The 53,866-nt window shown below is 40.5% G+C and overlaps 1 protein-coding gene across 4 annotated transcripts; it reads left to right on the top strand.

The window, feature by feature from the left end:
• The first annotated feature begins 17,942 nt into the window (after positions 1-17,942).
• Gspt1 (G1 to S phase transition 1) lies at positions 17,943-53,598 on the top strand. Of its 4 annotated transcripts, none has more exons than XM_051181426.1 (15): positions 17,943-18,782; positions 32,161-32,202; positions 32,309-32,350; positions 33,024-33,248; positions 34,401-34,434; positions 37,766-37,843; positions 40,655-40,835; positions 41,761-41,915; positions 42,067-42,207; positions 45,037-45,130; positions 46,422-46,502; positions 49,436-49,609; positions 50,892-50,981; positions 51,422-51,590; positions 53,123-53,598. In XM_051181426.1, the coding sequence occupies exons 1-15, from the start codon at positions 18,443-18,445 to the stop codon at positions 53,173-53,175; spliced, it is 1,899 nt and encodes a 632-aa protein (XP_051037383.1). In that variant the 5' UTR covers positions 17,943-18,442; the 3' UTR covers positions 53,176-53,598. The 4 variants fall into 4 exon arrangements, with proteins under 4 accessions (XP_051037383.1, XP_051037382.1, XP_051037385.1 ...); XM_051181425.1 differs by having other exon boundaries at positions 33,021-33,248; XM_051181428.1 differs by lacking the exon at positions 32,161-32,202.
• Positions 53,599-53,866: the final 268 nt, after the last annotated feature.

Below are 53,866 nucleotides of genomic sequence, written 5' to 3'. Positions count from 1 at the left end.
GCCAGATGAAACATAAATCTAATTAATCTTATCAATAAAAATCAGATATCAATGTAAAAATCTAACAGAGCAGAGAAGCAGGGGAACAGCCACCAGTGACTTCCAACTCTTCTGTTACTCTGTTCAAAAGGCCCAAACTCCTGTACCACTTTACCACTTCCTGCCCCTCTCTCTACAGTCCTCCAAGTCCTCCAAACCTCTATGGTCAGCTAGTGTCTGGCTCTGCCCGCTGATTCCAAACAAGCTTTATTTGTCAGAACACAGTGAAAATATCACACCACAGACCCACCTTCCTGAGAGGGGTCTTTTTAGTCAGGCAATCAATTATCCCAGCAGGATTAACATGTTTCTATTTGGGTTCCACCTAGGGCAGAGATTCTATCCTGTTGACCAGAAGAACAGTTTCCCTTTGATGACCTTTACTGCTACTGTATCACTAGGCTTTCTCCACCAGGCCTAGGAGCCCTGACAGTAGGGACCATGTCTCATGGTCTATGGCTGCCTCACATCTGGCACCACAACTGCCATATAGTAAGTGATATGTAGTGGCTGCTTTATAACATGGGCCTAAACTTTTAATTTTTTAAAAGATTTCTTGGCAGGCAGTGGTAGTGTATAGCCTTTAATCTCAGCACTTTGAAGGCAGAAGCAGGTGGATCCCTGAGTTTGAGGTCAGCCTGGTCTACAGAGAAATTCTATGATAGCTAAGGCTACACAGAGAGATCTGGGGGAGGGGGGTATGTGTGATTTCTTTTTATTTTTTAGTGTGTGTGTGTGTGTGTGTGTGTGTGTGTGTGTGTGTTATGGGTGCCTGGTGCCCTTGGAGGCTGAAAGAGGGTATTAGACCCCTTGGAACTGGAGTTAAGGGCAGTTATAAGGTAACACATGGATGCAGAGAGCTGAATGAAGATCCACTGCAAGAACATCCAGTACTCAGCAGCTCAGCCATCTCTCTAACTGTGAAATATTAATCATCATAATAATGGTTTTCACTATGACATTTTCGAGCACATATACATTTTAATCATATTTGTTCCCTATTGCCCTTAGGTCTTGCTGGGTCTGCCCACCTAACCCTGAGTTTCTGAGTCCTGCCTCCATGTCACACTTTTAAGTGGAGACACACACATTTAAAATGGCTCAGGGTGGTGTTGACAGGCAGGGTAGATAGACTAATTCCAGCTCCTCTGCTCTTCTTCTCAGTTGCCCCAGTAGCCTTTTCCCTAAACATTTAAGCCACTCCGTTCCAAGACTGCAAGATCCCACTCTGACTTTAAACCCTGGGTGTGTGAGAGCCATTATAGCCTGCATCTGATCACCATGCACTGCATCCTATCACTTCTCCAGCTCTGTCACCACCTCCTGTGTACCTGGGTGTAGCTGGGTCCTAACGATGCCCTGGGGGAAGGGGTGAGAAGGACAGTGTCAATGGCACAGACACTGGGAGTCAGGTAAAGGCAAACAGCAGACTTGTTTATTTAGCAATGGGGAGATCCTTATATACCCTCTCAGCACACAGGCATTCTGATCTGTTGACATTGTGTGGTCACCCCTCATTGGCTCTGCATGACCAAGACCCCTGACAATGTCTGTTGCTAGGCTCTCTGGCAGCATGGAGTGGGTCACCCCTCATTGGCTAGGCATGATCAGTGCCAGGCAGATTCCAGGTTGGCTCATCTCTTGTAGGCCTTAACCTCCTACACTGTGGCTTTGTCTTCACTTTTCTTTGCACAGAGAACACCTTGATTGTCCTTGGAAGATGGGTAGAGGAAGATACAGGGCAAGAGATAGCTACTATGCTGAGGCTGCTGCATCCTTTGAAGCCTTCTTATTGCCAATGGGCTTACTGTAATTTTGTTTTTACTTTTAGACAAGGTCTTTCATGTTCTAGGCTGGTCTCAAACTTACTGGATAGCCAAGAATGACCTTGGACACCTGATCCTCCTGATTCTCACAAAGACTCAACTATGGCTCCTTCTGCCTTTCTGCCTCTCGGGGCTGGGATTACAGGCATGTACCACCATGCCTGGCCCATACCAGAAAAAAAATGTATGTCCTCCAAGGACTCCAAGCACTGCATTGTGACTTGTATTATTATTATTATTTATTTTGAAGAGGATTAGAACAAAGGGTCCCACTGAGCCACACCCTGACCCTGACATGATTTGGGTGTGTCCCTACAAAAAGTCCCAGTTGGCTTCAGCCCTGGTTGCTTGCCTAGACCTCAGCACTCAGATGTCAGTTCAAGGATGTGTTTCTGACCCTGTGAAGTTCCCTTGAAGCTTTCTACAATCTGAGCTTTCCCTCTTCTTGATGCTCAGAAGTGAAGTTCATCAAGGTACAAAGTGGTAGATCTACCAGTGAGAAAGTGTCAGCAGCAATGGCTGATGCTAAGAGGAGTATAAGAACCTGTGTGAGCTACACACTTGTAGGAATTAATCAGTAGGGAATCAAATCAGGAGATACTTGCTCTTTGGATATCTTTAGCGCCTCCTGTATGGTTCTAAAGGACAAACATATTTGGATTTTATTGTATCTTTATCTCACGTCCAAAGATTACTCATTTACATTGGAACAAAGAGAGAGTCCGTCAGAACAGATAATGATATCTGGCCCATGTGGAACAATTTCCTTTCATTTGTATACATTTTCAAAATATTTTCTTCTTCTCATGGTACAGGCACATGTTTTCATGTTTGTTCATTCTCTTCCTCCTTAGATATGTAGCCCAGACTGGTCCAAAACTGGTCACATAACTGAGGTTAGTCTTGAACTCATGAGCATCCTGGCTCAGCCTCTCATGTGCTGGGATTGTGTGTGCCAACACCCCAACAATTACTTTGTTTTTTGAGATGGCACCTTATGATGTAGGCTGGCTTTGAATCCATAATGCCCCTGCCTATGTTCAAGCATGGGTCCCAACCTGGCTCAGATTTCATTGATCTTAGTAGATTTGTTTTGTGCTTTTTTTGTGGGGGAGGGTGTTTCAAGACAGGGTTTATCTGTTTTAACAGTCCTGGCTGTCCTGGAGCTAGCTTTATAGACCAGGCTGGTCTTAAACTCACAGAGATCCACCTGCCTCTGCCTCCCAAGTGCTGGGATTAAAGGTGTGCATCACCAGCACCCAGAACACTGCTTTGCCTTTTTACTACATTGGTTGACAAGGCTCAGCTGGAACCTGTGGGTCCAAGCAATCCTTCTGCCTCAGCTTCCAAAGTACCTGGAAATGTAGTCATGTAGGTTTTTGTTATTATTTTTTTCTTCTTTTAAATAGGTTCTCATGCTGGCTTGATATTTAGAAAGTATGACTTTGGATTCCCAATCCTCCATCTCCCAAGTTCTTGTTTGTTTGTTTGTTGTTTGCTCAGCTTTTTTTAAAAACTGACTTGTTATATAGTCTTCTCTGGAATGAAACTGCCTGCCTCTGTCACTGGTCACTGGAGTGCTGGGATTATAGGTGTGTGCCATCATCACTCTTGGCTCTAAAATTTTTTGTTTGACTTTTTTGTTTTGAGGGTTTTTGTTAAAGGGGGGGCATTGTTGTGGGCTAAACCTATCTATCTCCTCAAACATGTTCTACCATACTCTATCAATGGAGAATTTTTTAAAAAATTAAAGATTTCTTTTTATTTATATATGGGTTTGTATGCACATGAGTATGGTTACCGCAGATCCCTCAGAGTGTCAGACAGTTGTGAGCTGCCTGAAGTGGTGCTAGGAAATGAAACCTGGTTCTACATAAAAGCAGCAAATGTTCTTAACCACTGAGCCATTTATTTCTCTAGCCCCATGGTTTTACTTTTGATTCTAGACAATGTTGCATTCCAAAAAAAGAGTTAGTATCCCCATGGCCTGAGCGAAGGTTGGTTTTATACTTAGGGAAGGGAAAGCAGAAAACACAATGTAGATTGGCCAATAAGAATTTTCTTCCTTCCTTCCTTTTTTAATCTCCCCGATATTGAACCTAGGGTCTTACCCATGTGCTTTATCTCTGAGATACACCATCAGAACTGTTTTTACTTTTACTTTTTTCTTATTGAAGTAGCATCTCACTAAATTGCCCAACTTGCCCTTGAACTTTTGGAATTCAATGTTGTGAGTTGAAACTGGGGCTTCGAAGATGCTAGGCAAGCCACTGGGCCTAGCTTTCCTTAATACCACTGAACTGTAAAACTTAAATATAGATGAAATTGGGCTGTTTTTGTAGCTTAGTTGGTTGTGTGATTGCCTAGTATACATAAAGCCCTATATTCATTCCCCAGAACTGTCTGTAATCCCAGCATTCAACACAGAAGAATCAGGAGTTCAAGGCCACCCTTGGCTACACAGTGAGTCCAGGCTACTCTAGGATACAGAAGACCCCCATCTCAAAACAAAACAAAGAACAACAAAATCCATAAAATGGTAAATTTTATGTTTTGCATTTTTACTATTTTTTTTTATGGGGGTCTGCTTTGAGAAAGGGTTTCTGTGTGTAGCCCTGGCTGTTCTGGAACTTGATCTGTAGACCAACCTGGCCTCAAACTCCCAGAGATCTGTCTGTCTCTCCAGCGCAGGGTCAAAAGGAGTATGACATTATTGTCTAGCTGTTAAATATGTTTTAAGCTTATTAATTTTAAAATTACTTGATATTTATTACCATTTAATGGGGTTGTACTTCTGCCACAGTGTGTTTATGAGGATAGGAGGACAACTTGTGGGGGGAGTCAGTTTTCTCCTCACACCAAGTAGGTTCCAGGCATTGAACACACGTTTGCCTCAAACTCACAGAAATCTATCTGCCTCGGCCACCTGAGTGCTGGGATTAAAGGTGTGTGCCACCAACTCTGGACTTCTTTATTTTTTTTTCTCCCTTCTTTTCTTTTTCTTCCTTTCATTTTTTTTTTTTTTTTTTGGAGGGGGGTATGTATAGCATTGGAGCCTGTCCTGGAACTCACTCTGTAGACCAGGCTGGCCTGGCCTTGAACTCACAGAGATCTGCCTGTGTCTGCCTCCTGAGTTTAGGATTTAAGGTGTGAACTACCACTGCTTGACTTCTTTGTTTATTTGTTTCTTTCCTCTTTTCTTTCTTTGTTTCTTAAGACAGGGTCTTCACTTTATAGCCTTGGCTGAACTAGAGGTCACTATGTAACAGGGTTCCAGACCCTAGTAGGTCCCCAGACCTTAGTACAACTGACTCCATAATGGGAGTACTGTTCAGGCCATAAAACACAACATTTAGATAGCAACATCACCAAAATAAAAACAAAGACCTAATCCATCAAAGTCCATGGTTCTGGGAAAGTCTCTAAATGCACTTTTGTAGTTTCACTTCTGACTCACTGTTCTTGTTACCTGAAGTATGGCAACCCAGAACGTACATGTGTGTGTGTGTGTGTGTGTGTGTGTGTGTGTGTGTGTGTGTGTGTGTGTGTGTGTGTGTGTGTGTGCTTAAAGTCTCACCCAGAGAAAAGATCTGGGCTCTCATGGGATCCCCAACAGTCAGTGTAGTCTCCAGCCAGATAATAAAGATGTTCTATTGGCTTAAACCCACAGCACTGGCCTCAGACTCACAGAGATCTGCCTGCCTCTGCCTCCAAAGTGCTGGAATAAAGGTGTGTGCCACCATGCCTGGCATATTTTTAGTTCCTAAATCAGGCTCTCAATTATGTACCCCAGGCTGTCCCCATACAGACTAGACTATGGATCAGATGATGATCTGTTCTTTCTGCTTCCCCAAGTTCTGGGATGACAGGTATGAAGCCCACAGCCAGCAGTGGCTGTGGCCAGAGAGTTCTAGTGAGAAGGGAGGTGTTTTAAGGAATCATGGTACCACCTCTTTTCTTCCCTGCACAATCAGATATGTCATGGCACTGGCAGGTGTGGTTTTAGCACTATAATGATTCCAAGGTCCTTTGGCATGTCAAAATACTATAGGAGCCAAGTCAATAAAGTCTGGGGCTGGGTGGTGGTGATGCACACCTTTAATGCCAGCACTTGGGAGGCAGAGACAGGTGGATCTCTGTGAGTTCAAGATCAGCCTGGTCTACAGAATGATTTCCAGGACAGCCACGACTGTTACACAGAGGAACTTTGTCTTGATTAAAAAAAGAAAGAAAAAGAAAGTCTGGGACTGAGTAGCTGTGAATAGGTATTATCTTAGTTCTGAGTGCTCAAAAGCATATGATTTTTAGCACATGTCTATAGCACAAATAGTAAAAACCCAGAGACAGATATTGGGGTTCAAGCTGAAGATCAGAAAAGCAAAGCAGCCAGTTAGTAGTTCTTACGGCTACAGGAAACCGATTTTCATATGAGACCCTTTGCTTCTTTCTTATATACCTCTCTAGTGCTGGGATTGACTGATTCACTCTTATGTAGGGCTGGGTGGTCTTGGACTTACAAAGATCCATCTGCCTCTGTCTCCTGAGTCCTTGGATTAAAGGTGTGTACCACCACTGCCTGGCATGTCTAACTTTGCATTCTGATCCCCAGGCAATCTTTATTAAAACATAAATAATATATCACTACAATTCTCCCTTTTTTATCTAATATCAAAAGAAAGGCTACAACTAACATAAGAGAAACTATATACAATAATTATATACAATACATAAAGACAATAAGTACAATGTTTAGTCCATTTGCATTTGACAAATTCAGAGAAAATACTCCATTATCCCTCCTATCTCAGTAACTCCAAAGTTTTGTACCTAATTTACTTTCTATTCTAATTTGCATTATCAAATTATCTTTTTATGTCTCTGGATCTTTTACACTTTACAGCTCTTTAGTTTCTTTTTTGAGTCTGGTAAGCAAGGAAAATTATAACTGTCTAGTCTTCAACTCCCTCAGAGACCCAAGATGTAAAAAACATTAACTGAGTAAACAGGAAGTGTGAGCAAGTGACTTCCAAAAAAAAAAAAAAAAATGTGAGAAATGACAAAAACAGCTGGCTACCTGGTCAGTCACCCAAGGTTCTTCTGCAATGGTGATGCATTCATCTTTGGCCTATAGGCCTAGCATATTTGACAGAATTTTCTGTGAAGCAGGACTTTTGAAGAACTGTCCTGCCTTGTCTTGGCCAAGTTTGGCAGTCACTCTCTTTTGTGTCGTGCTTGTCCAATTTGGACAGCATACTGCCAGCAGTGGAGGCAAGGGCACTTCTTTCACACTGGCTTACTTTTGCCACAAAGAAAATAAACTTCATGTGGTGTTTTTTCACCACCCACCATCTGCCAGGAGAAGACACATCTCATTGTCATTAAAAAAAAAAAAAAAGAACCTATGTTATTAAAACATCTTAAATGCCATAGTCTGTATATCTCTGAAGTGTTTGAAGATGACCTTTCTAAAATATATCTCCCTTTGACCTTGAAAACATACCTAATGTGACTACAAATTCAATTATAACAGATGACTAATTACTGAGCTGTATTTCCTTATTTCTTATATAGTTGGTAATAATAACTTTCAAGGACTAGAAATTTGCATTACAATGTTAAATGAGCTGTATAGGTACAAGGCCTTGAACAAGATTATAAATGTATGTATAGTATGTTTTAACAAAATTGTTTTCAAATTTTTATCAATATACAAAATTTGTATGCAATTACAAAAGTCCAATCTAATGTAAAATATTTAAAATTAGTAGTTGCTTTTTAGAAGTTGATTTAATAATCTACCTTTTAATCTCATCATATCTATATCCTCCCTTTTTTCTTTTTAGAGTAGATTCAATAATCTACCCCTTTATCCTATCTGTATCCCTCTTTTTTCTTTTCAAAACATGAACCATGAATCTAATCTCCTTTGTTTAGCTTTTTTTCTGACCATTACCAATAAAAACTTGTAACCAATTCCCCTAAACAATGACAAATATCCACAGCACTTCTTGGGAATGAGGACATTGTATTCTTAAATTTACTTCCTGCTGCCTGGGAGAGTGATGGCATCTTTAGGGGATCCTGAAAAGAAAAATTCGGGTTAATTGTCAAGTCCTGGGAGAGGTAGCTGTATCATTTGTTGTCCAGTCTCTGTGTAATGGGAAAGTGCAGGTCTTGTCTGAAGTCTTGGCTAGAGTAGTCTGTGAGGCTGGATCATCTCAGCTAGTCACCTCAAAATTGTCCTGAGCAGTTTGTAATCCAAAGCTGATCTTTAGTTGGTGTTTTTCAGTGTTATCATAGTGTTAACTCTGATAAAGATTTATAATAGAAAGGAGCAAGCTGAGCAAATAAAAATACAAAATGTACAAGGAAGTGGAATAGAGCTAATCTTGTGTTCCAGGAGATAAATGGTTGAAGAAATGAAATAAAGGGAATGGTGACCTTAGGGCAAGATCCCACCTAGCTAAATTTCCAATTTACAGAAAGAAATTAAAGAAAAGTTTAGAACCAGGAGTGGTGGCATTCACCTTTAATCCCAGCACTGGGAAGGCAGAAGCTAAAGGATCTCTGAATTTGAGGCCAGTCTGGTCTACAGAGCAAGTTTCAGATCAGCCAAGCTTAGACAGTTGAAAGACAAAAAGCTGGTAAAGATGTAATTGAATGAGGTGGTCATATTCCAACTTCAGCAAGCAGCAGAACTTGGCAGCTTCAGCCAAGTGGTTCTGACCTTAGAGTTATAGATAAAAGAAACAGATTATGGAATTTGCCTCTGTGATTAAGGAAAGCTGCTGAGGCCAGGCCTGTGTAAGGGGCATCTCTGAATGGAGGTCTAGAGAGGCCACTTCTTGAAACTGTGAAGATGAAGCCTGGATTGGCTTGAAGACCCCAAGATGTTAGAGATGCCAGAGTCATAGGATACCTGCTGAGGAGAGCTGCTAACAGGGAGTGAAACCGGCCCAAAAGAAGTGTGTTGCAGTCAACAAAGCTGAAAAGAGTTGAAGGTCTGAAGAATGTTTTCACAATAGACATGAAGATGCAGTTTGGAGTTTGCCCAGCTTGTTTTTTGGTCTTGCTTTGATCCAGTATTTCCTCACTATGTTCCCTTCCTTATATTTTGGAATGGTAATGTATATCTTGCACCATTATATGTTGGAAGTATATTATCTGCTTTTTAAATTTGATTTTATAGGTGATTTCAGTTAAGAGACTGAATGAATCTCAGAAAAGATTATAAATTTTGGATTTTTAAACATCATTGAGACTGTGATAGACTATGGGGACTTTTGAAGTTGGATGAAATGAATTTTGCATTATATGGTGACAAACTTTTGGGGGGCAGGGAGAAGACTATGGTAGTTTAAATGTAATTGATCCTCATAATCTCATAGGGAATGACACTATTAGGATGCATGGCCTCGTTGGAGTAGAATATGTATGGTCTTAATGGAGGATGAATGTCACTGTGGAGGCAGGTTTGAGATCTCATATATGCTCAAGATAATACCCAATGTGACAGTCCACATCCTTTTTCCTTCTGATCAAGATGTAGCCAACACCACATTTACCTGTACACTGCCATGCTCCCCACCAATATGATAATGGACTAAACCTCTGAACTGTAAGCCACCATCTCAATTAAACGTTTTCCTTTATAAGAGTTGCCCTAGCCAGGTAGTGGTGGCACCTTTAATCCCAACACTCGGGAGGCAGAGGCAGGTGGATCTCAGTGAGTTTGAGGTCAGCCTGGTCTACAAAGTGAGTTCCAGGATAGTTAGGAATGTTACACAGAAAAACTCTGTCTCAAAAAAAAAAAAAAAAAAGTTACCCTAAAAGAAGTGAATATACCTGTTTCTCTGGAAGAATCACTCATGATAATCAGGTTCCTCCATTTTTTTTTTCACAAATAAAAGTATATTCCAGTGTTGAGAACCTTTATCATTTACTACAGAAGTAGCAATTAATATTCTAGGTATCAACCTACCAGAATTAACTTCTGATGGAAAAAAAACTTGCCTTGCAAAGTGTGCAAGAAATACAGACTCCAGAATATCTGTTGTTATGAATTTGGCTGTATAATCTTAACATACAGAATATATACTGGGTGCTTTATATTCTTAAAAAGGCCCCAGAGAAAGGAAACTCCTTCCTACTGGGACATCAGCGATAAGAGTACCCACCACTTAGCTTCAGTCTTTGAGTCTCACATAGCCTTTCCCTTTGACCTAGCGCTGGGAGAAAATGCTAATATTGATCAAGTGCCTATTTTCCTTCCACAGCTTATATAAGTTGCCATGGTTACTGTGATGCTGTTTCCAGCTAATACCAAAGCAAAAGCAAAAGCCAGTGCATACAGTGTTTCTTCCTTTTTTTACACTTAGCAATTATAAATTTCTAGTTTAATTAACCACATAAATGTAGTTTCATGTACTAACACCCTTTCTTCCTTCTTAGTGAATATAGACCCTTAGCCTTTGCCACCTCTTAAGCTGTACCTGGACATTTTACAAGTCACATTCCCTCTGAGACTTACTTAAGTTTGCCTGAGACACTAGGCACCCTGCTTTTGTGAAGACCTTATCTGCCTTCTGGCCTCAAGAGATACACATGCCTGGTATCCTTGCTATGGCCAGAGGATTCTAAGTGTGTCTGTGTGGGTATATAAACTGAAAACCGTGTGGAATCAAAAAGAACATTTGAAGATAACTTAAAAGAGAGCTCTAAGAGGTAGACATTTTAGGGAGAACCTTGGGAGAGAAACTTTTGAAGAGAATTCAGGGGAAAGAACTTTTTTGAAGAATTTAAAGAGACACTATGAGAATGACATGTGTATGAATCAATTCCTTCTCACTCAGATCTTTTCATCTAGTCTTACCCACTTGATGTAAGCCTTTGGCCTGGACCTTAAGAGGACACTGAGGCTGGAACTCAGATGCTCTCCTTATTCCAGGGTGCTTGACAGGACACCAGGCTGCCCATCTCTCCAAGCCTGGAATAAGGGCTGCAATTTCCCCTTTTGTTTCTAGGGTCATTGGGTATTGTTTAATCTGGATGGAGTAGCTGAACTAGTTAGCTGAACAATTATAGGAACTGAGTGTTGGGCCAATCCTGTCCATCTCCCTAGGAATCTTTGTTGACAATCTGAGAGATTGTCAATTGTATCTTTTGATTAAAGGCAGAACTTTCAGCTAAGAGATATTCTTCTGACCAAAGTCTTGCTGGATATCTGTAAGTCTGTGTTTCATCATCAGAGATGGTGATAGTGGCTTTCAGTTTATGCAAAAGGTCCTGTTGTTAAACACCTTTTGAGCTACTTCCAGCAATGGGAACTACTTATATTTTTATTTTTCCAATTTTTCTAACATGGTGGAAAAAGAGACATGAATCATAAAAGGTGTAAATCATCCTCTTTCCTTCCCTGGGGTTCTTACAGCAGATTAGGAAGCGGAAGACTGGCAGGGATTCTCACCTGGGGGAACTATTCCACCAATGCCCCCACCCTGTGTGTATTCAACCTAGGTGGCAGGAGGCCCTGGATGAGAGGCCTGGCCCCTCCCCACCTCCACACAGGGAGTGTTCCTGCTCCTGGAATGGGACAGGTGGAGGATTTTATTTGTTTTGTTTTTAGATTTATGGTGTTTTGTTTTATTTTTCTGGGTCATGCCAGAGCCAACAGGAGGGGGCACAGGTCTTACATCAGGGTGTTCTCCCACCAAAGAAAGCCACTGGTCAATATAGAGAACCAGAACTGACAGAAAAACATCCACACACAGACACACAGACACAAACAGACAGAGACATTGATACAGACACACAGGTACACACAGACAGACTCATAGATACAGACACACAGGCACATAGACACACAGGCGCACACGCACACACACACACACACACACACACACACACACACACACACAGAGTAAAGATACTCAGGGGGCCACCAAACTTTCATACACTTGACAGACAGAAGGAGTCCAGTGACATCTCCCATGGATTACTGATCACTGGATCAGTGATTTCCTCTAACCTCTCCTATGTATCCAACAGAAGACACCATAACCACACTCACCTCTAGAGGTGACAGACCAAATGACTTCCTAATTTGTTCCATTTTGGGGTAGAAGTGTCAGACTTCTCTGAAGCTTTGGGCAATAACTGATCAAAGAGAGTTTTAGAGACCTGTAATTCATGTGTTGAACCCCCAGAACCTCCTAACTGCTACACTCTACTCCACTCAGGGATTCTGAGATTCATGATGTCTCAAGGTATGGTCTTTGGGAATCTCATCTGGGTCTCCAAAAATGTGTGTTATTTACCAGGGAAGCCTGCTTGTACCTGGGTTTAAGCCAATAGAAAGTCTTTGTGAGCTGGCTGGAGACTACACTGGATGTTGGGGATCCCCTGGTTGATAGGAGATGTTATTCTGTAAATATGTTTCTCTTATTGGTTAATGAATAAAGCCCTGTTGGCCAATAGGAAAGCAAGATAGGCAGGACTAGGAGACAAGGTGGATTCTGGGAGATGTAGTAGAGGAGAGTCAAGATGTAGGGACTTGAGAGAAAAGGTTGGAACCCTCTCTCTGGTAAGATAAAACCACATGGAAACACTTAGATGAATAGAAATGGGTTAATATTTAAGACAGAACTAGCCAATAAGAAATGCTAGTAACAGGCTAACAGTTTTATATCTAATACAGTGTCCTATGTGTTATTTGGGGCTGACAAGGCTGTGGGACAAGGCTGAAGGGAAGCTTCTCATAACATGTGGTAGCCCTGAGCCTTTCTCAGGGCGAGCTTTTAAGCACAAAAACCATATTCTGGGTTTACATAGTTCAGGTAATAATAACAGCCAGAAGCGAAACTACAGAAGTCAAATACATTTAGAGACTTACTCAGAGCTGTGAACTTTGATGGATTAGATCTTTGTTTACATTTTGGTAGGTGGTGACATCTTTATGCTGAGTTTTACATCCTGAATGACACTTCCATCATGGAGTCAGTTGTGCTAAGGTCTGGGGGCCCTGTTACACCTAATATAAGAAGAGTAAAAGCTAGGCTCTTGGGCAAACAATGTGAGAAGAAGTGTGTTAGTCAAAGCCCTACTTTCTGCAGAATAAATGAACTTGTGATGTAAATACACCGGCTTCTTCTGTGCTCTGTATTACTGGGCTTTACATGCAAAAAAGGAATGCTGCAATAGTCATTTCTAGCACAACAGCTATTTTCAATGTAATCAGGGAGCTGGTTCCACCCGGTGACATGCTACTGAGACATCTTTTAAGAGTTCATTTCTCCCCCAGACTGATAGCTGAGAAACCAGCATTGGACTGACTCAGACCCCCTGAACGTGGGTCTCAGTTAGAAGGCCTGGGCTGTCTAAGGGACCTCTGACAGTGGAACCAGGATGTATCCCTGGTGCATGAAAGGACTTTGGGAACACATTCCCCATGGAGGGATACTCCCTTAGCCTAGAGGCAGGAGGGAGGGCCTAGACCCTATTCCAAATGACTTGACAGATTTTGTTGATCCCTCTTGGAAGGCATCACCCTCCCTGGGGTGGGGGGGGGGATGAGATAGGAGGGTGGTGGGTGAGGGATGGGAGGGAGAACTGGGATTGATATGTAAAATAAGAAAAAAATAATAAAATAAATTTAATGAAAATATTAAAAAAGAAAAAGAAAGGAAGAAAGGAAGAGAGAGAGAGGGAGAGAGAGAGAGGGAGGGAGAGAGAGAGAGAAGATAAAGAGAGAGAGAGAGAAAGCCCATTTCTGCTAATACAGGGCAAGAACTAGGCACAACTGACCAAGGTCCTGGGTGCTCTCTCCAGAGCCACCATCCTCTGAAATACCAGAGACCCAAGGAGAAGTGCTTGTTAATACTGCCTGCATTTCAGCCCCAGAAGATAAGGTGGCTCTTCAGTCAGAAAGGAGGTATGCTGAGGGGGAAAAGGATGTTGTGAGAAGCCTCCCTGATCCCTGGAGAAACCAGAACAGGTTTTGTAGGAGTTCATTGAAAAGGTGGCTCACCCACTGTGATTCCTATCCTGGCATTACACATTTCAACAGCAGTAGCACCTGATACCAATCCACTTTCCTTACACTTTTTATTAATCTTGTACCCAGCATGGTTTTCTCATTGATGATTTATGTGTTTAGTGATTTATTTCCTCATGGATGGGGCAGGAACAGGACAGGTCATTTTCTGTAACCCTGGCTGTCCTGGAATTCACTACGAAGCCCATACTTAACCTGCTCTTTCAGAATCTTCATGCCTCCCAAATGTTCAGATCACAGGCTGGAGCTGCACTTGTTCTTATTTTGTGGTTCATCATGACTCATTTTCTCCTCTACTTTCCTGCCCACCATTTGCTCTAGCAAACTATATCCCCTTTGATACAGATTACAAAAACACCCACAGTGGGACTGGGATTTGGTGATGCTCAGACAACTGTGACCATGTTAAGAACAGCCACTGACTTGACTGAAGGGGTGAACTGTATAGCATGTGAACAACAGTCATACAAAGATGTGAACAACCACCCATATAAAACCTCAAAGTTAAGTCAAATACTGGACCAGTTTATCACAGTATTTGTTTCCTACATTGGCAAAATGCTTGCTGTGTTAGGAAATTAAGTGGCAAACACAGACTCCTGTGTTCATTCTGAGCCATCTGGTTCTAGAGCTTTTGGGGATTCTCTGGTCTCCACTCCCATCTCATGGAAAACACATGGGATTACAGACTAAGACACACATTTGGTTTTAGGATGCTTCTGGGGATTTGGAATTAGATCCCCATGCTTTCTGCACTGGGCCATCTCTCCAAACCCCAAATTTCTATGAATCGTTCAGAGTAGACCATTAAAACATGACAGGGGCTGGTCAAGTGGCACTTGTTACACAGGGTGACCTGTGTTACATCCCCACAACCCTTGGAGAGTTTTCATTTGGCATCCACATATATGCCATGGCATACATATACACGAGTACACACACATCAGAAGATTTAAAAAGACAAACAAACAAACATAACAAAACAACTGAGAACGCTATAGTCATTTTTTGTTGTTTTCATTATTGTTTGGCTTATTTTTCAATGGAGTCTCATGTAGCCAAACCTGGACTTGAACTCACTATTTTGATTCTCCTGCTTCCACCTCCCAAATGCTAGAATTACAGACATATACCACCATGCTGATTGTTTTTCAGTCAGATTAAACTAGAGATGTTGGTGTAAGACCCTCAGAATGATGAGTCTCCCAGTTTTGGTTACCCTCAAGAACTCAATGTCCAGTCCAGTTGCTGCAACACACAAGAGGCTTTAATGAACATTTGCGTAAACGGGCTCCTCCAACAAGTAGGCTAGAGAGAAGCGCCATCCCCCCCCCCACACAGGTGTTTTTAAAGGCAAAACCCAAAAGCTTAGGGAGGGGGTGGGACCCTCTGTCCATTGAGTATGTGACTCTTTGAGGCCGGATGGTCTTGCTATTAGGGTCAACAGACCTTAGGGCCTCAGGGTGTGCTAATTAATCTTGTCTGGGCAAACCAGAGGTACAGTTATCTCTTTGTTTCTTAAGGACCCTATTTACCACCTGCTGACTCAAAAGAAAGAGGGGCAATGTGAATTCTTGGTATCTTGTTATCTCAGGGCCTTGTGAGGGGAAGTTAGCAAATTCCAAGGAACAAATATGGATCTGGGTTAGCTTTCCAGGTTAGTCTGTCCTTCATTTCAAGTGTGTGTGTGTGTGGGGGGGTTCTTTATAACTTTACTTTTTTGTCTTTCAGTGGAACATGCATGTACCAAGCCCTTGGGAGGTAGAAACAGGGTCTGGAGCTGAAGGCCACGTTCTGCTATGTAGCAAGTTTGAAGATAGCTTGGGCTACATGAAACCCTGACCACCACCACAAACACACACACACACACACACACACACACACACACACACACACACACACAAAACCTCTCACCCAAATAAATAAAGTTATTAGTTTGTACCTCAAAAGTCCTGAATGCTTATAAAAAGAAGTACCATCACTTTTCACTCACTATGTGCATTTTATTTGTCTAGCTTTATACTAGGTAGTGGGAACAAAGATAACAGACCCTGTCTTCAAGTTGCTCACTTTTAACACAGTGATAGTTGTTAACAAGCATTTCTCTTCCCCTCTGGAACTCAGTCTGGTAAGCCAACACCTTTGAAAATCAAAGAAAAGTCAGCTGATAGCTCATGTCTACAATTCCAACACTGGGGGTACAGACATCTATCCCAGATTAAATAGTTACTCTTGAATTTACAGGGACCCTCCTGCCTTGGCCATCCTTGGTACTGGGTTTACAGGATTGAACCAATACACTTAGTCATCAACTGCTTTTTCAAACAGTTTTAGCAATTTCTGACACTTCAAAGAAACCGTTAATTCAACTGGTTGTTAAGAGCTAACATTATCACAATGTGGTTGGAAGACTGTGGTAAGCTACTCCGTTCAGCTGCAAGCAGATGTTGACATTTTCTCTGGAGTGGGTTGGGAAATGCAAATCTTGAGTATGAAATGGAGTTATTAGAGACACGGATTAAAAGATGAAAACAGTGGTGCTGTATAGTTCCAGTGGCTTAGATCAGAAGATCTTCAGTTCAAGTCAGCCTGGGCCATACAGCCAGACCTTGTCTTAAAACACACAAGAAAAAAAAAAGTCATCTACAAAATACTAGTTAAAGTTAAGTGTGATGGTATACCTGCAAGCAATTACAGCACTTGGAAAGTGGGGATAAAAGGGTTAGGAGTTCAAGGACACCGCAGGCTTCATCTGTCCCTGCTTCAAACAAACAAACCCAACCTACCCTAAAGGAAAAAAAAAAATTCCCAGTTTGAGGGCTTCCTTTAAAAAGTAACTGAGAGGTACTGGAGAGATGGCTCAAAGGTTAAGAGTTTCTGAGTTCAATTCCCAGCAACCACATGTGGCTAACAACCATCCATAATGAGATCTAGTGCCCTCTTTTGGCATGCAAGCAAAACATGTGTACACTTTTTTTTTTTTTTTTTTTTTAAAGTTACTGAGGGCTTTGTGTTTAGCTCTCTCCTTAGGCCAAATTCTCATTTAGCTCCTTTACAATACAGATGTTTAAAGTCAGCATTCCAACTTAGATCTAGATTTTAAAAAATACCTAAAATTGTTAAAACATTTTTTACACGTTATCCCATAATTCCCAAGCAAGTTAGTTGCATTCTGTCTAAACTCTTTTCAGAGAAAATAAAATTAATAGTATGTTTTTCCTCTGTCTTGGTCTCCAATAGTGAATTACAGGAGAATCTAAAGGTATTTAGAACAGGTTTTTCCTACTTCCTGCAGTAATGACTAAAGGTGAACTATATTTCTCCTTGCTTGCTACTTTCCCCACATTTACTAAAATGCAATCTGCAAGTGTGAGATGCAGTTATTATTAAAGTACTGTGAATCAAGTTGACAATTCTGGGATTCAAAAGGAAACCACTTCATCTAATGGCGGATAAGGAACTGGAAACATCAAAACATTCCTATTAGGTACTGTTGGGTACACTAAGAAATATGACAATCATGATTAATTTGTAAATTTCCTGGCAGGGAGGAGGAATGGATGGAAAAAAGTTTAAGTGAGGGTTTTTAATGACTAGTTAAACACAATGTGAGTCATTAAAAGTTTCCAGTTAACAATCCCTTCTGCCGTGCATGCTGGGCCCATTCCTTTATGAGCTACACTGCAGTTTAAGCTGTAACGTCTCACGGTTTTACTGCCTCTTCACAAATAAATACATAAAAGGAGAGACGCTCCCAGCCGGCTTTGAAAAATGTAGGGCAAACTGGCTGTGGGTGGCGAGAAAAAGAACAATGTACAGAGACTGAGAGGCAGAAACGGTGTTGAAAGTGGGGAAGAAAAAAAACGTTTTTCCCCAGGTTAGGCCTGCAGTCGGTGTCCTTACAGGCTGGGGGTGATCCTCGCTGCGTGTTGAAGGGTCAGGCCCACCGTCTTGCCTCACCGACGTAGGGTCTGCCCCTGCCCCCACCCTAGGACAGATGGGGCAGCCCATCGGCCACCAAACCTCGGCTCCTCGCGCTGCTTGCCGGGAGCTCCAGCCGCTTCCGGTGACGCTTGATCGCTGAACTCCGACTCCCGTCGGCCTCCGGGAAAACCGCAGCAGATCTGCGCGGGTCTTGTCGGAACTTGTAGTTTAGCTGTCGGTCGAGCTTCGTAGGCGGAAACGGGGGCTAATATAGTCGGGAACTACCGAGGCGAAGGTACGGGTAGTAGCGAGGGGTCAATCCACGCCAAGCGTGGGGTTGACTGTGAGGCCGGCGGCGGTAGTTGGAGTTGGGTGGGAGGAGATCCTTTCGTACACACGAGGAGGGTTGAGCCGCTGTCGCTGCGGTCGCGAGTGCCCAGTCCGGACTGCAGCTGCCGCCCAAGACGCCGAGAAGTGAGTCTTTGGCCGCTGGCCCCTCTGTCTTGTCCTCGCTGGGTCAGCGCGGCCTGCTCCTCCCCGGTCGGCCGCCCCCGCCTCCATTTCCCGCCCTCTCTTCACCACACACACGGCCCCCCCGATCATGGATCCCGGCAGCGGCGGTGGCGGCGGAGGCGGTGGCGGTGGCAGCAGCAGCAGCAGCGACTCTGCGCCCGACTGCTGGGACCAGACGGATATGGAGGCCCCCGGGCCGGAGCCTTGCGGCGGCGGCTCCGTGGCCGCGGTGGCCGAGGCCCAGCGTGAGAACCTCAGCGCGGCCTTCAGCCGGCAACTCAACGTCAACGCCAAGCCTTTCGTCCCCAACGTCCACGCCGCAGAATTCGTGCCGTCCTTCCTGCGGGGCCCGGCCCAGCCGCCGCCATCCCCAGCTGGCGCGGCCGGCGGCGACCACGGAACGAGCAGCAGCGCGGGAGGCCCTCCGGGTAAAGGGCTGGGATGGGTATTCCCGGGGCACGGGCAGCGGGCTAGGGCCGGAGTTCCGCGGTGGCGTGGGTGGCCCGGCCGGCCGGCACGTGGGGCGCTGACAGCGGCGCCGGCTGGTCTGGGTGGGGCGCCTCTAGTCCCGGAGCTGCATGCTTGGGGTGCCCGGGCGGGGAGGAGTGGAGACCCGGGGACCTGGCGAGGCTCGCTCCTCCGCCGAAGGCCGCGGATCACCGCAGACAGAAACCGTATGGGACCGGGCAGGCCCTCGGCCAGTCACTGCCACGAGGCCCAAAAGTGGGGACTGATGGGGCCTGAAGTCCCGCAGGTGGGCGGTGGGAGAGCCTAGGAGTTGGGGGACAAGACCTGCCTCTTCGCCTGACGCAGCGAGCTGTTCCTGCTGCAGTTTCTACTATTGGAACTGTAATTGCGTTTTAAATATCTGTGGCACCGGCCGACCTGAAGGAATCCCAAGATGCATTGCAGGCTTGTGATTCGCCAGATACTGTTGGCTGTCAATACAAAGACCTTTTTTCACTCTTAATATTTTGGAAACTTAAAAAGTTCAAGAAATATCAGATAGATTTCCTCAGTAGTAACATGTGGTAGGAAACCTCATTGACTTTTGTGAGGTTTTTAAAGTGGGATTTAAGACCATCCTTCTGAGTGGCATGTTTAGGCTTTAATTGCTTTAAAAATGTTGACCTTATACTGCTGCTTGCTGTAAAAGCTTAGATTGTGTTCGTGTATCGGTACTTACACACTTGAATATTTCTGATAACTTAATAGTTGTCCCACGCAGAAACTACTAGATATACTTACTGTCGTCTCTAGTTTCAGTCCTTCAACATCTATTTCCAGGCTGGCTGTGTGGTTGGTAGCCTGCTTTCAGGGACTGATTTTTGTCGCGCTGGTGCTTATTTGAGTAAATGTAGTATTGTCTTAAAAAGAAAAGAGAAGGAAAAAGGCTGACTTAATTATTTAGCAGGGACGTTGGTGGGCCAGGTCGTTTGAGTTTATTTCCATTGAATGGTGGTACTCCTAGGTAATGCCTATAGTTCTAGAACTCTGGCAGTATCACCTAGTCTCTTCCCTCCCAGGTGTGGAGCTTGTCTGTAACCCTGGGACTCAAAAGGCTCAGGCAGGGAGATCTTTAGGTGAAGGCTACTGAACACTGTCTGGCAAATGCTTCTCAAAGAAAAAAAAAAAATTAAAACCAAAAGTTAACTTGAAAATTATTTTCTTGGGAACTTTTTTTCAGTTTGTTCTCTGGGAGTGAAAGGGTATTTAAGGTAATGCTTTTGTAAGGAGTGCGCGCGCAGGCGCGCGCGCGCACACACACACACACACACACACACACACACACACACACACACGCAGTTTAGATTAGACTTTTTGGGGTGGGGGGTGGACAGTGAACTTTGGGTCAGTATTATGCAGGAGGGCTTTGACACACTTAGCTGCCCTTCCCAGATCCTGGGGATTTAACTGTTTTATTGACTGGCATTTCTTTTATTTGAGTGTGGTTGATATTTTCCATTTCAAACAAGGAAACTAAACTTTTGTTTTTCAAGACAGTGTTTTCAGCCTGGCAGTGGTGGTGTACACCTTTAGTCCGAGCACTCAGGAGGCAGAGGCAGGCTAATCGGATCTCTGTGAGTTCTAGACCAGGCTGGTCCACAAGAGCTAGTTCCAGGACAGCCTCCAAAGCCACAGGGAAAACCCTATCTTGAAAAAACAAAAAGACAGGGTTTCTCTGTGTATCCTTGGCTGGCTTGGCACTTGCTCTGTAGACCAGGCTGGCCTCAAACTCACAGACATCGATCTGCCTCTGCTTCTCAAGTGCTGAGATTAAAGGTGAATGCCTGGTTTAAAAAAATTTTTTTTTAATTCTTGTGACCATGTGCCTGGGCAGCCTTGGCAGGTTGAGTTCTGGGACAGTTAGGGCTATTACACAGAGAAACCCTGTCTCTAAAATAAAATAAAATAATTAAACTGTATACTAACAGTGCTAAATAAAACGTGCCCCAAAGGTTTGTTTCCAGTCAAAATTTCTAAGTTTAAACAGCTGCTCAACCAAATACTAGGTAATGCTCCCTAAATCCTCATACTCAAGCTGTCTATATTTGTGAAAACATGAACCAAGAACCAAAGTCTAATCCCCGTCACTGTGACATTCTAGGAATAATACTTATCATCCATTTTTCCCTGCTATTTCTATATAATATTCCAGTAAGGCCAACAAAACCCAAATCAAAAATATAGTTTGGGCAGATGGCTCAGTGTGTTAAGAGCTGAGTTCAAATCCCTAGCACTCACTTTAAAAAGGCATCATGGTACCCCAGTGCTGTGGGGATCAGAGGATCGGACAGAGATAAAGCATCAATGGGGTTTAATTGACTGCCAGCCTGGCTCCCAGTTCGTTAACAGACCCTATGTCAAAGGAGTATGGCAGAGAGTAATAAAGAAGGACACTATGTTTTTCTTCTAGTTTCTATGAAGTCCCCTATAGGTATTTCCTCCCCCCCCCTCTCTGTGTGTGTCTAGATGGTAGGGTCTTTGCCTAGCATGTACAAGAGGCTGAGGGTTTCACCATCAGTACCTTTAAAAATAAAAGACTATCCAGTCTTTATCAGGAACTGGTTAACATAATAAAAAAATAACTATTACTTTGATTTTTAGCCCTAAAAAAGAAACTTTTAAAACTACCCAGTGATCAGAAAGCCACAGGCAGGCATTGTGGCAAGCATAATTTTTCACAGCCTCTTGGAGGTTGAAGCAGGAAGACTGAGAACATAGCCTGAGCTATATAGTGATACCTGCCTTTAAAAAGAAATCCGGATTGGAGAGATAGCTCAGGGGTTAAGAGCACACTGGTTGTTTTTCCAAAGTTCCTGAGTTCAATTCCCAGCAACCACATGGTGATTACAACCATCTGTAATGTGATCTGATGCCCTTTTCTGTCATGCAGGCAGGCAGCACACTGTATATAAAATAAAGAAATCCTTAAGTTAAAAAAAAGCAACAACAAGATTAAGGATGGGGGCTCAGTTGGTAAGGGTGTATGCCTAGCATGCACAAATACCTGGGATTGAGCCCTAAAATTATCCTTAAGTTAAAAAAAAAAATCAACAAGATTAAGGATGGGGGCTTAGTTGGTAAGGGTGTTTGCCTAGCATGCACAAATACCTGGGATTGAGCCCTAAAATTATGTATACCATGTAACTTGCATGTAGTGTGACAAGCCTGTAATCTTAGGACTTGGGAGGTAGAGGCAGGAAGGACAATTAGAAAAGTCCAAGGTCATTCATTCTGGGCTATGAAGCAATGGGGAGACCAGCCTAGGCAATATGACCTTGTCTTACAAAAACAAACAAAGTCCACTAAATGATAATGGTTGTTTAATCTTGAAAATACATTAAAACTTAAGTAAAAAATTTCAAGTCATTTTAAAGACCTTTTATTTTCATTGATAGTCACTAGCCCAATTTACTGGGCTCTGCAGAAAATTGGACTTAAATAAATTATGCTTAATAACACTTAAATGAGTTCTACTTTATCATTGTTAGGAATTTGGTGTTTTTATATTTTCAAAGAGTACAAGGTCAACATCTAGTTCTGACTCTGGATGGCTGAAGACTGGCATATCTAACAGCATTTCTTGGCACCAAAGCCTCTTCCTCTACTGCTTGCTCTAGGCACCACTGCATTTCAAAGAAAAAAAAAAAAAAAAAAAAAAAAAGACAAATCATCCTGTTTCCAGGAGAAAGGAGAGATAGTTGTCATTAAGTCATTAGCAGGCACACCCTAAAAGTTAAGCTAGAGCCCTACTCCCCACAGCCCTTTGACTGCATTCCTAATAGAAACAACAACCACAGACTGGCTTGATAACAAAGGAAACAGGCCACATATTTTATGAACCATTTCTTCACCATCAAAAACATTTGCCCTCCCCACCCCCCCTTAGTAAGGCACAGGCTAGGTGCAACTGCCATTTGTTTTTTTCTCTTTTCCCAGGCAAAATTCACCAATGGCAGCATTTTATGGACCCAAAGTCCCCAAACTGTAGTCCCACAAAGCTCTAAACTTTTACTGAGGCAATATTCATACTCATACACAAAATGTTTATATAATTATTTCTTCTTGATGGGTATAGGTTCTTACTCTAGCCCAGGCTGACCCAGAATTCATGGAAATTCTATCTCAGTTTTTCAAGTGTCGCAATCACACAATAATTTAAAAAAATTTTTTTGTTTTGTTTTTTTGTTTTTTCTTTGATCCTGTCCTGGAACTTGCTCTGTGTAGACCAGGCTGGCCTCCAACTCACAGACATCTGCCTGCCTCTACCTCCTGAGTGCTGGGATTAAAGGCGTGTGCCACAACCACCTGGCTTTTTAAAAAAAAAAAAAAAAAACCAAACAAACAAAAAAAAAACCATGGTTTTTCTTTGTAGTAATAGCTGCCCTAGAACTGGTCATGTAGACCAGGCTGACCTTGAAAACACAGAGTTCAGCCTGTCCGTGTGTACCACCACCCAGCCACTGTTGTGTTTTTTATATTTTACCTCTTTGAAATTGTATAACATGGATAGGGCAGGCAAAATGGCTTAATAGGTTTAAAAAAAAAAAAAAACAAAAAACTTGTCAAGCAAGCCTGATGACCTGAGTTTGATCCCTGGCACACACATAAATAAGTGGAAAAGAGAGAAACAACTCCACAGTGTTATTCTTTGACCTCACAGAAGCCATGGCATATATGCACGCACACACAATAGTAGTAATAAACTTTAAAAGTAAAATTATTAGGTCAGCTGGGGACATAGCTCAGTGGTAGAGTTCTTACCTAGTAATCAAAAGGCCCCAAGTTAGATCTTGATCCTTGGTACTGAAGGAAACAATACCAAATCCTCAAGACAAGTTAGGGAAATACAGTAGATTTGCTTGCTTTTGTTTGTCAGGGAAGAAATATATTAAAAGTGTTAAAAAGTAGAATTATCGTTCTGGCTGAAGAGAAAGGAATGAAAAAGACTTAGTCAACTTTTGGGGGAGTTCACGAAGTAGAATGGAATTTTTTTGAAGTGGAATTTTTTGCTCAGATATCCATTCTAGTAGTGAACAAATATTTGCCTGTCTACTGAATGTAGGATGCTGTGCAAGGCATTGAAAGGAGGCTCTGGTAGGAACAAGATAATGAATTATGGTCTTTGAAAGAGTCTAGGAAAAAGCCAAGTAAGTTTACTGTGGTGGAAGAATGAAGAAGAGTGCAAAGTCATGCAGAGGGTGTGGAGGCAAGGTACTGGTGAAGATTCATGGTCCCTCAGTAATAATAAAACTAAAGACACATCGATTTCTGCCAGGTATTCTTCATGAATGCCTTGATTTCACATTTATTTATTTTTGAGGAGGGATCTTACTTTGTTTCCCAGCCTGGACCAGAGCTTACCTATCCTTGCCTCAACCTTCCAAGTGCTGGGATTGCTTCTAATTTTTCCAGAAATTTGGCAAAGTAGAACATTACATGTCTTATTATTTGATTTTTTTTTTCCTTACCAAACAGCAGTAGATTTGGGTACCTAAATGTTTTGTTTATTCATAAATAGCTATGCTTTTCTTTTTTTTTCCTGTTTCCCACTGTAATTTTTATTTCAAGGGAAAAGAAATGGTAAGAATTTCCTAAGCATCTTCCATTACTATAGCTCCAACTAAGTGATTGAATATCATTTCACTTGAAGAAAAAAAAAGTGCATTTTACTGAGCATTCTGTATCCATCTTTGGGTAGTTGATTTTGGTAGTAGGAGAATGTTTTCTATTTTTGTACCTCATGGACACTATCTGAAATGGTTCTAGTATGTATTTTAATATACTTTGTTTTTGAAGTAGATGAGACATATATTGTTAATAAGACCTTTTCAGGATTACTTGAAAAATAAAAATTTGTTTTTTGTTAAGACTCAAAGTCACATTTGGTTGATATGTGACATTGCTTTAATGGTATAATAAATAGGTTCTTTGAACATTAGGGCTGAAAATGACTCCAGCAGAAATACAATCTCAGTTTTGAATAAAGAAATTGAAGCCTAAGCATGCTAGGTGGTTGTCTGAAGTCATTCCCAGAGTTAATGACACAGTTAAATCGGAATCCTGATTTGCCAACTGCTAGTGTAGGGCTCTTTCTGCCCTACTGTACTGTTTAATAGTGATGAAGGGAATGCTCATAGCCAGTTTCCATAACCAGCATGGATTTTCTGACAAACTCGCTCTGGGATTTTCCTTTCCAATGTTTTCACTCTTAAAGGGTTTTGTAATAAGTGCAGGACTCTGAAATGCTTGTTGTGTATTTATGGAGCAGTTACTGCAGCTTACCACTTAGTCTGGACAGCACCCAATGCTTGAATACTGCCAGCCCATTTTATAGGTGCAGAAATTATAGGTTAAAAATGTTAAACATCTTAGTAAGATTATACCCGTGAATAAATGGAGGAGCAGGCTCTGGTTTCAAAACTTATTTTAGTGTTAGTAAATGCTAACTAGAAGGAAAGGTCCTTGTAACTGAACATCTCAGCTTGCCGGGGTACACACTTTTATCCCAGCACCAGTGAGTGAGTAGGGCAGGTGCATCTCTATTATTTTGAGGCCAGCCTGGTCTATAGAGTGAATTCTAGGACAGTCAGAACTACATATTTGAGGCCCTTTTTCAAAGCCATCTTCTGTCTCACTGCTGTAGTTTCAAGTAATATAACTGCCTCTTCCTGCATTCAATAGTTGCACAGATGGCCTTGAACAGATTTCTTTGCCTTTGTATGTGTGTTCTCCCCCTCTCTTCTCTCTCCCCTACCCCTTCCTCTCTTCACTTTGAATCTGTTCATAATGTCCAGGCTAACCTTGAACTCTTGAGATCATGTGATCCTCCTGCTTCTACATTCTGAGTACTTGGGATTTCATGTGTTATTGCTTTACTTTGCATTTGTTTACAGGGTTTTACTTGCTGGCTGTGAAGTCATCTCTGAATCCCAGACTGGCCTCCAATTCAATGATCCTCCTGTCTGACCCTCCTGAAGACAGTACAGGCTTGCTACAATGTCTAGTTACATTTATTTTCATGTTTAGGATGTTTGAGAATTAAGGCAAACATGATGTCTTGTGTATTAAGCAGACTTTGTTCTGTTGTCTCCTTTCACTGTTTTCTAGTATTGTCTATAGGAGAAACATATCTCTACATGCAATTTTATTGAGATCAGTCTCCTGAGTGCTGGAAATATTTAGTTTATTTAAGCAATACTTCAACCTCCTGAGTAAGGAACTTCCATAACTCTCTATTAGAAAGCTGGCACAGCAAACATGGTTTTTACTGTCTTCGATATTAGTAAAAATGCAAGCCAGGTGGTGGTGGTGGTGCAAACCTTTGATCCCAGTGCTTGAGACGAAGAGGCAGGCAGATCGCTGAGTTTGAGGCCTATGGGGTCTAGTGAGTTCCAGGACAGCCAGGGTTACAAAAAGAAATCCTGTCTTGGAAAACAAAACAAAACACCCAGAAGTGGGCCAGGGAGATCTCAGCCCAGTGGCTGGTAAAAATAAAGCAAAGGACTTGCTATATAAGCCAGAATCCATGTTGGAAAGCCAAATGTTGTGGTATGTGTCTGTAATTTCAACATTATTACTATGGCAAAACGAGAAGTAAAGACAAAAGAATCACCCCAAAGCTCATGGGCCAAGCTAGTTTGGAACACAGTCTAGCAGATGCAAGAGAGACCCTGCCCCCAGGATTATATAATGAAAGAACCAACTCTTAACCATTGTTCAGACCTGCATGCATTTGCATACTGCCACTTTAGCATCTGCTACAAAGTCAACCAGTCAGTACATACATATATATATATATATCCACCCTGGCATGGTGGCTAGATCTTGGTATCCCAACACTTTGGAGGCAGAGGCAGGCAGATGGATCTCTGTGAGTTCAAGGCCAGGTAGAACTAAGGCCTTGTCCAAAAAAAAAAAAAAAAAACCTGAAAAAAGAAAGGAAAACTGCTAAAGTTAATTAAAAGTTAAAACGTTTTGGGGCTGGAGAGATGGCTTAGGGTTAAAGAGCATTGACTGCTCTTCCAAAGGATCCAGGTTCAATTCCTAGCATATACATGGCAGTTCACAACTGTAACTCCAGTTCCCAGGGTTTCAATATTCTCACATAGACATACATGCAGACAAAACACCAATGCACATAAAATAAAAATAATCCCAGCACTCTGGAGGCAGAGGCGGGCACAACTCTTGAGTTGGAGGCCAGCCTGGTCTTTAAAGCAAGTTCCAGGACTGTCAAGGCTGTCAAAGAAACCCTACTCCCATCCCCCAGTAAACATTTGTTTTACTTTATGTGTATGGATGTTTTGCCTGTATGCATGTTTGAGAATCACGTTTGTGACTGTTAGATTACCTAGAATGGGTATGGTGATAGTTTGGTGTTTGGGTGACTGTCCAGCAGATAGTTGTGAGCCTCCATGTGATTGCTGGGAATCGAACCTGGGCACTGAAAGAGCAACAAGTGCTCTTAACCACTGAACCATCTCTCCAGCATCTCAGTGAACCCAGGGCCTACTGATTAGACTAGACTGGCTAAGCCAGCAAGCCCATGCTCTGCCATTCCCATGGTTGGGATTACAGGCTTGTGCACTAGACTGGGCTTTTTATGTGTCCACTGGGGTTGATCGTGGGTGCTTTTCAGACTCAACCTCAGCGCCAGCCCTGGGAGAACCATTTTAACTTGAGACACAGTTGCTCTACCACTGAACTGTACCCCGATTGAACAATCTGGGGTCACCAGGCTTGTGTGCTAAGTGTCTTTCCTGACTGGCTATTTGCCAGACCTTCTTTTTTGCTTTTCTTTTTCAAGGCTGAGACTGGCTTTGAACTTTCAATTCTTCTGCTTCAGCCTCTGGAGTTAGCTAGGGATTACAGGTGTGTATTGTCATACTTGGTCATGATGTTCCATTTTGAAGAACAATTTAAGGGTAAGGAAAAGTTACTCATCAGAGAAAGCCACATAGTGGTCTTGGGAAGGAGACAGTAACAAAGCAAGGGTAGGACCTAAAACTGAGCTTAATTTCTGGGTTGAAATTTTACTGGCTTTTTAACTACAGGTTATAAGGTGTAGTTATTTCATTCACTAGAGTGAATTGCATGAGAAACTGGCACCTAATTGATAATTCAACAGATGTCACTTTTCACTCAAAATGGAAATTACCTGCAGCTCAGTTCTATCAATTAACATTTGTCATATCTAATATGGGCGGACCCAAATTTATAAAATTTTGGTTTGGAAATGGTAGCAATTTACTCTAATGTCTATTTTGTTGTTGGGTGGGTTTTTTTCCTCAGTTAAGTCAGGCTGGTCTGGAACTCCACAGTGATTGTCCAACCTCTGTTTCCCAAGTGTTGAGATTACAAGCAAGCACTACTGATTTTTACTAGATCTTTACATGTGAATTTTTTATTATTTTAAACTTCCAAAAAGTGTATCTATGACATAGATACAGTGATTGCCACTTAATACACAGGCACAACAGGATTAATTGTGCACTCTTCCTAAGATATACAAGTGCTATTTTGCCTTTTTAAAAATTAGCTCTGTTGAAAATCCTGGTTGACTATATATTAAACTGTGATACAAATTACAATGAATGAAATCTGTTTAGACAGGAAAAACCGTGAGATAACTAATAGAGTCATACCTGAGATAAGCCTAACTGTAACTGAACATTTCAAAATCAAGCAGTACTTGCACTTGATTGACCACTTAGGTCCTAGTACTAACTATTTACACATAGACTGTGTGGCTAAGACTGTAGGGGACTTCTTAGGAGAAGAAATCTGTTTTGAGACTGCCTCCATGGCTGACTAATACAGCATAACACCAATCCTTACATGCTTTTATTTCTCAAGCTATTCTACAATTTATGACATTTAAGATCATGAAGTTTACAGAGGGCAAGAAAGCATTGTCTTAACCTGTGCTCCAATACTGTGAAGAGAAGCCATGACCATGGCAACTCTTATAAAGGAAACATTGGGGGCTGGCTTACAGTTCAGAGGTATAGTCCATTATCATTATGGCAGGACATAAAGAAAGATAGGCGGGCAGGCATGGTGCTAGAGGAGCTGAGAGTTCTATATCTGGATCTGTAGGCAACAGGAAAAAGAATAAATCACACTTCCTTCAAAAGACCACACTTCCTAATAGTGTCATTCCCTATGAACTGTGAGGGTCATTTTCTTTTAAACCACCACAAGCATCAAGTACCAGGATTAGTGAAGTATTTAATATGCATATAATGATGAGATTAAAGGACTCTAATGTAAGTTGACCATAGCTTCCCACAATTTTCCATGAAACCTTTAGACCTTTGGTCACAAAAGCCTAATGGCAAGGCTGATGAAATGTGATCTAGTGTTTTTGGAATAAATCATAAAATGTTTTTAAACATATTTGTACCTAGTTGTCCCAAATGCGCAATAAATCTTTGATCACTCATTCTACTTTGGTATTATTCATACTTCATATGATATAGAAAGTCTACTGGCTACTAATAAGCTTGGGCCTAATTTTTCTAGATTTATATAGAGTTCATTTGTTGGTTCATGGTTACACAAGCACTAGGGCTTTCTTAAATCCTGCATGGTTTACATCTGCTCTTGAAAGCAGCCAGAGAGCATTCTAAGGAATGTTAAGGCTTTAAGTTTTCCAGTAATATCCCCATTTTCAGAAACACACCTTTTTGTTGTTTTGTTTTTCAAGACAGGGTTCCTCTATGTAGCCCTGGATGTCCTAGAATTTGCTCTATGGACCAGACTGGTCTCTAATAGAAACACACCTTTACCCAAGTATTTTCAAATGAACTAATTGTGTCTGGGAAGTAATTCAGTCATTAAAGTGTTTGTTTTGTTGCCCCAAGTTCAACCCTCCAGAAACCACATAAAAATGCCAGGCATGGTGAGGTATGCAGCCCCATCACTGGAGAGGTATTGACAGAAAGAGCCTTGGCTCACTAGATAGCTCCAAGCTAATGAGAGACCACCACAAAGGAGGTGGGTGGCATTCCTGAGATGGCACTGAGGTTGTCCTCCAGCCTCCACACTCACCCTGTGCATACCTGTGTGCCTACTCACATACATCTAGAAACATACTTGCATTTATTTGAAAGATGAAATAATTCTATGTGGGGGAAGTTGTTGGAGTGTACCAGTACATAAAACAATTGTGTCCCAAATTAAAATGATTCTCCTATGGCTGGGGCTAAGTCTGGAAAACACTTGCTGCTCAAGTATGAGCACCCAAGATCAACCCCAGTGGACACATAAAAAACTCAGGCTAGTGCACATGCCTGTAATCCCAACCACGGGAATGGCAGAGCATGGGCTTGCTGGCTTAGCCAGTCTAGTCTAATCAGTGGGCCCTGGGTTCAGTGAGAGGCTGGAGAAATTGTTCAGTGGTTAAGGGCACTTGTTGCAGAGGGCCCAGGTTCGATTACCAACAGCTAGCCACATGGTGACTATAGCCCTTGTTCCAGGGGATCCTACAGTTAGGCATGTGCTACACATACATGCATGCTGGCAAAACACACAAACTCCAGACAACAATAGTTGTAGTCATAATGATAGTAAACTCTAAATTATCCTTTATCGGGGACAGGAAATACTTTCCTCAAGTTTTGATGGTATTAAAGGTAGGGTATTTGTTTTTCCCAATCACAATCTCCTGTAACCCAGACTGGCTTTGGATGTGCTTATTAACTGAACCGATCCAATTTCTGGCATTAGAGGCATGTGCTGCCACACCCATTTCACTATTGATTCTGTATGTGTTCTGTATGTATTCTGGGCAATGGTTTTAAAGATGAAATTTGTAGGTTACAGATTCACTATTAATGTTGTATGTCATATGACTTCAAATCCTTTCGTGTGTTTCCACATCTTGGAAAATCTTTAGCAGTATCATTTGTGCTGTTCAGGGATAAAGAGCTCAGGCTCACACATTTGGGTAGCAGCATATAAATTTCTCCTATAACTCTACAGGAATGCCATAGCAGATTTGCAGTTTGACAACTGCAAACTTAACTATTGCTTGATCTTAAAATTCTAAGAATTCTGACTTCATCAAAATCATTTTTAAAAGGGGGGGGGCAGCGGTGGCACATACCTTTTTTTTTTTTTTTAAGCTAAATTGCTTTTATTTTACATACAGACTCCAGCTTCCCCTCCCCTTTTTCTCTCATTGCCACCCCTCCCCCATCCACTCCTCCTCTACTTTGAGGTTGGACTAAGCTCCTCCCTTTTTATCAAGGCTGGTCAAAGCAACTCAGCATGGGGAATTGGTTCCCAAAAGCCTGTTCAAGCACCAGAGACAGGCCCTGATCCCACTACTAGGAGTCCCACAGTCAGACAAAGGTACACAGTTAGTACACACATACCCAGGCTGGTTCCATGCAGGCTCCCTAGTGTTGGCTCAGAGTTTGTGAGAGCCTGTGACCACACATAGAGGCCAGCTGGGTCTATAGATGAGTTCCTTGACAGCCAAAGCTGCACAGAGAAACTCTGTCTTGAAACAAACAAAATAATAATTTTGAGACATGGTTTCTCCATGTAGCTCTGTCTTTACCAGAACTACAGATCTAGCTATGTTGACAAGGCTGAACTTAAACCCAGAGATCATCATGCCTCTGCCTCCTGAGTGCTGGGATCACATTGGGCAAGAATCACCTTTTCTGAATATGTTTATATATTCATAGGCTTCACACAATTGTCATCTATCTTAGAATCAAATTACTTGGAGATTTGATAATATGCAATCTCAGCTTTCTTGGGTCAGAGGGTTATCAGAAGTAGAGGAGAGGCATATTGAATAAATACAGTCCAACTATATTTGTTTGGGATTTGTGTTACATTTATAATATCTGTGGAGGAAAGATTTGGAAATAGGACTGGCATTTTTAATACATTTCCATTATTGGAAGTTGGCTGCTGTCTGTAGAGTTTTAAATTACCATTTTGTGTAAATGCAGGTGCGAATATGCTATGGAGAGGACAACTTTGTGAAGTTGGGTGTCTCCTTCCATCTTTATGTGTGCTCAGGTTTGAGTGGTGAGCTCTTTGCCTGCTGAACCCTCTTGCTGGTGCCTGGATATGTTTTTAGTTGTCAGCAATTGGTATAGTTTTTAAAAGTAGGCCAAACAGACTTTTGATTTGAAAACCCAAATTAGCTGCCAATGTTCTGAGTTTCTGGGGTTTGTGATATGTTTATTAGGCTTCTGCTCTTGTTTTATTGTATATTTAATGATAAGTAAATAAGATAGAACTTAATTTCTAATAGAACTTACTTTTCTTAACCAGCGCCTGTGGAGTCCTCTCAAGAGCAGTTGTTATTGTGTGAAGGTAATTTTTTTAATGTCTAACCAAGAAAACATTACATTGTCTATGCTGTGTATAATTATATACTGTTTTATGAATAATATGTATTGTGTTTCATTTTTTTCTGTAGGTTCAAATTCAGCTGTTAGCATGGAACTTTCAGAACCCATAGGTAAGGATTTCTGACTGTGTTAATACAGTAATAGGAAACTGCAGATTTAAGGTGCAAATGTACATGTTCTGATGACTGAAATGTCTATGCTTAAGCCACACTTAATTTTTTGATATTACAATTTTAATAGTCTAGACAAGTTAGTTACTGCAAGTGGAATGGAGTAGAGGAATGCTAGCTAATTTGAATATAGTGCTTATTCCTTTGACTTTTTGTTTCTTGAGACTCAATCTTTGTGGCCTTGAACTACTTATCCTATTATAACCTCTACTTTTAGAGTGCTGGGGTTACAGGTATTTCCCATCATGCCTAGTCTAACATCATCAAAATTTCCATCCTTTTTAAAATAACTTTATTACTCTTAAAAATGTCCTATTTCCCAGGTGACTATTAAAGTTAATGCCAAAAGTTATTATTTACATAGAAAATTTATCTTTTGCTTAAATGTAGTCTACCCTTAGGGAATGACACCATTCTAGTATAACTGTGTGTTATGGTATAGGCTCTGACTCTGCTATCAACAATGAGGTCAGCTTGAAACCTCACCCGTGTCTGCCTAGTTTGGGGGTTTCAGGAGAGGAATTGAAGTGCTTGCATTTGCCGCTTGTAAGGACTGTTGAAAGTGCAGGTTGGGTCTTTTTCAAGTCACTAAGTTAAATTCTTTCTTCAGTAGAAAATGGAGAGACAGAAATGTCCCCAGAAGAATCATGGGAGCACAAAGAAGAAATAAGTGAAGCAGAGCCAGGGGGTGGCTCCTCAGGAGATGGAAGGCCACCAGAGGAAAGTACCCAAGAAATGATGGAGGAGGAAGAAGAAATACCAAAACCTAAGTCGGTGGTGGCACCGCCAGGTGCTCCTAAGAAAGAACATGTAAATGTGGTATTCATTGGGCATGTTGGTAAGTTGTCCTCATAGAGCTCATAAACAATGACCAGAGTTATTGGAGACATCAAAGTGTAGAGTGTCTTGTTTAGCTCCTTGGAGTTGCTGAGTAAAACTTAGTCAGAATCTTGAAATATCTAGAATCTTGAAATATCTAAAATGCTGTGTGCACATGTACACACTGAGAGTTGACTGCAGGGTCACATATAAAGTATTTGCTTGTTTTCCAGACAGGGTTTTTCGATGTAGCACTGGATGTCCTGGAACTCACTTTGTAGACCAGGCTGGCCTCAAACTCAGATCCAGCTTCCCTGTCTCTGTCTCTGCCTGGCTGTTTTTGTTTTTGTTTGTCTGATTTTTTTTGGCTTTTCAAGACATGTTTTCTTTGTGCAACAAACAACTCTGGCTATCCTGGATGTTTTTATGTTTTTAACTTGCTTCAGCTGACCAGTGCTTTGTTCTTAAAGTTTTGGCAGATGAACTGTTTTGTAGTGGAATAAAAGCTGGGGAAAAAAAATAAGCTTCAGTGTGTGTGTAATAAATAATTAATTAGTCTCTATAGACCACTGGTAAAGCTAGCCTTACTATGATACTTTTTAATTAGTATCCAAGAAATGGGCATGTTTTTTTGTTACCTTTAATTGATATGTTCCTTTTAATAGTATTGACATTTACTATTCATCATAATTCTCTATGAAATAAGGAATTAGTAATTTAGAGTAACTTCTGGATGTTTGCCAAGAAACTGGTTTAGCCAAACAAATAAGACCTTGCTTAATTATATCATTTCTGAAAGTGAGACAGGCCTTTGATTCCAGCATTTGGAAGGCAGAGGAAGGCAGATCTCTTGAGTTTGAGGCCAGCCTGGTCTACAGAGTGAGTTCCAGGACGACCAGAGCTACATAGAGAAACCATGTCTCAAAAAACAAAACAAAAGAATTATGTCTCTTTGTTAGGAAAGTATTTCTCAGTCATCATTGCCTGTGGGAATCTTAGCCTTATTCATTATATATGGGAGAGGGTCCCTAGACTTTAATCCTGAAATTCCTGTAACAGTTCATTTGCTTTTATTAGACTTGACTGTACATTCTAAAAAGTCCCTCCAGTTGTATTTGTATATATTGGTTGTTTTTAACCTATGTTCCCATATTTTTGTTGTTCCTTTTAGATGCGGGAAAGTCAACCATTGGAGGACAAATAATGTAAGTCTCTTTTATCTAATGGTAGAGTTAATTTGATTGGCTAATTATCAAGCATTATAAGTGTCCATGTTGCCATTCAAGGAAGATAAAAATTGGTCACTACATCAAGTTAGAAACTTTAGCAATAAATCACCTGTAGAGAATGCAGTGATGAAATAATTGTTCTGGTGTGGTCATTAGTTTTTAGTCACTGTCAGACTCTCTTGGAACACTCCAAAGCCACAGAGAAACCCTGTCTCAAAAAACCCAAAAGAAAAGAAACATAACATAGGCTGGCCAGTGGTGGGGCACACTTTTAATCCCAGCACTCAGGATATAGAAGCAGGGGATCTCTGTGAGTTTGAGGCCACCCTGGTCTACAGTGCTAGTTTCAGGAGAGCCAGGGCTGTTACACTGAGAAATCCTGTCTTGAAAAACAAAAATAAATACATTAATAATACAAAAAACATGGTATTTGTATGTGCTTGTGTGTGGATGTTGGTGATGATGGTGTTTGCATCTGAATAGCTGGATTAAATGAGTGCACCCCTAACTGCCTGGCTGCTGCTACTACTTCTCCCTCCTTCCTTCTCTTCCTCTTCTTTAGTGTAGTTTTTTTTATTGTATGTGTGTAGGTTCCCCCCCCCCCCCCCGTATGTGTGTCTGTGTGAGGATGCTGGGTCTCCTGGAACTGCATGTAGGTGACTGGGGAGGGCAGAAGAGGGTACTGAATCCCTTTGGGACTAGAATTACAGGTGGTTTTGAGTTGTCTGATGTGGATGCTGGGAATGGAACTAGATCCTCTCTAAGAGCAGCAAGTACTCTTAACTGTTTAGTCATTTTTCCAGGTCTTCTTCAAATTATATAGAACCCAAGAATACAGAAAGTCTTAGTTGGCTTTGAATATATAGTCCCTGGCATTAACTGGAAACCATACTTTCAACTTTGAACTTTTCCTGGGTGGTCTGATCCTCCTTCATGATACTGACAGTAACAGAGTGTGATAGCTCCCAGTCACTGATTACCAAGCTAAACAGTCCTATACAGTGTACTGTTGCTAGTGTCAGCTGAATTGTGTATGACTTTTTGTGTCTGTACATGCATTAATATTAAGTGGGGTTTGTGTCACTTGATTTTACCCAACAGTGAGCTAATAGAAGGATTCTGAGTGTTTAAGGGAGATTAGGCTAAGCAAAGAGGTTAGGTAGTTTAGGTGTTTTACTTGTTTTTTTTATTTTTGAGGAAGATATATCCCAGTGTGGTCTTAAACACAAGTATGTATCTTAAGATGACTCAGAATTCCTGATCCTTCTGCTTTACCTTCAAAATGCCCCATAAAATTGTGTTTGGGGGTATGGGGTCTTACTGTGTAACCCTGGCTGCCCTTGAACTTGTTCTTCTGCCTTTGCCTCCCAAGTGTAGGGATTAAACACCACAATGTCTGACTAAAAGGTACTTTTGACTGGTGATGCAGTAAGAGAGAGCCATGGCAAGTTGAGGTGTATCTATAATTTTCTTGGAGTAATGAAAGCTAGCTTTTTGTTTTGTTTTTGTTTGTTTTTTAAAGATATATTTACTTTTATTTTATATGTATTAGTGTTTACATAATATGTATGTATACTATGTGTATGCCGCATGTCCACAGAGGCCAGAAGAGGGAGCAATATCAGCCAGGCAATGGTGGTGCATGCCTTTAATGCCAGGCAGAGGCAGGCAGATCTCTGTGAGTTCAAGGCCACCCTAGTCTACAGAGTGAGTTCTAGGACAGCCTGGGCTATTACACAGAGAAACCATGTCTCAAAAAACCAAAAGAAAAGAACGTCATATCACCTGGAACTAGTTACATACAGATGGTTATAAAGCCACCATGTGGGTACCTGGCAGTAAACCTGGGTCCTCTGCAAGAGTAACAAACATGCTTAGCCACTGAGCTATCTCTCTAGTCCCTTGCTTCCTGTTTTCATTTGTCCCTGGTGCTGGTGTTCTTATCTAGGATCTGCAGTACTAAACAAAATCACATTCCCAGACCAAAAGTTCACTCATGACCAAACTGTTTTTTTGTGCCTGAAATTTATGTGGATTTAATCCAAGACAATAGTTTGACCATCATTCCAAAGTTTTCATTTTTAATCAAAGAGGGGAAGAGGTGATGTTAGAATCTGTGTATACTGAATAGCTTACTAGTAATGCCTGCTTGTTTTTATTCAATCCAAATCAGATTACCTATATAATTACCTATGGAATGATGTTCTTTACAGTCTGAATGTGTGCATGTGTGTTGGTCTGCATATATGTTTGCTTACATACAGAGACCCAAGAGTGATCGTTTTATTCATTGAGGCTGGCTAATTTCACTGGTCATCTTACTCTGGGATTCTGTCTCTGTCTGTGAGGCTGGATTATGTGAAAAACATACATAAACTATGATATGGTAATCAAAACTGGGAAACTAGGGCTGGGGCTATAAGTCAGTGTCAAGAGCACTAACTTACCAATCATGCATAACGTCTTGGGTTGAGTCCTCAGTACTATTTACAAAAAGAAAAAAATGCCAGGCGTGGCACATGCCTTTAGTGCCAGCACTCAAGAGGCAGAGGCAGGTAGATCTCTTGAGTGCTTTGTTGGTGGTGATTGGTTCGTTGGTTTGCCTGCCTTCAGGGTACCACCATACCTGGCAAGTTTGAAATGCAACTCTTAACATCAACAGTACATTTGATGCTCGTTTGGAAAATTAAACAACAGGTTCTTGAATTATATATAACGTTACTATAACTCCATAGCCTTCAATCTGTAACATTTCCAGTTTCCCTTCCTTTATGGCCTTAGTAATCTATAAGAAACAATGACATTATTTGTATTTTGTGTATGTGTTCATGTGCCTACTTATTTATATGTATTATGCATGTGCATGTACCTGAGCAGGCTAATAGAGGGTGCTGGATCTCCTGGAATTGTAGTTGCAGGCAGTTGTGAGCTCCCTTGTGTGTGCTGGCAAGCAAACCTGGGTCCTCTGCAAGAGCAGCAGTGCTCTTAATCAATGAACCATCTCTCCAGGGCCCCTTCCCTTTTTAAAAATGTACGTGTGTGGGAGTGCCCCTGGAGACCAGAAAAGACTGTTGGCTCTCTTGGAGTTGGTAATATGGGAGATTGTGAGCTACCTGGACTCAATCCCTGGGACCCACATGGTGGGAAGAGGAAGACTGGCTGCTTTAAACTGTCCTCTGACTTCCACATAAATAAATGAATATAATTCTTTTTTAAATAGCTTTTTTCTGTTGTTCAGTTTCCTTCAAGTATTTCAATGCTGTACTGTACTGACTAAAGTGTCTTTTTTTTGTCTTTAACTTTTCAGGTATTTGACTGGAATGGTCGACAAAAGGACACTTGAGAAATATGAACGAGAAGCTAAAGAAAAAAACAGAGAAACTTGGTATACTAAACATTTATGATATTATAGGTTACTTTTTAAAAAAATATTCTGCCTGCATAAATTGTCTGTATGAGGGTGTTGAGTCCCTTGGAACTGGAGTTATAGACAGTTGTGAACTGCCATGCAGGTTAGGAATTGAACCCTGATCCTCTGGAAGAGCAGTCAGTACTGTTAACTGCTAAGCAATCTCTCAAGCTCCCAATAAGTTACTTTTAAGGAAACACTGTATCCTTAATATTTTTGTAGTCTATTCAAATACATATTTTTTTCAGCCAGGCACAATGCTACATGCCTATGATCCCAGTACTCTGGATGTTTGAGGCCAACCTGGGCAACATAGTGAGGCCTTGTCTCAATAAAATGATTTAAAACAATTTTTTTGCTGTTTAAAATATTGTATCTAAAGGCAAAGTTTCCTTTTTCTCACACCATACATAGAGACTTGCCACTGATGACTTCTTAATTTACACAGAGGAAATCATCCTATAATAAGAGAATTGTTTAATAAAATTTAAGCTGTCCATCTAATGAGCAATTGTGTAACCATTCAAAGATTATATTTATATTGCCAAGCAATGGTGGTGCATAACTTTAGTCTTAGCACTCAGAGGCAGGTGGCCAAGGCCATCCTAGTCTAAGAGTGAGTTCCAGGACAGCCAGGACCACACAGAGAAACCCTGTCTCCAAAGAAAAAAAGGGGGGGGGAGGAAAAAATATTATATTTATGAAATTTATTATGAACACAAATAGAACTTAATATTGCAATGACATTTAGAGAGAAAAGAATTATAATTGTATATAGGAAATGTGATCATAATGTAGTAAGTGCTGGAAGGAACAAGAAGAAAAGACTGTGTGTGTGTGCCCAATCATGAACTTACTTATTTTGTTGCTTTAAAATGCACACATCTGGGAGTGTGGGTGAGTAGCAGAGTTAATGCTCAGCTTGTGTGACAAGATTGGGTTAATCCTCACACTTGAAAGAGGTTTGCAGCCTTTACCTGACAAGGACACCACTGCTCTTTGTAGAAAGGACCACATTCTGTGTTCTAGTGTTGGTGGTGGTAGTGGTTATTGAGACAGAGTCTCTATAGCTCTGGGTTGGCCTGGAACTCACCATATAGACCAGGCTGGCTTCAAATTCAGAGATCACCTGCCTCTGTTTCTCAAGTGCTGGGATGTTTTGAAATAATTTATGTAAAATTATCTAATTTTCGTACAATAAAATAACATTTCTCTCTCTCTCTCTCTTTTTTTTTTTTTTTTTTTTTCTTCTTTTTCCCAGTTTCTTTTGGTGTGGGGTGAGAGTTTCTCTGTGTAGCCCTGGCTATCCTGAAACTCTGTAGACCAGGCTGTCCTGAAACTCACAGAGATCCATCTGCCTCTGACTTTTTGGGGGGTGGGGGTGGGGGAGGATTGAGACAGGGTTTCTCTGTATTACTTTGGAGCCTGTCCTGGAACTCACTCTGTAGGTCAGGCTGGCCTCAAACTCACAGATTCACCTGCCTCTGCCTCGTGAGTCCTGAGATTAAATAAAGGTGTGTGCCACCAACGCCTGGCCCCATCTGCCTCTGACTCTTGAGTACTAGAATTATGCCACCACTAGTACATATCGGTAGTTAATATTAAGTTACCAGTGTTCCAGCATTCTGTGAATGGTGCCTGTGGGAAAATGATGCGTGCGTGCGTTTGTTTGTTTGTTTGTTTGTTTATGAGGTCTTATTCTATAGCCCAGGTTGGCCTCAAATTTATTTGGAGGTGGTCTTCAACTTCAAATGGTTTCAGGTATTGGGTATATGAACCACTCTTTGGCTTTAATATCCTGTTTTTTATAGTCACTGTATTCTTTCATATAATTAGAAAAGTAAAATAAGGAGTGATAAAATCACTCTGATACTGCAATTATTTGTATGTTATTTTTCTATTGCTGTGTGATAAAACACCATGGCCAGAAGCAACTTATAGAATAGAGAATTATTTGGGCTTACATTTCCAAAGGGTTATGAATCCATCATGGCTGGAAGGCATGATAGCAGTCAGTCATTGTCCCTACAGCAAGCAAGCTGATAGCAAACCTGAAGTATAAGACTTTAAAACTCTCCAAGTCATCCTTTGTGACATACCCTCTTCCAGCAAGGCCGTGGCTTGTAAGCCTCCCTAAACAGCACTACCAACTGTGAACCAAATGTCGTATGCCCAAGAGTTCAGGAGATATTTCATTCAAACTACAATGTTAATATTATATGACTCATCATTTTGTTTTCTTTTCTCTGCCCCCTTCCTTGGTATGCAGCTCATGATGGTCTTTTTCTTTTAATATATAAATTTATTTAATCTTTATTTTATGTGCATTTTAGTGAAGGTATCAGATCCTCTGGAACTAGAGTTGCTGACACCTGTGAGCTGCCATGTGGGTGCTGGGAATTGAACCCTGAACCTCTGGAAAAGCAGCCAGTGCTCTTAACCTCTGAGCCATGTCTCCAGCCCCGCTCAGGATGGTCTTCAACATTCACTATCTTCCTGCCTCAATCTCCTGACAGTGGAATTACATATGTGTAATACCACACCCAGCACCTCAGTAGTCTTTCTCCCTATGTTGTCAGTTTACTTTTATGAATAATGTTTGCTTATTGACTATGTATAGACTCTGTTTGAACCATAACAATCCATATTTAATTTTCTTGTTTTTATTTTACTAGTATGCCTTATGACACAGATGAATAGTGGAGATGAAACTGGATGTCACATTTAGTTACATGCTTATTGGTAGAGGAATATTTTTAATGGTAATCATTTTTTTAATTCTTTCAGGTACTTGTCTTGGGCCTTAGACACAAATCAGGAAGAACGAGATAAGGGTAAAACAGTAGAAGTGGGTCGTGCTTATTTTGAAACCGAAAAGAAGCATTTTACAATTCTAGATGCTCCTGGACATAAGAGCTTTGTCCCAAATATGATTGGTGGTGCCTCTCAAGCTGACTTGGCTGTACTGGTAATAAAGAATTTTTATTCTGGGCTTTTGTTGTTGTTCCTGGTCTGGTCTAGACGTATTTTATCAACATCCCACATGTATCTTGTCTTTCCCATTGTTGGGCTTGAACCCTTGGCCTTTGCATACTGCTGTGCATGTGCTCTACCACTGTTACAGAGTTTGTTTTTTGAGACAGGGTTTCTCTGTAAAATAGTCCTGGCTGTCCTAGAATGCACTCTGAAGACTGTGATTACAAGTGTGCATCAACATACACTCACTTTGATTGTAGTACTAGAGATTAAACCTGGTGGGGGCTGCAGAAGTAGCTCAGTGTTCTTTAAGAGAACCTAGGGTGATTCTCAGCATCCATCCATGGTCAGGTGCTCACACTCCTAAAACAAAGGCTCCTCTGGGATCTGGTGCTTCTGGCCTTAGCAGCCACCTAAACTCAAGAGCATGCACACATACTAGGTTGAACCTGGGGACCTGAGATTGCTAAACACGTATTTCCTCTCATCCGTAACCTGAAGAGAAAGTATTTGGGTTTTTGTTTGTTTGTTGTTTTTTTTTTTTTTTTTTTTCCTCTCGAGACAGGGTTTCTCTGTGTAGACCAGGCTGTCCTTGAATTCACAAAGATCCACCTGCCTCTGCCTCCCGAGAAAGTATTTGGAATATGTGGACTAATCCTAGATTTAGGGAAGTTGAAAAGAAAACATGTTTGTTTTGATAACTTGGCACAGCACATGGAAATAACTCTACCAGTGAGGCATACCTATTCAGTCCCAAACCCGCAGATCTCTAAACTGTTTGGACATCATGTGACTGGACATGTCCATTGTTACACATGTGCTTCTCTTTCCTTAGGAAGCTTTCTTACAGAAGTTAAAGGATGCATGTTTTGCTGCTAGATTTGTCTAAAAATAAATTATTTGATTTCTTGAAACAGGTAATCTCTGCCAGGAAAGGAGAATTTGAAACTGGGTTTGAAAAAGGAGGACAGACAAGAGAGCATGCAATGTTAGCAAAGACAGCAGGTGTCAAACACTTAATTGTGCTTATTAATAAGATGGATGATCCAACGGTAAACTGGAGCAACGAGAGGTAAGCTTCCAATGGCTTTTTACAGGCATGCCAGTGAAGAAAAGTATTTTCTGTTGTTTGCCTTTTCTTCCAGTTTTTCTAAGCTTTAATGTGTTTACTTAAGAAACTAGTGCTTAGTTGACATAATTGTGTTATTTCTAAATATTCATAGATACGAAGAATGTAAAGAAAAACTAGTACCATTTTTGAAAAAAGTTGGCTTCAATCCCAAAAAGGACATTCATTTTATGCCCTGCTCAGGACTGACGGGAGCAAATCTCAAAGAGCAATCAGATTTCTGTCCTTGGTACATGTGAGTAACCTTTAATTACTTTTTAAAAGGAGGAGAGTCATGTCTAAATAATAATTGAACGAATTGCCTATACTCTTTAGTTTTAAAAAATACCTGGACCTTTGCCTTTTAAACTGTGTGTGTTGTGTGCTTATGTATGTAATGTGCATGGGTATGTGTTGTGTGTGTTGTATGCTTCTATGGGTAATGTGCAGGTTGTGTGGTGTCTGCTATATGTGTAATATGAAGATGTGCTTTGTCCATGTTTATGTGTGTATAGGTCAGAGGTTGACATCAAGAGTTTTCACTGAACCTGAAACTACCTGATTTGGTTGGAATGACTGGCTAGTGAGCCCTGGAATCAGTTTGTTTCCTCCCCAATGCTGGCATTACAGATGCATGCCACCCCCTGGCTTTCACAGTGGTGTTGGCATCCAGACTCAGGTTCCTGTGCTTGCATAGCAGGCAGTTTACTCACTTAGCCATCTTCCTAGCCCTGTGTGTTGAGAGTCAAATGAGTTCTTTTTTTATTATTACTATTTTGTTTTCTTTTTGTTTCTCAAGACAGATTTTCTCTGTGTAACAGCCTTGGAACTCATTCTGTAGACGAGGCTGGCCTCAAAGTCACAAAGATCCTCCTGCCTATGCCTCTCAAGTGCTGGGATTAAAGGCAAGCGCCACAATCACCTGACTTCTTTACATGGCTTTGGCTTATAACTCAAGTCAATAGATGCTTGCTTGCCTTACAAGCATGAAGACCCTGAGTTCGATTTCTGAGCCACACTCACTCAAACACACAAAACCCAAAAGAGTTTCTTATGTACAAGTCCCTTACTAGGTAACTAACTAGTATTTTTTACATTCTATATTAAATTCATTCTTACCTTCCCCTTCTTTCACTCCTACTTGTTTGTGTTGGGTAGAATCCAGAGCCCTACCCATACTGAGAATGTTCTGTGTTACTGAACTCAAGCCTCCACTCCTTTTTCATTGTGTGTAGGAGTGCAGGTAGGTGCCCATGTGCTACAGTGCCCAGGTGTAGTTCAGAAGATAGTATTAGAGGTTGGTCCTAACCCTCCTTGCTTAGATAGGGCCTCTCCTTCTGTTCACTCCTGCTGGTTCATGATGTTTCATGTGATTCTTCTATCTCTGCCTCCTATCTTCTAGAAGTCCTAGAATTATAGATGTGAGTCACCAAATTTGTGTTTTGCTTTGTAAACTATAGCTAGTGATATGGCTCACCATATTATTGTGCCTGTTGCCAAGCCTGGTGACTCTCTGAAACCCACATGTGCATCATGGCTCCATGGTACATATAAGTCAATAAGTTAATAGACTTTAAGAAACATTGTCTGATCCAAGGTCATAAAGATTTAGCCCTACAGAACAATATGAGGCCACTTTAGTTTCTTGAGTAATTAAGATTTTAGGTTTTCCGGGCAGGAGATGGCTCATCTGTTAAGAGCACTTGTTGCTCTTGCAGAGGACCTGGAAATTAGTGCCCAGCACCCACATGATTGTTCACACCATTGCTCAACTTCAGTTCAATTCCAGGGGATATGATGCTCTCTTCCCTACCTCCTCAGACAGTAAGCATGCACACAATGCACAGACACGCATGCTCATGTGCCTGCACAGACAAAAACACTTAATACACAGAAGAAAAGAAAAATCTAAATTTTAAGAAAACTTTTTTTATATTTAGTTTTCAGTTCATTTTTGTGTAAGGTTTATGGTCTTTACCTAGCTAGATTCATTGGCTTTGGTAAATGGGTTTCCCATTTTTTTGGTATAATTTCTCTGTTGCATTATCATCCTCATTAAAAATCAAATGGTCATTAAGTGTTGTTTGCTTGTTTGTTTTTCCCCTCAGTTCTCTTCTGTTTAACTGTTAAGGACTACAGTCTTTAGAATTTTGAAATTGGCCAGAAAATTTTGGTTTTCTTTCTCTTTCTTTTTTTTCCTTTGTGAGGGGGCTATTGTGAATCTCTTAAACTTCCACACGAATGTTAGAATCAGTTTATAAAGTTACTGCAAAACAAGAGTCTCTCTAGATAGTGGTGCTTCACAGTCAGAGTAAAGTATTGTGGAATCCAGATCTGATATGGATTAAATTTCACAGTCCATAAAGTTAGGAAGCAGAGAGTTGGGCTGGTAACGTCTATAATCCCAGCATTTGAGAACTGAGGCAAGAGGATTGAGTTTTAACCAAGTCTAGAAGACATAGCAAAATCCTATGTCCCTTGTCCTTGTGTAGTTAATATTATAATGTAGGCTGCTACAAGTCACTTTTTTCTAGGTTTAACAAATGTAAGGAGAAGCTAGGCCAGCATGTATCAGTGGGTCAAGGTGCTTATTGCCAAGCCTAATGGCTTGATATCTTTTTCCAGAGCCCAGATTATTAGAGAGAACCGTCCTCAGATTGTCCTGTGACTTCTGTATGCACAAACTTTATTACACACATAGACAAACATAGTGCGTTAGTTAATAAACATCAGTGTGTTTGTATTGTTTTTGTTTTATTGTGTTCTGTTTTGAGACAAGAATCTCACTATGTAGCCTCAGTTAGCCTGGAGCTTATTTACCTCTTGTCTGAACCTCCCACATGCTGGGATTACAGGATTTGTGTCACCATATCTGGCCTAGGGAACTCTTTAAAAGTAAGGTATTTTTGTCTTAGTTTAGTTTTCTGGGGTATAAGTTTCATGAAATGGAAATATGTAAATGAAAAATGTACATTGGAAAAATAAAATGATTTATGATCATTTATTGTTTAAATTACAATATTTTTTCTTAGATTTTAAAAACAATTGTGTTAACTTTCTTTAATGGATATTGTTCTGTTCTCAGTGGCTTACCATTTATTCCATATCTGGATAATTTGCCAAACTTCAATAGATCAGTTGATGGACCAATCAGGCTGCCAATTGTCGATAAATACAAGGTACCTCAAATACTAAGGTTACTGGATTTCAGGGGAGTTGAAACCATTGTATTTTGTTATAAGTTAAAAAAATATATTACTAATAATGTTTATTATCCTTTGATTGTTTATGGAAGGCCATGATTTATTCAGCAAGCTTAGCTTGGATATTTTCAGTAAACTAGTCTTTTTTTTTTTTTTTTTTAGCTGAAATATTAATACAGTGAAATGAAAAGGCTGTTCTGAAAAGATTTTTCACATTAAAAAAAAAGATTGTATTGATAAGTAGCCTGGCAAGAACCAAGAACTGTGCACTAAGTTATAACTGTGCACGAGAGCTTATGTTGTCAGTGTGTGCTTCATTGGGTGTGGTGGTGCATACTTTTAATCTCAGCACTTGGGAGGCAGAGACAGGTGGCTCTTTTAACTCAGGGCCAGCCTGGTCTACCTAACAAATTTCAGGTTAGCCAGGGCTACACAGTGAGACCTTGTCTCTGAAAAAAGCAATTCCACATATCTCAAATCCCTACAAAACAAACAAACAAACAAAAAGCCCACTTCATTGGTTTCAATTGGATTTCCAACTTGTTTTTTTGGGTAATTTGTTTTTCAATACAGGGGGTTGAAACTCCGTCCACAGGCCTTGTGCGCATGTTAGGCAAGTTGTCTGTCTACTGAGATACATCCCAAGCCCTCAACTTAATCTTTAAACTTTGACAGTAACAGGTCATATAATGTTTCATCTACTTTTAGTCTTTTGTCCTTCAATTAGCTCCACTCTAAAATTTACAGATAAGTTTCTAAATTTGTACAAACAATTCAGATCTTCTAACATAAAATTCTGGGCTGTTTTCTAAATGAAGCTTACTTTTTGAATCTTAGGCATTCTTGATAGTTAATGTAATTGTACTGAGGCCCAAGATACAAATTATTATGGACTACTTATCACCTCCTCTATATTTAAGAATAATCATAAGGGCTCAGTGGTTAAGAGTACTGACTGCTCTTCCAAAGGACCCAGGTTCAATACCAGCACTCACATGGCAGTTCACAATAACTCCAGGATCCAGCACCCTCATACAAACATACATGCAGGCAAGACACCAATGCACATTAAATAAAAACATATAAGTTATATAAGAAAAAAAGCTAGACTTTAAAAAAAAGAATTATCATAAGCATTCTATCTCTTATGAAGCTAAAGACTTTCCTTGGTAGATAAATTCTATAGAATTTCAGTTGGGGTTATTCACCTGCTATAATAAGCAATAAAAGTCTGAAAGTTTTTTTTTTTAATTCTAAATTTGAATAGGATATGGGGACTGTGGTCCTGGGAAAGCTGGAATCTGGATCTATTTGTAAAGGCCAGCAGCTTGTAATGATGCCAAACAAGGTAAGAGTTTAGTATTCATTTTCTCAAGAGTGGTTCTTGAAAATGTTAAGATTCCAAACTTTTCAAAAACTTAGGAATTTCCACCAAATTTTATAAGTAATAATTATTTTATTGATTTTTTTTTTATTCACAATTGAAGGGTCACCTGATCCTTCAAGCATGTGAGTGCTAGGAGGTGCTACATGAAAGTTTGAAACTATCAACATGTCCCATTATTAATATGAACAAATTAAGTAAGAGATTTGGAGTGGTTGAGTAACTGCTGTAAAGGTTCACAAAATAAATTACTAAGAAAGACATGGAAGAAAACTCAGGTTCACAGTGCTAGTGTCTCTGTATCTATTTTAATCTTTTAGGTTTTCTTTTGTTTGTTTTGTTGCTGTTGTTGTTAAACACCCCATCTTCATTCTAAGGACCTTGGCCCTAGCTAGGCAGGCACTTTTTGGTGTTTTGCCTGCATGTATGTCTGTGTGAAGGTGTCAGATCCCCTGAAACTGGATTTGCAGACAGTGTTGAAGTTATGAGCTGCCATGTGGATGCTGGGAATTGAACTTGGGTCTTTTGGAAGAGTAGTCAGTGCTCTTTAACTCCTGAGCAATCTCTCCAGCCCTAGGTAGGCACTTTTTATTGTCAAGCTAAACTTCAACCTCCCTAAGTCATTCACACTAGCTTATATAGGGGTTTAAGGACAGTTCAGATAACTTTCTTTAAAAAAATTTCATTGGGTGTAGTGGCACAGAAGTTTTCAATCCCAGTACTTGGGAGGCAGAGGTATGCTGATCTCTGAGTTTGAGGTCTGCCTGGTTCACAAAGGAGTTCTAGGACAGCCAGGGCTACACAGAGGAACTATCTTTAAAAACCAATAAAAAAAAATATTTAAGGATTGGCAGAGTGGCTCAGTGGGTAAAAGGCTTGGCCCTTGCTACCTAGAACCCATGTTAAGGTGAACAGAGAGAAAATTGTCCTCTGACCTTTTCTCCACATGTGCTCCACGGCATTCTCGGCGCGCATACACACACACACATACTCACACACAGAAAAACAAAAATCTTTGTTAGTCTGTTTTAAGTTAGATTTGATGATTTCTACTTTGAGATCTTATAAAATGATTCCAAGATATATGTTGATATTTTTAGTGCTTTCTAGGAAAAATGCCTTCAGTTGACTCTTGGTTTTACACAAATTATCATGTTCTTCTGGGTTTCCAGGGCCTGTGTCACTCCTCAGTCTTTCCCATGCAGGGCTGTAGTATTAGATGGGTGAAACAAAGGGGATAATGATGTAATAGAGGATAACTCCGCCAGTGACATTTAGTACATTAACAATACTACCATGCTGGTCATAGTAGCATGTGTCTGTCTAGTTCCTTTCCTTTGAGGAATCTTTCACTCATTAAATAATGTGCTTTTAAAAAGAGATTTGCCTATCTTTATCCTGTACATATAAATGTTTGGCCTGCTGTGCATCATGTACACCTGGTGCCCTTAGCAGCCAGCAGAGAGCATCAGCTTTCCTGTAACTGGAGTTATGTACAGATAGTTGTGTGAGCCACCAGTTGGTGCGGGAATTCATTGTTCATGGGTCCTTTGTAAGAGCAACAAATGTGCTGGTTGTGGTGGCGCATGCTGATCGGATTTGCTGAAGGAAGCAAAGGCAGGAGGATCGTGAGTTCGAGACCAGCCTGGTCTACAAGAGCTAGTTCTAGGACAGGCTCCAGAGCTACGCAGAAGAGAAACACTGTCTCAAAAAACAAACAAAAAGCCAGAACAAAACAAAAAGAGCAGCAAATGCTCTTAGCAACTGTACTATCTTTCTAGTCCCAACAATATGCTTTTAAAATTCAGTTGTTAAGATAACGTTGAAAAACACATGCTTATTTCAGCATTGACCTGCTGTGGGAAATAGTTTTTAATTTAAAATTTACATTATAAGTTTGGTATTTTTTTAGTTTCCAGCTCAAGGGAGGGCCTGGGCAATTGACTCAGCACTTGAAGAGTACTTGCTTCACCCACATGGAGCCACTCAGGATGGCCTCTGATTCCAGCTCCAGGGAATCCTATGCCCTCTTCTGGCCTCCACAGATAATTATGCATTCTACACACAAAGAGACAAGCATACACCTATACATAAATAAAAGTAATTTTTTGTAAAGCAAATCAAGGGTGCTAGAGAGATAGCTCAGTGGTGAAAAGCACTTGTTGCTTTTGCAGAGGACCTGTGTTCAGTCAGTTCCCAGCTACCCAACATAGTGGTTGCCAACAAAACGTAAGCAGTTCCAGAGAATCTGATGTGTCACTCCTGATCTTTGAGGGCACCAGTGGAATACATAAATATATGCAAAGCACTGATTCATAAAAGATTTTTTTTTTTCCTCCTGGTGAGTGAAGCAACTCAAGGAAATAAGGTTTTTGTCAGCTTAGTTAAGCAGGAAAACCAAGGCTACAGAAGTTAGAATTCATCCATATTCAGGAAGGATGAGTGCTAGTGTCAGCTCCCTGCCTCCATTTTATAGTGTAGGTTCCCAGCTCAGGGAATGATCCCAGCCACAGTAAAGGTGGGTTTTCCCACATCAGTTAACTTAACAGTAATTCTGTGCCAGGTCTCACAGGTATGCCTGGGCATTTGCCTTGAATGATTTCAGATGTCGTCAGGTTGACAGTACTATTACAGTGCTGTCATTTTGAAGACGAAGTTTGTTCTGTATTCTATTTAGAAGTTGTTAGAATTTTATATTGAAAAATAACAAGTTGTGACTTTGTGGAGAGTGATAGAGTGTTTGTCTGACATGCATAAGTCCCTGGAATTGAGCCCCCTTTCTTTCCCTCTATCTATTTTGGCTTGTGAATTTGTAGCTTAACAAATGAACAGTGAGGTCATTTTACATCCTATAATTAAGTGCATCTGTCAGGAAACCTCCCAACTTTCTTTTTAAGCACAATGTGGAAGTTCTTGGAATACTTTCTGATGATGTAGAGACGGATTCTGTAGCTCCAGGTGAGAACCTCAAAATCAGACTGAAAGGAATTGAAGAAGAAGAGATTCTTCCAGGATTCATCCTTTGTGATCTTAATAATCTATGTCATTCTGGACGCACATTTGATGCCCAGGTAAACAAATATCATCTTTGTCATTGTTAGAACCTAAGTGGTTAGAATTTCAGTGCCTTTTTCCTATTTGTGATGTGCCACATAACCGATGGCAGAGGAACTGAAATAGTCCAACTCATTTGTACATCACAACCATATTACCTCACAATTTCAAGAAACTATAACATTTTATTAGGTGATTTTTTTTTTGTAAATTCCACTTTATTTTTTGCTTTATTGATAAAATTTATTAGAGTATTCACTTTGTAAAGGCAGAGAGTGATATAACACCAATAAATATTTAGTTTAAAATTTCCTTGATTTTTTTTTTTTTTTTTTTTTTTTTTTTTGATTACAGGATATTTGTTTGCTATTCCAGAGCCAGTATGTTTTCAGACTTGGGTCACACTTATATTTAATCTGACCTTCTTGAGAGAGTGGCATCAAACACTAATACCTTTGAGTACTGAATCTGGAGAAATGGCTCAGTCAGTAATAATTCTTGCTGCTTTCCCAGAGGACCTGGGTTCAATTCCAAGTAACTGCAGGTTACAACTGCCTTGCAACTCCAGTTTCAGGGGATCTAGCACCCTTTTCTCGCCTCTTCAAGCACCAAACATGTGCATGTATATAATACATACAAACACCCAGGCAAGACACTCATGCACATAAATAAAAAAAATTTTTTTTTAATTTATTATGTATATGGTGTTCTATCGGCATGTGCATGTTCTCCTGCAGACCAGAAGAGGGCACCAGATCGTATAGATGGTTGTGAGTCACCATGTGGTTGCTGGGAATTGAACTCAGGATCTCTAGAAGAACAGTCAGTGCTTTTAACCTCTAGGCCATTTCTCCAGCCTGCACATAAATAAATTTTAACCATTTCCCCAGAAAAATGTGACTAAGGTTTTTTGTTTTAGTTTTTAGATTTTGTTGTTGTTTTAATGCCAAGTACATTCACTTGTTTAGTAACTAGACCTTGCTTGGCTCTTGAGAAATGAATGAACTATGGGAAGATCACATCTAGGTAATTTATGGGAGGTAATTTGCTACATTAATTCCATGGGTACTGTATAGTGATGGGTTTCTTAGAGTCTACCTGTTGAACTGAGATAAATCAGGCACTTAACCGATTTCTATACAGTGGAATATTTAAGGGTGAGCTTTGGTTGTGCAACTTGAGCTATCCTGTCAACAAATGGTACATATTAAAAGTTAGTGATTTCTGTTGCTTTTTGGAATATTATATCTATAGAGCATTGAAGCTAAAGTTGAGGGACTTTTGTTTTTAATTTGACAGATAGTGATTATAGAGCACAAATCCATCATCTGCCCAGGGTATAATGCGGTGCTGCATATTCATACCTGTATCGAGGAAGTCGAAATAACAGTGAGTCTGGTTTTAGGGTAACTTGTTTGTTTGCTTGATTTTTAAGAATGTTGCATCTTGATAATTTCTGATCAACGGTATAGATATATTTATACTTAGTTTTGTTTTTTTTTGGGGTGGGGTGAGTATGTCATGGTACATGTGTATAAGTCAGAGGACAATTTCTGGTGTCAGCTCTCTCCTCCATTTCTGCTTAGGAATCAGACTCGGGTAGAGAGACTTATGTGGCAAGTACTATTGCCTGAAAAGTTTATCTTGCTATCATCTATATTTTTGTTTTAAGACAGGGTCTCAACTGTGTAGCTTAGGCTGTCCTTGGAACTCATGATCCTCCTGCTTCTCGATTATAGGTATTCAGTACTATGTTCAGGTTACAGTTTATTTTTAGAGTACCTATATTTAACATTAAATTTCTTTTCTTATCCTCTTTTATTGGCTAGGCCTTAATCTGCTTGGTAGACAAAAAATCAGGAGAAAAAAGTAAGACTCGACCCCGTTTTGTGAAACAAGATCAAGTATGCATTGCACGTTTGAGGACAGCAGGGACCATCTGTTTGGAGACCTTTAAAGACTTCCCTCAGATGGGACGCTTTACCTTGCGAGATGAGGGTAAGAGGGTTTCGATGTCTCTGGTATGAGTATTGTCCTGCCTACATTCCGCATTACAGCAGGAAGGTTCAAAGAAAACCCACAGTTGTGTTCTGTAATAGTCACATGTATATGTTAAAACAACAAGTGGAATTACCATATAGTACCGGTAATGCTCTATGTAGACTTAATTTTAGTATTTTATAATAGTGTACTTGTAAAAAATTGAATTTACTAAAAACATTTCTATAATGAAGACTTCTACAGTAAGTAAGAATACAAGACTTATAAACTTGATTTTTTTGTTTATTTGCTTAATATGCAGTTCACATCCTTGGAGACATCCATTTCTGCCTACCTTTGATTGATACTCTAAATTTTCCTCTAACGGTCTAAAAATTCCTTGGTATGAAAATGAAATGAATATAGGAAACATTTCTTTGTGGGCTAATGTTTCTAACCTTAGTTTTTTTGTTTGTTTGTTTTTTTAAGATGAGGTTCATGTAGTCCAGGCTATCCTTACTTACTGTGTGGCTTGTGTATCTGATGTTCCTGAACTTGTGGTCTTCCTGCCTCTGTTTCCCTAAAGGCTAGGAATCAAAGTCAGCATTTTATGCATTCCAGGCAGCACTCTGTAGGCCGAACTGAATCCCCAGTACCATGTGTTGTAGTGGAGCCTCGGTTGGCTTCCAACTTATACAGTCCTACTGCTTTGGCCTCCAGAGTGCCATGTCTGGCAACCAGAAAACTACATAAACCTTTGTAGTTCAACAGAAATACAAATACGTATTTAACATGGTAGTGTCCAATATTGTTTAACCATGGTAGAGAATACAGTATAAAAACTGTTGATTGTATTTTTTTCTCCCAAAGCTTGACTGGGTCATGATTTCACTTTAAACACCTTGTCTTCCAAATTTGTTAATAGTGACATTAGTCATATTTATAGGATTTTTTTTTTCTTGAGGCATGATTTCTATGTAAGGCCCAGCTAGCCTTGAACTCAAGATCCCAAGTGCTAGGATTACAGTCATTTGCACTGTGCCCAGCTCTAAATAGTTTGTTACACATTAAAGCCTGATGAAATCTAGCAGATAGAAAAAAGAAATGAAGATAACGTAGCTTTTAGGTTTTTCATGATCCCTGTGGATTTATACTTACATCACCTTCAGTCCACAGGCATGCTCCTGGAAGAATCTTTTCACTGAATTGTATGAGTCCCCTTTTTCAGTGTTTAGAGACAGGGTTAGTTTTTTAGTAACTATACATATGTATGAGAACCATTTTGTTTTGTTTCTTGTAGCAGATTTTTAAAATTTATCCATGCTGTTGTACTTCATTAATTTTTTTGTCATTAATTGGTATTCTGTTGTATGGATACGCTACTTCCCATTAAGACTCATTTAAAATTACCTAGCCAGATACACTGGTTTAGGTGAGTAAAGCTATTAAATAAGGAATTTGCACAATGGCAAAATTTTGGTTAGTGAGGCTTAATACATAAACTTGCTGAAAGGTGTTATTTTTCCCCCCCCCCAAAATTTCATTTCTAGGTAAGACCATTGCAATTGGAAAAGTTCTGAAACTGGTTCCAGAGAAAGACTAAGCACTTTCTTGATGACCCTGCACAATACTGTGAGGAATATTGACTGCAAAAGCCTACTTCACACCGCCTTCTCTTATTTTCTGCCCATTGACAAACCTTTCCCCATATTTTGCAAAGAAAATTCACAGCAAAAGTCCACATTATGTCAGCTTTCTCATATTGAGAGCTCTGCTATGCCACTGTTGAATTTTCCCCAAGATTTTGCCCCCCTTTCAAACTTAGCTTCTTGGACAGATTTGGCAATAGCTTTGTAAGTGATGTGGACATAATTGCCTACAATAATGAAAACCTACAGGATTTTTTTTTTTTTCCCCTTAGACATAGTCAGTCTTTTTTTCCCCAGGCAGATCATTCTGAGTGTGCGAGTGTGTGTGCACATGTTAAGAAGATAACTACCATGTTAATAAAATATTCAATTTGAAACCCTTTTCGGTATTTGAATTGCTTTTGAATACTGTTTTTTATCTCAATGTAACATTGTTGCATTAGCTTTTTAACTACCAAGTAATTGAATACATTTTATTACTTGGATTTTTCTAAACTCTCCCTACCCAATCACTTTACATGGGGCATTTACAAACACTGCTCAAGTTTGTATTAAAGGAAAGAGTTTGTCGTTTGATCCCTTACTTTGATGGTTAATGCATACATAAACACCTTTATGCAACTGTGACACTGCTTTACTAACTAG

The sequence above is a fragment of the Phodopus roborovskii genome, unplaced genomic scaffold, assembly GCF_943737965.1.
Source record: "Phodopus roborovskii unplaced genomic scaffold, PHOROB, whole genome shotgun sequence".
NCBI classification, from domain to species: Eukaryota; Metazoa; Chordata; class Mammalia; order Rodentia; family Cricetidae; genus Phodopus; species Phodopus roborovskii.
Note: the sequence above shows the minus strand (reverse complement) of the source record. Positions and strands in the feature narration are given on the sequence as shown.

Bases quoted from the DNA above. Each gene is read 5' to 3' on its own strand.
- Gspt1 (XM_051181425.1), top strand. From the start codon at position 18,443: ATGGATCCCGGCAGCGGCGGTGGCGGCGGAGGCGGTGGCGGTGGCAGC. The intron at 46,503-49,435 runs GTAAGAGTTTAG...TTTCTTTTTAAG, and splicing joins TTGTAATGATGCCAAACAAG to CACAATGTGGAAGTTCTTGG. The intron at 51,591-53,122 runs GTAAGAGGGTTT...TTTCATTTCTAG, and splicing joins CTTTACCTTGCGAGATGAGG to GTAAGACCATTGCAATTGGA.